Source organism: Clytia hemisphaerica, unplaced genomic scaffold, assembly GCF_902728285.1.
Source record: "Clytia hemisphaerica strain Z4C2 unplaced genomic scaffold, Clytia hemisphaerica genome assembly, whole genome shotgun sequence".
In the NCBI taxonomy this organism is placed as follows: domain Eukaryota; kingdom Metazoa; phylum Cnidaria; class Hydrozoa; order Leptothecata; family Clytiidae; genus Clytia; species Clytia hemisphaerica.
The window spans coordinates 1,564,049-1,617,315 of NW_027104101.1; the positions used below are offsets into that span (position 1 = coordinate 1,564,049).

Below are 53,267 nucleotides of genomic sequence, written 5' to 3' on the forward strand. Positions count from 1 at the left end.
AGTAGTCATTCATCAGCCAATCGGATTAGTCAGATTTGTGAAAATGAAGACGGGGGTGATCAAACTTAATGACGTAATGTTCCAACCTCGTCCCCCCGTGTATCCAAAACTTAATTTATTACGTTATTACTGAAACCTAAGACATATTTTTTTCTCGAGACATTTGGCTTTTCCAGAAATAAATGGTGGTAGTTTTTTAAATCCTTAAAATTCAGAATTCTAGAGGGGTTTAAACCTGAATTCTCCTGGAATTCCAGCAGTTACAGCATTTCCAGCCGCAGAGGGATGGACCTCCTCAATCGGGAGTATACGGTTCTTTTCTGGAAAAGACCAAAACGAGGTTGATAGTGTTTTTTTTAAGAATGATGACGTCATTTTCACGATAAACCAATAACAAAACAAGAAATTGGATTCGTTATCATCAGTATGAGACGGACTACATCAAAACGAGACTAAAACGTTGAACTTGTTTGGAAAAAATGGTCGAATTTATAATATAGTATGTTCCTTTGGTTATCTTGAGCACAACTAAAAGAAATCCCAGTGCAATGTAGACTGCATGCATCCCCTTTGATATGTTTTGATATAGGGATGCGTATTGTGTACAAAATTCCTCTCCGAGAGTAACCCCCGTCTTTGTCTTTTTGTGTCTTAGAAACTTGGTTAGCTAGATTTGTATTTATATGAGAGATCTTTAAATTTCGTTAAATTTAAAATTTGAAATTCGAATTGCTAGAGGTTAATTCAATCATTGGATTTCTAAACCTTTTTGAGAAAATTGAAACAGGTCACCCTAAACTTGTGGTAACTCTCGGACAGGAGATTTATACACGATACACATCCCCTTATATCAGAACATATCAGAGAGAAGACGTGCAACCTAAGTGCAATGCGACTATTTTCATTAGTTAATTTTTTCCAACATAAATTAACGCTGTAGTTACCCTGGCTTAAGGGAATTGTAGAATTTATGTAAAATAAATATATTCACAATTTTGTTCATCTTAATAGATACTCTTTTTCCAAAAATTTCGAATTTGGTTTTCTATTGATTAAACAAAGAAGCTCCATCCGAGTTCAATTAAACTCCATTTGGGATCTACTGCAGTATATATAACATTTACGCTGTATTTTAGGGCCCTAAAAAGTAGGTTAATTCAAAAAAAAATTTGGTCTTGCATAAAACACTAATCGTGTGGATTCTCCTGACGGCTCCAAATTCTTTTACGCTGTATTCGGGGCGTCTTGCACTCCTTTTTATAGGAACAACGAGGCTCAATCGAAATCTCCAAGAAATTTCAGGGTATTTTCCCACCGGGGAAATTGCCCTGGTTAAATTTTTATACATATTTCATTTGAGTCGATTTGATTTACTTAAATAGTATTATTTCATATTTTATTGAATTGAAATTTATGAAAATTGAAATTAAAAACAAAATGAATTTCCAAGTTATACCATAACCAGTACCATAACCATAACCAGTACATCCTTTGATACTATGTCGTTTAAATAATCCCTTATGGGAAGGTGACCCTTAGAGAGACTTTTTTGAAAAATTCTTTCACTTTTGAAAAAGTCCTACCCTTAGAGAGACTTTTACATTTTTTTTTCTCTCAAAATAAAGGAAATATCCTAAAAATCGTGAATTTTCCGACCCTTAGAGAGACTTTGATAGTTGAAAAAACCTACCCTTACCGTCCGCACAAACCCAGCAACCATTTTTGCTTAGGGGCTCCTCCCCCCAGAGAAAGATGCATGGCAAGGCGTAGCCTATCTCTATCCCAACACGCGATTTTTTGATCACTCTGTTGGTCTATCACTTGTTACCACTTTCGCGTCTACGAGGGAGAACTTGACCGAATTTGTCGACGCCGTGTTTTTTTTATAAAATTCGACGTCACTAGCGACGAAAAAAGATGGCGGCCGAAAACATAAACAAAGAAGGGCGGGTGGAAAGGAAAAGAAAAACTGGGTTGGTCTAAAAAGCAGGGTAGCCAATTGGGCTAGGTTGTGGGGTACCTAAATATTTTACAGACCAGAATAGAAATACTGAAAATATCTGCATAGAACCACATTTTACTGACCAGGGAGCATGAATCTAATTGATACTTAGATTGATCATGTATGATTCCAAAAATAAACAAAGATATAAATTACCACGTGTTAATGCACGAGGAGTAAGAAATAGAGCTTCGTTATAATAGAGCTATTTAAAAGACCTTTTGTACCTATTTTAAGCTGCCATATTTAAAAATTTTGAAAGGAATTAATTGTTTGAAACATCTAAACATGATTTAAATTAAACAATAGATTCAATAACAAAGGATTGTTAAGATATGACAAAATTAGAGATCATATGGCCCAAAGGCGATTCCAAAGCTATTATCATCGAATTACAGCTTCACGGAAAAAACAATTAAAAACATAAATAAAATCTAAACCTAAAATATTAAAAACTGTTTTGTATATATTTTTTATTCGGGTCTGTAAATTTTCAAACGAAGCCAAGAAGGAAGACAAAATGGCGCCAGGTCTCTTGAGAAGTAACAAAGTTCAGTACCTTTGGAAAAAAGGCTATTGTGGCTGAAATTCGAAAGGAATCTTAAATTTTATTACATGGAATCATTAACAAGACGTGTAATAGTTATTTCCACATGAAAACAGGTTTCAGATTTCAAAAGTTTAGGCAAAAAGAGGTACCCCATAACCTAGCCCAATTGGCTACCCCATTGGCTACCCTGCTTTTTAGACCAACCCAGAAAAACTTGAATGTTGAGACTTATTGCAGAATTTTTTTTAAATATATTGTGAGGTGTGTCGCTGTGTTGATTGTACAAAATGTTACAAAAATTAAACACAACAAAAAATGTATTGAGTGTTGTTTATAAAATTTCACTGCCTAAAAAGTAAAAAGCAGATAAAGTAACAACCCTACTCTATCAATAAAAGCATTGAAAATAAATTGCTCAAATTTTTTGAAATAGAAAATATAAAGCTTACCACAATACATAAAAACGGAGGAGTACAAGAATTTAAGAATTATGCACCTAAAACGACAAAAGATTCCTACCACTTTGTAAAAAAATATGCAAAATTCCCTTGAAAAGAGTAAAAAAAGTATAAAATATATAAATAAGATTTACTTTGATTTCTGGATTTGTACTTCGCATTTATCAAGCTGAAACATGTTTTGATTATTTTGAAACTTTCAAATAATTATTTCTATACTCATAGTGGTCTCCGGTAGAATCCACAAAAGGAAAGAAAAGGTATCTTTTAAAGGTCTCCTATCTCGAGGATTATTCTGTTAAAATTATAAATAAAATAATCCAGCTGTAGACCATCAGCCACATTTCCTCATGATTTCATCAAAATTATTTGGTGGACCTCTCGAATTGTGCTTGCCACCACACCACGTAACATATATTCTCTTTGTTAACATTTCTCATTATGAAATACACTACCATGCATTCTGTATGTCCACTGTCTGAATAGAAATAGAAATGTCCACGATAGAAACGATCTGACAAGTGATTAAAAACAATGTTACTCAAATCTTTCGAAATGAAAAAATAGTGCTTTATTTTGGTAACAAAAACAAGGAGCCTAAGTATATACTCCTGTACTTCCAAGTTTGTTCGAAGCAGGGATGATCCATGGAGCAATCTTTAACAAAAATCCAACCACTATCATTCCAGCATACAGATATGTTTGATTAATTTGTGTGTCTCACCACACCACTGTCCATTCTTCGACAAATTCATAAAACCATTCGTCAATCTTTGCCCATTTTACCAAAATTAAAGTCTTTATGTAACAAAAATAATCCAACATAAGCAGTGCTCCAGAGAAAGTTTCTTGTAGTCATCTTTCTGCTCTTTCCCTTTATAAATTCGTATCTATTAATTTCTGGATAATTCTAGACAACTAGTGACTAGCCATTCCAAAAACTTTTTGAAGAGTGACTCTTCAAAGTTCAAAGCACAAAATAAATAAAACACAACATTCTGCAACATTTCGAACGCTCTTAGTACGTTTTAGAATGTTTCTAAAGTCACATATTTTCGTTCGAAATGTAGCAAAACATCAGTTCCTACTCTTCCCGCCTCTGTTTTTGAGCTTTGTTTACAAAAACACTCCTTCGCGGTGACAAATTTTATTGGTAGAGTTTTTGCTGCAGTCAAAAGCTACGGTCCTTTGGCTTGAAGCCGAAGATTTTTATTCCCCCACGAATCTCTGGGGGAATAAATGTAAAAAGTTACAGACGATACGGTGTCGAGGAAAAAGCCGTGGTCGTCTGGTACAGGCTAGGCAAGGCGGTGTTAAGCTCAAGTCTGAAGGCCTTAAAGCGTAGTTTGGATGCCGTGGTTTGGTAGGAAATCCTATCTAGGTCACGTGACCTTACAATCAGAAGCTACGCAGATTATCGAAAACAATAGAAAAGATATTTATTAAAGAAAATCGTTAGTTCGAACTTTAAAGGCTTATATCTCCGGATCTGGAAGGAGTTAGATGCTCGTTGGAGAGCTTAGAGTCTTCTTTTTTTTTGCGCTGCGTGGGCCTGACTGATGGACATAAAGGTGCCCATTGGTAAAACTTCAAATCAATTCGCTAGAAGACAGAACAAAGTAAAACATGGTCAAATTTGGAGGTTTTTAGACTAGTAAACTAGTCGTTGAAAACAGACCCATATACAAAAAATCAAGCTCCAAATAAAAAGAATCGAAGGGGTGAAGTTGCGTCTCTTTTTTGAATTTCAACGACTAGAAGCTACTTCCCTCAAAAAACGTTGTTTAATTTTACAACTTTTTTTAAGTTTTTGAGAATCCATCCAACTTTTTTGACTAAATGATATTTCATAGTAACATTGAACATGGGAACATATAAATAAATGAGCATTTCTAAAAACGCAATAAACAGAAAGAAAAATAAATGCAATTCCGCACGGGTCAGACATACAGAAATCTGTATGTCTCTCCTTACGATTTTAGGTGAAGAAAAAAAGGCGTTGGAAGTAGCTTCTAGTCGGTTATTTTCCTTTTCTCTCACGCGCGCTGAATATTTAATTAGTGTTTACATTATTTGATTGACAGTTTTATTATAAGGTTATAAGTAATAACCGACTAGTTTACTAGTCTAGGAGGTTTTTGGATCACTCGTTGACCAAAAATGATCAAAAAACGGTCAAGATCTCAAAAAAGTGGAGTTTTTGACTTTTTGGCTTAAAATCTCGTTGAAAAGACTCACTTTAAAATTTTGTTTTTGTTTTTTGTCATGAAGCATGATTCCTACGAGTTATACCAAAAATGACGATTTCTAACTCAAAATCGGCATTACAGTATACATAGCCCATGTCCAATATACTCGACATTTGTACTTAAAGGGTTAAAGCACTCCATCTAGCTCTTCGTGACTTACAGAAATCTTTGGTTAGACTGGGACCCAGTGAAACATATACAGTATTTCAATGAGAAGATTTTCGTGAGAATTTTCACTTTAACTTGCTAAATAATTTAGTATTTTGTGTATTGAGCTTATTTATTCTTGATATTTTCCCTATCCATTAATTAGGTGGAGACTGCGTGTATAGACGAAAACACATTTTCGAATAGTTATTCTTTATGTTAGTTACAATTTGAATATTCCATTATCTTTTTGTGAATAATCAATTGTGGACTGTTAGTTATTTTTAAATTCTTAATCTTATGACACATTAACGAGAAAAAAATATTTTTCATGGCATGACATGGAATTTGAGTGAATTTTTTTATTATGATATCATGTTTGCTGAAAATTGTTTATTTTATTTGGTTTTCTGTTGATGTAAAATGATGATAAAATGAACGAAAAATTCAAAACAATCTGTAAGTTAACATACATAACAGACATACAGAAATCTGTATGTCTCTCCTTACGATTTTAGGTGAAGAAAAAAAGGCGTTGGAAGTAGCTTCTAGTCGGTTATTTTCCTTTTCTCTCACGCGCGCTGAATATTTAATTAGTGTTTACATTATTTGATTGACAGTTTTATTATAAGGTTATAAGTAATAACCGACTAGTTTACTAGTCTAGGAGGTTTTTGGATCACTCGTTGACCAAAAATGATCAAAAAACGGTCAAGATCTCAAAAAAGTGGAGTTTTTGACTTTTTGGCTTAAAATCTCGTTGAAAAGACTCACTTTAAAATTTTGTTTTTGTTTTTTGTCATGAAGCATGATTCCTACGAGTTATACCAAAAATGACGATTTCTAACTCAAAATCGGCATTACAGTATACATAGCCCATGTCCAATATACTCGACATTTGTACTTAAAGGGTTAAAGCACTCCATCTAGCTCTTCGTGACTTACAGAAATCTTTGGTTAGACTGGGACCCAGTGAAACATATACAGTATTTCAATGAGAAGATTTTCGTGAGAATTTTCACTTTAACTTGCTAAATAATTTAGTATTTTGTGTATTGAGCTTATTTATTCTTGATATTTTTCCCTATCCATTAATTAGGTGGAGACTGCGTGTATAGACGAAAACACATTTTCGAATAGTTATTCTTTATGTTAGTTACAATTTGAATATTCCATTATCTTTTTGTGAATAATCAATTGTGGACTGTTAGTTATTTTTAAATTCTTAATCTTATGACACATTAACGAGAAAAAAATATTTTTCATGGCATGACATGGAATTTGAGTGAATTTTTTTATTATGATATCATGTTTGCTGAAAATTGTTTATTTTATTTGGTTTTCTGTTGATGTAAAATGATGATAAAATGAACGAAAAATTCAAAACAATCTGTAAGTTAACACCGTTGACTCTCTCTACCATGTTTTTTTTATAAGAACATCCAAAATCTTTGAAGCCCTGCTCTTAACTTTTTGAGTTTTAAGCCTAAAAATGTTCTTAACATGTTCTTATTTCCCCCATTTGTGAGTATTTTTGTCGATTTTCCTAAAATAATAGGTGCTTTAAGGTCTCCAAAACCAAAAAGGGCCCTAAAAGTTCTTAATATTTTGGTCATCGAAGCCTTATGTTCTTTATGTATTGAAATTTGGGAAGGGCTTTAAAATGAGCTATTTGAAAATTCAAAATTCGGTGTATTTCAGGATTAATTAATCACAGAGTGTTTTGGATCATATCTCACTCCATGACTCATTATTCGGTCCTGAGGAGGTTTCTATGCATTCCTGAGGTAGCCTAAAATCATAAAATAGCCTGAGGAGTAATTTTTTTTAAGGCCGGAGTGAGTTATGATCAAACAAACAAAGGACTTTTTTAATCATTTTTCACTCATTTTAACAATTCCCGTTTTCTTTAGTTCGTTCTTTTCTTATCAACTAAACAAAAATCTCAGATCACTTCCCCGATAGATAGACTTGTTAGGAAAATATATACGATTAGAATAAGCACCTAGATTTCAAAAATGATCAATTTGATCCCATTTTCCTCCGGTTTTTTCCAAAAAAAAGAGGTCGATGTGAAAATTCAATCCTTTAGCTACACTCTGATATAAGTTTCGTATATAAATTGGACACGACAAAGGCCAAATATAGAGCCGACTTTATAAATCCGAAATAGGCTATGATTTTTTTCATCCTGAAATACTCTGGATTCAACAAGCGATATCTTAAGTTCCATAAAAGCTATTAAAATCGGACAAAAAGTATCAGACAGAGCTACTAATCTATTTTCTTATTTTTGAATAACGATAAGAAAGGGTTCAGCTGTCTCTGTTAGTGCCGATTTGAACCGGGTTGGTTGAAAATCGGCATTTTGGTACAGTCAAAAAAAACATGTCCTTATAGTATCACTGGGCAAAATATGCGATTTCCAATCCTGGAATGAATTTCTTGAAAATAATATGATATTTTCATAAACATTTGTAAATGTGAGAATATGACTTTTCTATATTTTTCTAAAATTTAGGAAATATCATATTTCATGATATTTCCAGGATTAAAACATCATGATATTTCAATTTATCGGCGATCCAAAAAAAATTCCATATCGTACAATATGGAAATATTTCACTCGTTCCGGATTCTCCGTATATTGTACGGAAAAATCTCGGAACTCGTAATATTTCTCATGTTGTACTCGCAACTGTCCGATAACTATTACGAATTTCAGATTTGGAAATATCATGAAATTTTTAGTTCCTAAACTTTGGAAATATAGAAAAGTCATATTTCAATATTTACAAATATTTTCAAGTTATTTCAGGATTGGAAATCTCTTATTTCGCCCAGTGAATGTTCTTATAAGAAAACGTGTATACACGGGTATTGGACTACTCTTTACCAGAATGTATTTCACGTTTATCGTTTCGTAGTACACTCTGTTCGCATTGTCTGTTTGATGAAAATATTCCCGTACGGAGACCTCTGCGATGAAGTATGATTTATAGAGAGCACTTCTATCATCGTCTCCCCTCTCTCACCAACATTTCATCGCAGCGGTCGGTTTGAAAAATCTCAAATGAGAAAAGACAATGACAACAGACTCTCTATGGCAATAAATTTTGAAATTAGCCGTAGATACTGGATCTGTGTACAGACAAGTATTGGACTGGTGCTATTCTATTTTTCAGTCCTACGATCATCTTTGGCCCTGATTTTGTCCATCAAGCTGGTTTCAGCAGGAGGTATTTATTTCAATATTTTTCCTTTTTATCATTTAATGTTTAAGTGCGCATTTGAACAAAAATCATATCCCTTCAAACATCAAAGATTACACGGGTTGCAAAATTTTATCAATGCAGCGGAACGAGATGGGCTTTTACAAGCTCTTATTTAATTTGGTTGGTCGTTAATCAGTAATAAAACAATTTTGTTACTTTTTCTAAAGAACGCGTCATTTATTAATTCAAAAGACCAATTATTAAAGTATCTTATAAAAACTCAGTGCTTTCTCTGGAGATTTCCCTAGGCCGAACTGAATTAGGAGCTCAGAAAGCTGTGCTCGTAATGCAAAATCAAAACGTCAGCTTTCATTTGTTCCTGGATTTGAAGTCGTTGCACTACAGTGTAACTTTGTAAACTCAGATTATCTTATGACGTATTGTTTTGAGAACTTTCCTGTGAGAGAGGGAACTCGCTTCAGCCAACACCAGGGTATTCTCTAGCGTCGATCAGTAACGTAAATAAAGCCTGGGATACACGGAGACGAGGTTGCCTAATCAGTTGATGAAGTCATCACTATCATGAGCGACGGCAAGATTTTTCAAAATAAGAAAACAATGGCGCCTGGTAAGGATGCGTGAACATGCCAATTTTCTAATAAATCACTTAATCATTCCCTTTAAGGATGTGCTAGTGGGTACAGAGACGTGAAGGGGAAATGTGTAAAAAGAATGAATCACAAAACAGATTACCAATCTGCTAAAGCGTTTTGTGAGGCTGAGGCCACTTTGACAGGGGAGGATGTCACGATGCTTTACTGGAACGGAACCGAATCGGGCCATTGGACAGGCGGTGGCGGTGTTTTATCCAAATCAGATTTTTCTGGGCAAATCTATTGGACAGGAGCAAGGAGAATTAAGGGACGATACATATGGGGCGATACATATGGGGCAACAATCGTAAGATATTTATTCATCTATATTATGACAACTGAAAAAAACAACAGGTTTTTGCAATCAGTTTTATTGGTTGAAACTGAAAACTTGTTTTTCTGGCATGCGACAGATCACTACATATTTACATTAAGGTAGTGCCAAATATCAATTTCAAAAGTTGAGTCTCTTTTTAATTCAAAACTCTTTTACTCGAACAAGTTTTCTATTCCTTTCAGTTAACAATGTCTTTTGTTAACCGGCTACACGGGCTACACGGCTTTTTGCGCAATGCAATTGGTTTTTTTCGCATGACGACGGGCCTACACTGGCCAGAGTTGCCCGTCGTTAGGAAAATTCATTGTGACGTCAATTTTTCAAAGGAAAATGAATAATGCGTTGACATCATTTCTCTCATTTTTTATTTCTGACGTCAGAAATTATAACAATTTTTTATCTCCTTTCGCTTGTTTTTTTTTTTCGCTTTATTTCGCTATTTTTCCTGAATAAAGTGCTAATAATCAATCGAAGCTGAAGTAAACGGTTAACAAAATACAATAATGACCGGTTTTTTTTTGGGCTGTACTGAAAATATTGCCTTCAGTCAACGCAACAACCTCGCAAGCTCGGTCGTTCCTTGACCTCAGTACAGCCCTCACTAACCGGTCATTTACTGTATTGATAGAGTCTTACTCCATTATTATAATTGTCGTCTTTGATAAAAAATAGCCTGTACCAAACTCAATTTCAGCGAGAAGATACACTACAAGACAAAAATAAAATTTACCTGTTGACGTTCGGGGTTGTACAGGATAGTACAAAATACATCCCATAAGGAATAATCCCAGCTGGCACACAACGTTGTTTCAACGTTCATCTAACGTTATATGAACGTTGTGAACGTTGCCGACTGGGATGAACAAGTGGTCAAGGTTTCGCAACGTTTCAACTAAGGTTCACGGTTTCGAATCCCCTCTCTTTCAAATGTTTCGTTCAGTTCTTAGATAGCCGAGTTGGCTGGTCGTAGATCCCATGAAAAACAATAGAAAAGTCTTGGGAGTAGCCCAAGGGCTATCTACGTAAAATATCGACTTTCTATCTATTAGCAAATTCTCTTTTTTTTAATACTGTAGAGGAACTAGGGGATGATCAGTCATCTCGCTGGCAGGACTCCAAAGTGGACAGATGTTTATATTTTATGCCAGGAAATTTAGATCCTCCTAAATACGGATTTGACCTTGATGACTGCCGTGGGGATTATGCTCTTATTGGCACAGAGAAAAAGAATGGAGGTAAGTTGTGTATCTTTTTTATTACTCTTAGGTTCCAAACAATTGCCCCCTCCGCCGCTTGTTAATTTTTCGAAAATATTCCATTTTTCCGAATCTTTCTACAATCCGAATTAAGATATTGGTCCCCTTTAGCTGGCCAGTCAATAAAAAACACCTTCCATAATTCGAAGAACATTTTTGGTTTCATCAAGATCAAATTAGAGAGAAGTTTGACCGTATTTGATTGTTTGAGTGTTTTCAATTTTAGCTTGTGGAGGTGGAAGTAGCAGCCCACCCAAAGTTGGTGATCATTGTATCAGTGTCTTAGACTCTGGGACCAATTCGGACAGGGACTTTAATGCTGCTTTCCCAGATAAAGAAATATTCATGGCAGAAAGTCAAGCAAATAGAATGCCCCAAAGTACGATTAATGCAATAACACAAAGTGACGTTGGTGGCAATGATAAAATCTGGACCCCTTTCATTTGGTCTGACACTCGTGCATGGCTAACTTATGGTAAAAATATTATTTTTGATCCCTAGGGGAGCCTACACCATGGGCGGGGGCGGTCATTCATTTGAGATATGCACCCCTGCAATACCTGACACTCGCGCATGGCTGACTTACGGTTAGGATATTAGTTACAGAAGGGGCGGAGCGGAATTTCTTTTGGTGAGGGCATTTCACGATATGCACCGCTTCGATGTTTTTTTTTTGATATGACATGCATCACTTTATATACCCTGGACCAAGTTTCTCAATCCCGTCCAGACAAAACCTTTAATCGGAGTTTTATGAAAAGTCGTACCCTAATGGCGGCACTACTCAATAGCGGTGTAAATGCATCGAGAGCGCTAGATCTACTTTCCCTTGAAAACTTTTGATAATACCGAGTTTATGTATGTGTGTTTTTTAGCGACGGAGACGGTAAGGTTCTAATTTGACTAGATCATGACCAACTGAGGACGACGGTAAATCAGCACTTTTACCGTCCTTGATTTTGCGGGTCAGAAGTGCGGGTTATTCCAAATCGCTTCAGTCACTCTACCGTCCTCAAAAGTGCAAATACATAAACTCGCTATGTAGCGCCGTTAGACGTTAATTTTTAACACTGCAATGGCTTCTATACGGGTACCAATTCAAAAAAAACTTCGATCAAAGATGGTGGATGTAGCTTGGTCCAGGGATATATAAAGGTCAGTGATCACTGCAATGTCTTCGACCTCACAGCGGGCTTATGGTCTTGTAATAAGTCACTTGGAACCAATCAGCTGAATATTCATGAGTGTTCTGTGATGTATGAACACTCTAATAACATAACAAGCAAAACCTTAATCAAAGATTGTACTACTCAATAGCGGTGTAAATACAAAGAGAGCGATAAATCTACTTTTACCCAAATAATTGTGATGATATAGCGTAGCCCATGGTCCGCTTAAAACTTTTTTATAGACTGGATGGCGCGATTAAGTGACCCGGTAATATATGGTAATATCCTTTGCTTAGGCGGACCGTAAAACAGTCCGCCAGATTTTAGTTGTTTTTGGAAGGTAAAAATAGTATGAAACAATGTTTTTATTTGAGAATAAGGGATTGCAAATCTGTCATTGATCTTTGTTTCTCATTTATGATAATATCTGTCAACTCCAAGTAGTTTTATTGTTATTTGGATTTTTAACATTTTTTCTCAAAATGGTGACCTCGCCAAATGCTCCTAGTCTACTTCACTGGACTCAGAGTCATAAAGAATTATCAAAAAGCAAAGTTCAGCCAAAGGTAGACTCTAGTCTAGGTATAGCGCCGTTTTACATTAATTTTTAACACTTCTTCTTAAGAGGTACCACTTTGAAAAAAAACATAAAGATAGTGGACATAGCGTGGTCCAGGGTCTATATACTCTATACCAGAGTGTATCTTACGTTTATCGCTTCGTAGTACACTCTCTGCGCATTGTCTGTTTGATAAAAAAACTTCCGTACGGAGACCTCTGCGATGAAATATGATTTATAGATAGCAAAACTGCTCTCATTGTCTCCTCTCTCACCAACACTCCATCGCAGCGGTCGGTTTGAAAAATCTCAAATGAGAAAAGACAATGACAACAGACCCACTACGGCGATAAATTTTGAAATCAGTCGTAGATACTGGGTCTGTGTACAGACAAGGGTCTATATAGTGATTTTAATCCTTTTTCTCTTGTATTTCTTTAGGTGATGTTTATGTAGAACCACCGGATGATTTTTTCTACGAAGAAGATTGGGAATGCCTCGTTTTGGAATCAAATAAAAAGTTAAGGCCAGAAACGTGCAGCGGTGTTTCTTATGATACACTTTGCTTTTATGGTGAGTGTCCGTAGTGCTAGGTAGAGCATTCAGCTACGGTGCGCAAGGTTGTGGGTTCAATCCCCGATCGGGTCATACCAAAGACTTTGTACAAAATTTACTCGATATTTCCCTGCTCATTAATTAAAGAGAAGGATAAGTGGTTCGATAGCTTCAACCGGAAACTTGGTCCTCCGGAAACGTGAACACCACCCCCCCCCCCCCGAAACATGATCCCTCCCCCGAAACATAATCATCCGCCAAAATTAATGGTCCAAATATAAATATTACTTCAAGTTTTGTCAACTCGCGTAAAAGAGGAATAAAAAAAAGAATTATTTTAAAGTGAAGAAATATTATTTTTTAGGCTCTCACAGCAATCTTTATAAGTTCTTTTTAAAGTAATTCCAAAGCCATTCCAAATTTTGTCTTTATTCTCGATCTGAAATCTGCACAGAATTAAATCTGCATTTTCCCCCTTTAAATTGAATCGAAAATATAGCAATTCAACAAATGCACGGAACTTATGAAATACTGTAATCTAATATAAAACTTGTTTATGATAAATCTGCCACCTCAAAGAAATTCGTTCTACGTAATCGACATCAACACAAGCATAACCAGGAGCTACGAAGGAACTTTGCCAATGATTGAATGAGAGGATATCAAACTAGCTCTCTTTATTACCAAGGAATCAATGCATGGAATAGTTTAGGCGTCAAGGTCGTGAATGCCCCATCTGTCAGTATGTTAAAGAAAGAACTTGCAATGGAATGGGAAAATAAGCTTTATAGATTTGTAATTATAAAAGGTTGTGTCATAGAGGTCAGTAGACGAATATTTTTATAAATAAATAAATAAATAATTATTTAGAAAAAGATGGATCAGCAAGCTCTTCTGAAGCTTTCGAATCATCAAGTACTGAAGCTTTCGAATCATCAAGTACCGAAGCGTTCGAATCATCAAGTACTGAAGCTTTTGAAATTACGCCCACACCCGCCCTGGATAGTGATGGCATGACATCCACCTATCAGTATATGGAGCAGACGACAACTTTAAATATCGAACCAACGCCTTCAGCCAGTATTGTAGCACCCTCTTCGTCTGTCAGTGGCGGGGGCGGCGGTGACAGAGGTAAGAATATCTAATTATTTCAGAAAAAAATATATCCTCAAGTAAGAACACTTGTAGTCTTTAAATTTCTAAATTTCAAGTTTCACTTTCGTTACTGGACGCAAGTTTTTCTACCTATTCTTCGCCACGGAAAATTATGTGTCACCGACCCATTAATTATATCATTTCGACAGGGAAAACAAACACTTCGCTTTTTACAGAAGTTTTCCGTTTCATATCAGATGCATATTTCATATCAGGACAGTTTCTTGCTATTGTTATATTATGCTGATATAAGTTTTTCTTTTCCTCTTTCTGACCAATCTTGCTCCACATACGTGTTAATCCAATGTGAAAAAGCTTGTCAATTAAAATTGATGAGTAAGCAAACGATATGACTCTTACTTGAAAATAAAATCTTTTTAATAACTGACTTGAAGATATTCACGCAAAATTAAACCGTAGTGCTCTGTCTTCACCCAACCCAGCTGGCACAGAACGTCGTAAAAACGTCCATCTAATGTTCATATAACGTTAGATGAACGTTGAAACAACATTTTGTGCCAGCTAATCATAATACATAATCATAGCAGCAAAGTTGACGAATACCACGACCTCTCTTATTTAAAACTGCGGCCTAATATTTTGAAGGTGAAAATTTATTATGAAATTATTATAAACCGTAGACTTTCCTAAGTCACTAGAGAATAGTTTCTGCGTAAATCCGTTTTGAATTTTAGGAAGGATTAGCACAGTCAACTCTCTCTAACTCGAACTTCTGCTTTTCGAACTTTTGTACAATTTGAATTCGAATTTTGGTCCCCCTCAGCTAGAAAATCGCATTAAATACTCTCCGTAATCTGAATTTTTGTACAACTCGAAGATCGGCGAATTAGAGAGTCAACTGAATAAAACTTTCCAATTTTTTCTGCTGTCTTCAAAACTCTCCATCTCTCTCTCTGGCTTTTTTTTCGGTTGAAAGACGCATTTGGATTTACAGAATACGAAGGAAAAAAAAGAATTTTAAACAGCATTTTATGATAATTTGCACTGTAATTAGAGGAAAATATCTATCATGCTCAATTAGAAAAAATAAACCCAGCTGACACACAACGTTGAAACAACGTTGTGTGCCAGCTGGGAAAGGTGCCAACGCTAATATTTCTAGGAAATTGAGTTTGTCTAAATTTTAGCAAATTTCACAATTTTCTCACATCACAGCGTGCAGGTTGGATAATGTGACGGTGACGGCAAAAAGAGTGAATGCGCAAATATGCATTCAAAAAGCATCCTACCCCGACAATCCTCTTCTTTCAATTTTAAAGACCTTCCCTCAAGCCGCCAAATATTGTGGTGAATTACAAGGAGAGTTGTTACAATTTCCATCGCAAGCTGCTTACGATATTTTGGCTGACTTTATTACGGCAGACGAAGACTTGAAAAATATTGGAACGGTGCACTTAGGTGGTCACGATTTTGGTGTTGAAGGCCAAGTTCTATGGTTAGATGGTAAGTGCTCCTCACTGATATTTGTAAAGCTCGAAGGGCTAGATAGGCAACTTTAAGCTCTCTCCAGCAAAAATAATTGAAGCAAAAATTTGACTTTTTAAACTTCGTGTCGATGGATAGGATCTAGCATTTTAATTGTTTTCGAAGCGCGAGATCAAAAAAAGTAGGCGGTAAATGCTATTTCGCATCTCTCAAACCAGTGAAATTCTGTGTTGTCACAATACTACCAAACTTGCCTCACTTTTCGATAAAGACCCTGGATGTATATTATATATTCATATTTTTCGAGTATTGCATACTCTTAGGTTCAAAATAAACGGGCATCCCCCGCTTGTTAATTTTTCAAAAAATTTCCAACCCCTCCGGACCTTATTAGGACTCCCCATTTATTAATTTTTAAGAATATTTTCAGCTGTCAATGAGAAGGCCCAAAATAGCCTGGTTTTAGTCTATATTTACCTTATTTTTGGGTTTTCAGAAGTACAATTTCCAGCCCCCCCCCCGGCAATTAGCCCCCCCCCCCCCCGTTTATTTGGAACCTAAGAGTAATGGTTCGCCATTCAAAAAATCCCGGAGTTAGCAGCTATCATTCCGGCTGTTTCATTTTAATTATAATGTTGATTTCATTTTTCTTTAAAGGTACTAATGGAACAGAATTAACCATTCAATATACTAATGGTCTAACGATAAATGTCCTGTCCTACCTCACAACCACTAGAACTGTGGGCTGGGCTAGTGCCACAGCAAGTATTCCTTTCATCTGCCAATGGAAACGAGGTGATTATGTTTATCTAATCGGGGAAAACTTCGTCGGGGAAAAGTGACGAAATTTTGGACAAGTTATGAATATTTTCCCCGGCGAATTTTTCCCCGATAAGGTATCAAAGGAGCATGTTTGCAAACATTGAATTTTAAGTCCGAAGGGCTATATAGTGGAATCTTCAATCTTTTCCCAAGGAAGTGTAGCTTTTTAAGATTTTCGTGCTTTTAATGACGGATAGAATCTAGCGCTTTCTTTGTTTTCACGTGGCCCATCTGGCGATGGATTTTACTTTTTATCTAGCGTTTTTGTAAAAACATCGCAGGAGATTCGCTCTGGATAGGAACGAGTGGTTTATTTTTCATCCAATGGGTTTCAATCCAATCCTTCAGGATGTTATCTCAAAGGGAGTGACGGCCGCCAAACATTAGGGCTAGCATAGAAATTGATTTGATACGTACGTATTTGGTACGGTATTGGGCTATCTAATCTCATAACGTATCATCCATTCTGCGCACACCATTCTTTACTCTTAAGAAATGTGGCGATTGCAATGAATGGAGTCTATATACGGCGTTTGTATGTCATTATATGTTTTGCTTGCAACTTGCGATTCGAGGAGGGTCTGGAACGCTTTGCAACTTTTATACATATACAGAAACGTGCTAACGCGGAGTAATCAAAATCTACTCGGGGAAATTTTCACCAGTGATAGATACTGACCATCTAAGACAGTTTGCGAAATTTCACTTAGTCAGTCAGACACGTGGGCGGTGGTTTCGATTTTGCTTTTAAAATTTGGCTGCAAGCTTGTATTATCAATATACCTAAAGGCTACTTAGACTACACAATATATTGACGAACAATATTCAACAATATAGTTTTCGGACCGTAATGTACGAAGTAAAAATCAGGTACTCTATTATAAAAAGGATTTTCTTTCTTTAAAAATCCCTCTATATTGTTGAAATATTGCAAATCGAGCTGACAATATATTGCGGACACCTTAACAATATATTGTCTGCACTCAGCAATATATCGTCAATAAATTGTTTAGTGTATGTAGCCCTTAACAATTTTTAAAATTTCAAGTCAATAGTCAATTTTCCAATCCTTAGATACAGTATCTTAAGGCTGATTTACACAAAAAGGGCAATTTTAAGCCTTTCTGTAAAATACACGATATCAAGGTGGAAAATATCGATTCTATGCTCAAAAAATACATGTCACATGGAGTTGCCATGGAGTTGGGGGGGGGGCACCCCAAGATACTCAAAGAGTCAAAACTCGTGTAACTTATGGCATGTCCAAAATGACCAATAAGTTTGGCTCAGAAAATAGGAGACCTTTGGCGTAGCCCTAAAAGGTTATTCTTCAGTCTCAGCGGAGTTTATAAAGAAGCTTTTCCGTTTCAAAATTCTGAACGCAGTCACCAAAATTTCAAGAATAGGTGCAAATCAAATCTGCTGCAGATGGTTTCAGAAGAAAAACCTTGTTTTGACCTATGGATTCATAATGAATTTCTATCATTCATTTTTAGACAGGAGTAAGTGTGCTTTATTGGGTGGATATCAGTTCGGTGATCGGTGCTTTCGACATCTCTCGGTGAAAAATGGAGCTAAATATTCGGCTGATGGCTTATGTACAGAATGGCATACAGATGCTACACTATTTACGCCACTTGAGACCCCCAAAGAGATGAGTTTTCTACAAAAATCCTTAAAAGATGTAGGCGTGAGTAAAGTATGGATGGGCGCTACATATGACGTGGACACGTGGGTTTGGGCGGATTCTGTTTCACGTCCTAATTTATTGCAGCCGCCGTCGGCTCCGTTGTTTCTTGACACCTGTGCAATGCTCGATGTTAATGCGTCGCCAAGCGCTATTTACACCACTTTCATTTGTATTGATCCGTTCTCGGCCTATGATATACTGTGTCAATTGTCAAGTAAGTTTTTTTTTTTACGTTTGTTTGTTTATATCCTAACTTCAACTGATACACGATTTTTTTTATAAGAATGGTGTAAATCCATTTCATCGTGAATATTCTTAACTTTTTTGGGAAAATCATCCTAAAATATTCTTACAGCATTCAGCATTACACCATTCTTATAAAAAAAATCGTGTATCAGTTGAAGTTTAGACTAGATTTAACATTTAGTACAAACGCCTCCAGCATAAATTGGCGTTTTTGTGAAAGGAGTGAGCCTTACAATGGACAATTTGAAAAGGCTCTAAAAATGACATTTTTAGCTTGAGTAGCCATGATGGTGATTCTTAGTTTAGTCTTAGTTTTTTGGCAATTTTCATCATGGGCATTCTTATAAAGTGTATTCTTATAAAAAAACGTGTATTCCGATGGGGGATTGGTGGTAGCCCACGCTAAAGCTCTAAAGGAGCGGGTCAATTTCCCATCAGAGAGGAATGATAGTCGGCCTTACATGTGCCACATCCCCAGTCGGGTTCAATAACCCTCGGGCGTAAGTCTGAAAATATTTCGGTTGGTCTGGCCAATTCCTGAAAATTTTATTTATTTATTATTATAGTAATGAGGGAATTTCGGGATAAATTTCCCGAGGTCAATTTTGAAAACTTTTGAAATTTTGAAATTTAAAACATTTCGAAATTTGACCGAGGGTAATTTATCCAGAATTTCACGAAAACAAGCATGGGATTCCTGGTTAATCTCATGGTTTTGATTGAAATTGTAACAATTCTGAAAGACGTCAATTTAACACTGGAAATCAATCTGAAAATTTAAAAAGAGGTCTCAAAAAGTCATAAAAACGCAAATCGAGTTTTAATTGGATAGTATTCCATTTACTTAAGCCTTTGAAGTTAGTAGGAGATAGTAGGTATAGTAAGAAAGTCGAAAAAGGTGATGAATTTCCAAACGATGAAAATTTCACTTTTGCGGGAAATCACAAAGTCTAGGAGGGAAATTACAAAAGCTAGGAGGGAAATTACAAGTTCGCGGGAAATTACAAATGAACGTAAGCAAAAACGTCAATCGAATTTCAATCAACCATGAGATTACATAAGTAAGTCTAATCAAATCCAACTATAATAATTTCGGGATGAGCTGGAGTTTTTACAAGATACTTCACTAATTGGTCATTTAAAGTGATAGAAATGACGCGTTCTTTAGAAAAAGTAATAAGATTCTTTTATCACATCTTAACGACCAACCAAATCAAATAAGAGCTTGTAAAAACTCCAGCTTGTCCCATAATTTCGGATCCATAATTTCTAAGATAAGAGTAAAAATTACAATAAAAAATCTGACTATGTACAGGTTTTACAGGTGCATATGGGTAAAATCGTGTTTAGAGCATTTTAAAATAGAAAAGTTGCATAAATTTTATATTTTTAATGGGCAAAGCAAGGATTTATTATACACTGGATATACAAGTAACAGATTTTTGCCGATTTCTCGTGTACTAGCTATGTCCGCAGTAATGATGTTATTGTTCACTCTCCTTCCCTCATTAAATGGTTTTTCGAAACACTCTTATTGCATTTCTTATCGAAAATCACTCATCCAATTCCCAAAAGAGACTTAAAACTTTCCTGTGAGAGTCAGATTCTTCCACTTAATTGGTAATTATAAGTCGTTATGACGTGAGAAAGATGCAAAAGACGTGTTGTGTATAAGAAATTTAATGTTGACACCGGAAATTTTCAAACATCAACCTCAAAAAAACCACCTTGCCACCACGTGCCTCCAAAGGATTTTCATATCACAGTTGAGCCAAGACACTCAAGTCTTATGTATGTTAACTTAAGCTCTTCTGGGGACAGTCTTGGAAAGATATTTCCAATTGAAAATTTCGTGTCACTATAAGTTTTGTCTGAATTTCTTGTCTAATGATGTTTTTCTCACATTAGATTTCACAAATGTATCCAGCTCGGAATGCCAGCCTTACTTTCAAACTTTTTTTCTGCAAATATGCAAAAAGAGAGGGCAAGAGAACTTTTTAAAAATAAGACTGATATTAAACATTTTTAAAAATCAGACATCTTCGAGCCGCCATGACAGTTGTCCTTTGCGGACAAAGCTAGAACATCAATTGTTTTCTGAAACAATGAAAATACAATGATTGCTCTCCATCGTTTTATGAGTCGTTTATCCAGTGTATAATAAATCTTTGGGCAAAGGTAAACGAAGAGTGGTGAGTGGGTTTCAAGACTTAAAACCCGGACGGCACACAACGTCAAAATAACATCCATTTGACATTCACAACGTCCAAATAACGTTATTTGAACGTTAAAACAACGTTGTGTGCCAGCTAGGAACCCTTTCTGCGAAATTCCGTAATCTAAACTTTCCAGATGTTGAATATTTTCCCGACCGTCATAGATCTTTAATGTGTCGGATGAACATTTCTGCATAGGGTGCCTTATATCCCCTACCCTATTTGGTTTTAGGGCGCCCTGGAGGGCGGCCTAAGTAGTTAGGTAGACTAGGTTTTAGAGTCGAAAATTTCTGTACACGTTAATAAGTTGTTGCAATATTCCAGGTTTGAATTTTTTAAGCCAATTAACGTTACAATCATGGTCATAATTTTTAAGAAAAGAGGGAAATTCTCGCGAAATCTTATAGCCACAATCGATTTGGAAGCGCTCTAACTTATGTTGGAAGGGTAGAGTTTTAACATAAGACTTAAGGCTTAGGACCTTAGGATCTGAGGATCCAAAAGTTCAAAAATATTCCAATAAGGCTCATCATATAGCCTGGAAGTCTATAAACCCATGCCAAATTGAAACATCCGATTGAATTTAAGAGATGGCCCAAAATCGAGTTTCTCGCCCGAACTCCAAATTTCGAAAAACGAGGAAATAAGCTTAATTCTCAATAGATTTTGACCATGATTGTAGTTTTGGGGATCGTCTTGGTGGCATTCTGTTATCTTTATTTTTCGACGTTTTGTTTATGCCAGTAATCTATCGTCCTTCTGTGTTTCTGTCATGAGTTTTTCCCTCAATGATTTTCTTTGTTTACCCAAAAGGTGTAAAAATGTACTAAGTATTTCAGGTGTCATATAAAAACTCAGAGTTACACTCTACTTTCCAACTGTAGTTTAAGGCGCTTTAAAAAGATTTTTGGTGTTTAGATTTTCACCGGGAAATCCCCGTTGTCTCAAATGTTTTGTCCATAATTGTAGTACCTCACCAGATTTGTGATTTTCTGGAAAAATGGAAGCCTTTCAATTGTTTTTTTACACACATTGGATTTTTTTCGTTACTGCAAGAGCTTCAAAAGCTGCGACGTGACGCCAAAAAATTGAACGAAAGAATCGGAAAGTGGAATAGACGTTACTGCGTAAAGAAAACCGTGACATTTATTATAAGCTAAGGTGAACTCCAGAATAAACGTTCGTCTGACTTGTATCTGACTTTATTGCTCGAAAATTCAGAAACGTGTTTTTATTTTGATTTATAGTTAGTGATAGTGAAAGCAGCACTACAACGACCACACCTGCTGGAACTACAACAACCACACCTGCTGGAACTACAACGACCACAACCGATGAAATTACAACGACCACACCTGCTGGAACTACAACGACCACACCTGTTGAAGCTGATGGAATAACAACAACTGCTGCTGATAGAATCACCACTGAAGCACCTTCAACGGCAACGACCACTCCTGGCACTACAATAGGTAAGCGAACCAGTTACACACATGTACGTAGAATTTAACTTAAAACCTTCAGGGATGGCGAATTTCCCTAAGCCAACGATACGTATTGTTTTAAGGTCTTAAGTGAAGTTTGTTTACTTTCAAAACGTTTTGAACGAAAGGAAAAGTTTCTTAAGCTTTTTTCACATGTACGTAAAGTTTTACTTAAGACCTTGAGGAATGGGGAATTTTCTTAAGCTTACGTATTGTTTCAAGGCCTTTTTCATAAAAACAATACTTAAGCTTATGAACATTCCCCACATGTCAAAAAGCCCGTTCGAAACGTTTTGAACATAAGCAAACTACATAGGCTTAGGGGAATTCCCCAGTACTGAGTCTTAAGTAAAATTCTACAAGCATCTGATGCACGTAAAATCTTCGTTATGTTTTTTCACATGTACGTGAAGACCTTACGGAAGATAGTTCGTAAGACTGTCTTTTGGGAATTTCCCCATTACGTGACTTTTCCTTCTGTTTCAAAACATTTTGAAAGCAAGCAGGAAAGTTGATTTTATTTTGTTTTTTTTTCAGCCCCGGTGAATGGCTATTGGACTGATTTCGAATTATATGAAGATTCAAAATGTTCAAAAACTTGTGGACTTGGAATCATTCTTAAGAAGGGCGTTTGTGTACCGCCCGTGGGAAATGGCGCCCCGTGTGACCCAGGGCTTGACATAAAAGCGTTTGATTGCAATCCACATGCATGTCCAGGTGAGGATACACGTTTTTTTATAAGAACATCAAAAAATTTTAAGCCTTGAGATTTTCTTAACTTTTTGGGTTTTAAGCCTAATATCGTTCTTAACATGTTCTTATTTTCACTAATTTAGAGTATTTTTGTCCATTTTCCATTTTTTTTACAGTCTACAAAGCCTTAAAATGTTCTTTACTTGTTCTTAAGATTGTGACCATCGAAGCCTTATGTTCTTATAAAAAAAGGGGAGAATGATACATTTTTTACGTTTTTTAGAAAAAAGTATAAGAACATAGGGATTCGAGGCAACACATTAAACAAAAATGCAAGACCATCCTCTTTGCTTATCACATATGGTTTAAGAGAACGACAAATTACGCATGCGTATTACAATGGAAGGAGCCTACTGCTTTCTATCTACCTACATATGTTTACAGTTATTTTTCTTTTCCATTTTAGAGCCTTGTGATTTGCCGAATTCACCTCCGGGTTTTTTCAAATTCGGATCCAAATGTATCAAGATTGAGGAAGAAAATGTGACTTTGAACTATGTGGAAGGTAGAACAATTATTTTATTACAGCTTTTAGCTATTACCATAAGGGTATAAATTTTCGCGGGGATTATATTTCGCGAATTTTCGCGAATTTCGCCTTTCTCGTGAAATATAATCCCTCGCGAAAATTCTCAAAGTCTCATCTGTCGCTAAATTTGCGAAATTAAATCCTCACAAAAATTTACATTTGAAGTAAGTCCCGCGAAAATTAAATTATTTCGGGAGGGAAGCTGTCTCGCGAAAATTAGTTGCCGCGAAAATTAATTCCCTTAATTTCCGGCCGTAGTCGCGCGGTCGGGCGCGTGCCACTTTATTATTTAACCCCCCCCCTAAACTCGATTCAATCCTTTTTTTACACTTTTTCTTTTGTCTTTAGGTGCAAAAAAAGACTGGGACTGTTTTAGGGTAGTAAAACGGACAAAAAAATGCCCGCGCGGCAATTGGCGGCTACGGTCGAAAAGGTGTATTGGTACCCTATTAGTAACACTATATACTTTGATTTAGGTGTACATACACCCTCATAACAGCTTATCGTTGGTTCAAGAGAAATCCAGGGAGAAAGAGCGGCGCTCTCCCCTATCTTCGGGTAGATAGCTATCGAAAGATGACTTCGGGTCGCCTGCGACTGCGGTTGCAAACTTACTATACTGCTACTATTAATATGAGTAATATATATCGTTTAGGTTTGGCACATTGCGCAAAGGAATATGGTGGAGAACTACTGACGTTGCATTCAGCGGAAGAAACGACGAAAATATTCGACTATGTCGGTAATGTCGATAATTTTTTAACGGCTAGTACCGACAAACTTCAACAAGGGATACTTACTTGGCAAGACGGTAAGAAAAACGTATATAATTATTTTTTTTCGCATAAGTCCTGAATGGTACAGGATAGTAAGCCGCTGTCATCCACTAACGGATTCATGCTCCTTATACTACCTGTGGTTTTGTAGATCTTTCTTTGAATCGCCTAAGTACGTATCAAATCCGCACCACTAGATCCAGTCCCTTTTCGGAGAAAAACAAACAGACAACCAGGACCAATTGACCAATTAAAAAGAAACTCTCAAGGGATTTGTAGTCGTTATAACTGGGTTTCTTTTATATATTTGCAGGATTTTCTGGCTCTCCAGTCGATTATATCACGCAGTCACCTGGAGATAATAAACATTGCCTCCGATTGAACGGAGAAAGGCAAATGCTTGAATGGTCTCGATGTGGCAATAAGGTTAATCGTGTTATATGTCAACTAAGAGAAGGTAAGTTCCTCATTGGGCTTTTCCAGAAAAAAAACCGTATACCCCCTATTGAGGAGGTCAATTTTTTTCCCAAGGGGGTAAAAGGTGTGATATGTGGTGGAAATCCATAGGGGTTACAAAAATCTGTCAAAAACAAATAGAATTCCATTGGGGTTACTCTTTAAATCAAAACCTCTTTATCAATAAAACGCTACGTAATGTTGGGGAAATTCCCAAAAGACAGCCCTGTAAAGGAAAGTAGAGTTTTAACATTAGACTAAAGACTTAGGACCTTCCAAATAATAAAAATCCAACGAAAGTACTGAAATTGCAATCCTTGCCCCAAGCTTCAAATTCTGAAAAAATTTCGACTGTATTTCATTGAAATTTATTTTTCTCTCATTTCTGTTTTTTTTAGCAATGAGTGATTGCACGAAACAAAATGGCTTCCAATACAAAACAAAATGTTATCGAGAATTCAATGATGGTCAACCAAGTCATGCTGAATCAGCAGATATATGTAAAGGCTGGAGTTCGACAGCGACGCTTTTTATGCCTGATAGTGGTGAAGAAATTGACTTTATTAAAGATTACATGGCAGCAACAGAATATGCAGTATGGGTAGATGGGACTGACTTGGAAACTGAAGGATCACTGGTATGGAGAGACAGTAAGTTTGGTTCGTGGAATACACGTTTTTTCATACGAATATACTTTATAAGAATGTCTACGATGAAAAAAATTAAGAATGTGCTAAGAATATCACCATCATGGAATTTTGCTACTCAAGCTAAGAAGGCCATTTTAGAGCATTTTCAATTATGAATCGCCAATTACCCCCAAGTAAGGCTCATTCCTTTCACAAAAATTTTATGCTTGAGACGTATGTTAAATCTAGTCTGAATTAGGATCCTAACCTAAGAATGCTGTAAGAATATTATAGGATGATTTTCCCAAAAAAGTTAAGAATATCCATAATGAAATGGATTTACACCATTCTTATAAAAAAAGCATGTACCGTATTACTTCGAATAAAACTCCGACTTCTTTTAAGGGGGGGGGGGGCTCGAATAAACGCCCCTCCTAAAAAAATTATTGAATAAACGTCCCCTCAAATAAACGCCCCTTCGAATAATCGCCCCTTTAGGAGAGGGGCGTTGATTAAAAAGTTGTGACTTTAATACTTCAATACCAGTGTTGACTGGGTTTGAAAAGGAAGATTTTAGTTATTTCTTGCAACCAGAGCAGTTTTCGATTCAATTTTAGTCGTTGAACCAAAGAAATTTTGCAATAAAATCCTGATAAAGAACTGCTCTAAATACTCGACTTTAAAATAAAATAATTTAATAAACACCCCCTTCTTTTAAACGCCCCCCCCCTCGAAAAAACGCCCCTCCTAAAATCGAAAAAATTAAGTAATACGGTATACTTCACCGGGAAACCAAACACTGTGGTTTAACTTACTTTGAATTTGTTTACTGCACTCATACAATTGAATCTTTAGTGAGTTAAAACATTACACGCTCTGATTTCATCCAAATCTGATGTCGTACCATGGCAAAGAATTTGGAACTTTTTCTATAGGGCTTTTCTATAAATTATGTGGGGGTGGAGAGGGTGTCAGTTTATGAGCAACCCCGACCCCCCCCCCCCGACAATCTTTGCACGCCAAATTTATGCTCTCATCACGATTACAAAAATTGCCAAAATAAATTATTTATCATGCAAAAATAGCAAAAAATAGCCCGAATTACGCCCAAATTACGCCCGAATTAATCCACCTCAATATTTTTTCCTAACGGGCATCACGATTAAAACTTGACCAAGTCATCAAGCAAGTAAGGCCCCAATCACATCATCACACAAACCACCAAACTCTATGATGGTTTAGTTAATGGTTTATAAGGCATTTTGAACTGGAGGGGTCATTAAAAGATGTTCCATTTATAATGGGCTTTCCCAGAAAAAAAAACCGTACACCCCCTGTTGAGGAGGTAATTTTCTGTTCCTACGGGGTAAGGTTTGAAATGTTGCGGATTTTTAAAAATAAGCGGAATTTCATGGGGTATTGTTTGAAAACCCACAAAAATTCGGAATTCCAGAGGGTTTTGACCCTTAGGTTTCTTGGAATTCCAAGGGGGATGCAATATTTCAAGTTTGAATTCCAGGGGTAGCTCATGCAAAAGGTTGGACCTCCTCAACAGGGGGTGTACGGTTTTTATCTGGAAAAGCCCAATTGAGGTTTGAGTTAAAGTGACTCCATTGTATTATTATTGCTACGACATTGGTACGATTATTTTCCAACTAATTTTTAGGTCGAGTGCGAAATCATGTCACCATAGAAACTGGCTCAAACACAGTAGACAAAGATTGTCTTAAGTATTGGTTTAAATTCCAATATAGCGTTTGTGAAAGCGATCAACCCCAATGGAAGAAAAAGACTTTGTGCCAAATTGGAACAGGTAAGATATTAGATTTTTACATACTCTTAGGTGCCAAATAAACGCCCCCCCCCCCCCCCCGCTTGTTAATTTTTCGATTTTTTTCCAACCCCCTCCCGGACCTTATTAGGACCCCCCCCCCGTTTATTAATTTTTGAAAAAATTCCCAGCTACCAGAAGGAAAGTTCCTTGTTTTACTCTAAAAAGCCTAAATTTAGCCTATTTTGACCCTTTTTAGGGTTTTTTAAGGTCCATTTTCCAACCCCCCGGTAATTAGGTCCCCCCCGTTTATTTAATTTGAAAATTTTTTCCAACCCCCCCCCCCCCCCCCCCCCCCCTTTTATTTGGCACCTAAGAGTATTTTTTTAGAGGGCCACTCGCATATCGATGTTTCCCGCGATTAACGTCATAACATCGTGTTTATGTATTTTCATTTTGAGGATGGTAGAGTGACTGAAGTGAATAGTTAAAAGGGCTGATTTACTGTCGTCCTTAGTCAGTCAGGTTTTAGCCATCAAAACCTAACTGTCTCCGTACGTAACATACACACATTAGCGAGGTTAAGCACGGGTTTATTTTGACCGTAAAGTGCGATACCGTAGGCCTGTACATAACTTGCTAAAACAAACCATGCAAGTAAAATCTTATTTACAGGCCTACCGTATCGCACTTTACGGTCAAAGTTATGCTATCACCGCGTTTACCCTACCAATTCAAACGCGGTGACTCGAATTTCCTTTCCGAGCCTTCTGGACCCTACTCAGGTCTTAGAACACCCCCTAGCCACTCAATTTTGCTATGTTATCACCGCATTTACCCTACCGAGCCAAACGCGGTGACTCGAATTTCCTTTCCGAGCCTTCTGGACCCTACTCAGGTCTTAGAACACCTCCTAGCCACTTAACCTCGCTATTAACACTAGTGACGCAAGGGGAGGGAAGCCAGAGACAGTGGCGCTAAGAAAATTGATCGATCGAAAAACACAGATCTTTATCGGAGTGAACGTTATTTGTGAGAAAAATTGATATATTAGTGGCCCTTTGTTGTGGCCAGTGCAAAATTCATAGTGCAAATCGAAAAGGAATAACTCAATTTGAGTCATTGTAATTTATAAAAACTTTACTCTTCACGTTAACCAAATCTTGCGCTTATTTTACCTGCGTCTTTCATCTGCTCCCGAGGCAACCTCGTCCCCGTGTATTCCAGGCTTTATTTACGTTACTTATGGACGCCTCAGAATATTATCTAGCGCTATCAGTAAGCATAAAAAAGCAGGCGGTGGGATTTATAGTTTCTTCTCCAGATTTGGATGAATATTGAAGTTTTTTAGCGCAATGAAATACAGTTGATGCTCTCTGGTTCGATTTTCAAGGGGAGTTGGATTTCCGTCGAATAAGGGAGCTTATCGAATAATAGAGCGTATCGAATTGTAGAACGTCGAATTAGAGAGCGTCAACTGTAGAATGATTGCACTTAAATAATACCACCGCGTTAGCTCTAAAAGACACTTCATTTTCTTTATAATAAATGTGATGTTGGTCTATCTCCCGGGGGGTACTAGAGTTGCGAGCTGACGGGGGGGGTGCGGCCCGACTTTGAACCCTTACCGGGACTAAAAAGGAGAAAACGAAGGAAAATGTTTTGAATTTTACGACCCTTACCGGGACAAATTTGAACAATTTCGACCAAATTTCGATCTTTCTGGGGGTAAAAAGTTGAAATTTTCCTATTTCTCTTACCCTTAGTGGGACTGAAGTTTGATTTTCTGTTTTTTCCGACCCTTAGCGGGACTTTGGAAATCCAATAATGGTACCCTTAAGGGCGGCACATACCGTACCCTCCATTTACCTAAGTACCCCCCCCCCCCCGGGGTCTATCTAGAGAGTGTTTGCCCATTAATTGTGATATGTGAGTTATAGGCTTTAAAGAATTTTTATCTCTCGATGCATCCCCAAATTCACGCCCAAACCAACACACTTTCTTACGTTTCTTTTTATAGTCAAGATATCTCATTTCGCAATTATACGTTTGTCTCCTTTTCATTGTTTCCCCTTGTTTATGCTTAAGGTATCTTATGTCACTTCTTCAGACATTTCGACCATCTTCAAAAATACATTTTTGGGATTCTTCACTAGGCTAGGTTTTGATAAGGAATTAATTGTTAAACAAGCACTGTACCGTGAGATCGGGTTACTTTTTAAACGATAGTCAATTATAATTTATTCTTTAATATATATACTGTAGGATATACTGTTAAATTTCACAATTGTTTTGGAAAAATTTTAAAGATATTTGATGAAAACCACCTAACAAAATTCGTTACATCTAATATTCAATAAATTCAAATAGAACATAAATGTTCACAGTCGCTTGAACTTTTGGAGAGTGAAGGAAGGTTATCTTTGCTCCATGGAGTTCGACTGCCCCGGAGGCACAAGAGAACTGAACTCAAAAGATTCCAGACCATCGGTGGAGGCTAACATACATAGCCCTCAAATGACTGACCAATCTAAGCAGCAAAATTTCAAAACAAATGAACTACGCAGCTCCGCTTGCAGCTCTACTTTACCATTTTTGTTTTGATTTAATTTTGTATTTTAATGACCAGCCAGGTCATTCATTTGAGGGCTATGTATGTTAGCCTCCACTGATGCAAGTTACCCGATCTCACGGTAGGTGTTTGACAATGTTCTTGGCTTAATAACGATGAAAGATGCATGTGGTCTTTCCAAGAATCCAGTATGGTGCATAACATTATTCAAAAACAAAACATTGAATAAAGTTTAGTTGAAGTAAACAAATCCTTTGATTCACTTTATTGATCGGCCATCCATTTCTTTATAGATGAAATTGTTTCTGCGTGGAGTCGATGGAGTGATTGTCCTTTAACATGTAAAAGAGGGAAGATGAAGAGAATAAGAATGTGTTATTATGAAAACAAACATGACATTGAAAAAGGTATTGCAACTCTGGTATATCCCAAACTGACCTTTATATGCCCTGAACTAAGCCATCTTTGGTTGGAGTTTCTCTGGAGTTGGTACCCGAGAAGATCTAGCGCTCTCGAGGCATTTACATTGCTATTGAGTAGTGCCGCCATTAGGGTATCACTTTTCAAAAAACTCCGATCGAAGATTTTTCTTGGCCGGGATTGAGAAACTTAGTCCAGGGATATATAAAGAGCTCCAATTTTTTTCTTGCCTTGAGATAAATATAGTCTGCTTACTAATTCATGATATGCACCATTGTAATGTCTTTCACGGACCCAACAGCTGATTGGTTTGAAAGTGACAGATTGATTGGTTTTACGTCACTTGCAGCCAATCAGTTATTGGGTCCGTGATGTAATGTCAGAAGACATTGCAATGGTGCATATCATAAATTGAATTTTCTTTTTCCATTTTTTCATTTTCAAGACACATGCGAAGGGCTACCACTAACAGAAGAAGAAGACTGTTTGGTTCGAGAAAATTGCGGATCTGGGTACTACCTGGCTGACCCTGGTCTTTCCTGTGCTCAATTCTGTCCTACGAAAGATGGTATATTGTGTTTCTTTTTAAAAGAACAAATTATAAGCATAATGTACTCAATTTCGACTTAAAAACATAATATTTGATTTAGAATGAAACAGCCGTAAAGACAGCTGCAAACTCCGGTAATTGTCATTTTTGAATAGCGAATATCTTTATCGTGGTCAGCCTTTCTTAATATATCTAACATAAAATTCAAAAGAGTATATCCTAGTAAGTGCGAGCGCAAACGCAAACCAAATCGGGAAATCGAACCCGACTATCGCGGCGATTAATCGGATTTACGCACAATTACAAATGAAAAACACTGATTTTAAGAAACTCCTTAACCGTAGTTTAATAGTGAGGTTAAGTAAATCGGTATAATCACGACGACGGACGAAAATGTAACAGGCTAGTGAGTTTCAACAAATCAATTTTCGTATTTTCACTAGCCTGTTACATTTTTTGTCCGTCTTCGCGACTATTCCGGTATACTTAACCTCACTAATAATCCTCTTTAAAGGAATAATCAGATGGTTTTTAATATTTGGCATGTTGGATCCTTCTATTGTCCTGAGCAAATCCCAAAATATTTTTGCCTAACTATTTTCCAAAGTCGAGATATTTAAGTTACAACAATTTTTGGCTTTTAGGATGAAAACAATAGAATTTCAACGTAAGAACCGTGTAAGAACCCATTTTCAAAAATTTCAAATTTTAATATCTCGATTTTGGAAAATTGTTACACAAAAATACTTTAAGGTTTTACTAAGGACCACAGAAGCTTTCTGTAATCTAAATATCTCACACTATCTGATTATAATGTACTCAATTTCGGCTTAAAAGCACAAGATTTATTTAGAATAACCCTTTTTAAAAGTTAATAAGTAAAGAAAACAAGCCTTGTTAGAGCTCTGTCAGTTAAATTTTATTTTTCAGAGGGTTTTCTTATCATATGCCTAAATATGCTTTTTCTATGCTTTCAATAAATTATTTTGACTGCAGCGACTGCCTTATTTTGAAACCATTTGGAATTACGGAAAACCCCGATGTAATTCTGTTTAAATTCTTTCTGTTTTTCAAGGAATGGGTTGTTTGGCTAACATCGAAACAGGTAATAGTGCAAACGGATTTGATGACGTCATATTGTCATACACAACTGATGCTTCTCAAGCCACTTGGCAACGTCCATACGGCCCTGGATGTTTAGCCGGTGATATTTGCGTCGAGTACCAAGATGTGCCAGAGGAAGTGAGTTGCGATGAAGTGCCGGTGACAGCTGGATACAGAAGATTATGTAATTGTCTTGGTACAGGTATATTACACACAGACACACAGATATCTTGTATAAAACACTAGATAGAGCTACTCTGTATTCCCAAACAACGGTAGGTGAAGCAAAATAATGCGCCATCTTTGCTAAAAGTAGGTCCCAGTAGGTCACAGTTCGATACCGGCAATTTTTTCAACCAAGCAAAAAAACCTAAATGGCACGAAGCGACGAGACGAGCGACGAGACGAAAGACAGGCTTAACCAATAAAATTGCCGGCGGCACCGAACTATGGTCTACTTATCAAAGATGGCGGATCATTTCGATTCAAATAGGGATAGAGTAGCTCTAGTTATTACAACGTAATCTTTCTCCGGTTCTTTCTATCTGTCTTCCTTAGCTCCTTCAACCTCTCCCTCTAATTTCTTCTCTCGACCTTATCTTAAATATTCCCTTCTCCTTTTCATATACTTTACACAGCCGAGCCCCTTTTTAATACATAAAGTTATCAATTATCGCAAAGCAAGCTGCACAAAATTTAGGGAGCAATTTCTGAATGGTGTGTGCCAGCACCTGAAATCAGGCTTTCCCGGTTCGAATTCCCGTTCCTTGTCCTTTCAGTTATGAATACGGATTAAATTAGAAGAATGACGGTAACATAGCAAAGCCAGTTGGCCGTGGACCCCGTGAAATAATCAAAAGACTGTTTTAAAATCCTAGATTACTGGGCTATCTACATTAAATATCAACTCTATTGATTGATCTATCTACAAAACCCTCTCTAAATCGAACCTCATATTATTCGAACCTTTCTGTAATTCGAACTAAAACATTAGTCCCCTCATGTGAAATATCGTATGAATTACTCCCGGTAATCCGAATGTTTCTTTAACTCGAAAAGAAAATATTTGGCTCCTTGAAGATCGAATTAGAGAGTGTCATCTGCATCTACACAGTCTCTGAATCGACCAATTCACCAAATCTAAAAAGATAATTATTTACGCTATCTTGATTGATTTGTAGACTTTTCCACAGTCGAAATGAATCATGGGTCTTGAAACAAACTTGTTTCCCTCTAGTAACGACTTCCGTTTGGCTAAACGCAAAAACTTCTCAAAACTTTGGACCAATTAATAAGTCGTCATTAGCGCGCAGTGGTCCTGATTACCCATTACACTTTGACCGTAGTGCAGTGGTGGAGCATCCGGTCACGGTTCGGAAGGTTATGGGTTCAACCCCCAGCCGGGTCATACCAAATATTCTCAAATTGGTACTTGAGGCCTCTCTACTTGATGCTCAGCAATTAAGAGAAGGATCGAGGGTAAGTGGAGAAATCTATGGAGAAAGAGTGACGTCCTCCCCTACCTTCGGGTAGATAGCTATCGATAGAGGAGCCTTCGACTGCCGTCGCAGACTTACTTGTATGCGACTGTCCTTACTATACAAATGTATTTTCTTCTTTTTTTTCAGATGATGTTGGTTTCGGTGGATGGTCACCATGGAGTGAGTGTTCTGCCACGTGTAACGGTACGCGATCACGTGAACGTACTTGTTTTAGCACGTGTACTGGTCCAGAAAAAGAATTCGAATCATGCGGTGCTGGTTCATGTCCAAGTGAGTTTGCGGACCAATTTTTGTTTGACAAATCAAGTGTTTTTCTTTTCAGAGTCCTGTAAGCGGTTCCCTAATCATTCCTGGGAAATATTTATATAATGCTTCTCATCTATACCTCTAATGTGATTCAGTAATTTATATTAACCAACGTCTTTTAATGACCCCCCCCCCCCCCCCGTTAGAATTACCGAGTTTATGTATGTGTGTTTTTCAGCGACGGAGACGGTAAGGTTCTAATTTGGCTAGATCCTAACCAGCTGAGGACGACGGTAAATCAGCACTTTTACCGTCCTCGATTTTGCGGGTCAGAACTGCGGGTTATTCCAAATCGCTTCAGTCACTCTACCGTCCTCAAAAGTGCAAATACATAAACTCGCTACTATCAGATGTGTCACGTTCTAAATTAGCCAATATATCAGGTCCCAGACTTAAGGCTATAACTCCTGACAACTTGATTTAAAAGGTCATAAACAGGATGCTTTTTGAGCGAGAATAAAAATACCTTTCTGATGGTACTAAAGCCATTGTATAACTCTCAAGTTACAAGCTTTTATGCCGTTTGAAGTTTTGGATTTCAAAAAAAAAAAGTGAAAAGGAAAGGTTGAAAAAAAAGATACGTCAAAAAATTAACTTTTAAAACATGTTTTTCTGAAAACGCAAGTCGGTAGGAGTAGAAAAAATGGTGAAACTTTTGCATAATCACCAGTACAGTAAAGAACTGGCAGGGATACAGCAATGTTTGTGGTATTGAAAGTCAGCCCTATTAATCATTGACAAATTGTCAAAGTTTCGTTTGAATACAAAGATCCGTTTTGAAGTTAGATCCAATTTAGTAAACACAATTGACTTCTAGAAAAATATTTTTTTTGTATTCTGGTCCGTAAAATAGACACCTACAAGAAAATTTCGGACAGCCAACAAGTAAATTCGGAAACTTCAGACATAGTGCTACATGATGATATATGACTCCACGTGCCTCTACGACTGTCATAGTTGACCTCTCCCAGCTCCCTGACTAAATTTTCTTTTCTTGTTTAAAGTTCATGGTGGCATATCACAGTGGAGTTCATGGACCAATTGTGACGTCACATGCGGTGGTGGGCGTACCACAAGAACCCGGGCGTGTGACAACCCAGAACCTAAGTACGACGGTAATGGCTGTGTTGCAAGTTTAGAACAGTCAGATGATTGTGGAGTTATTAATTGCCCAGGTAATTTAAAAATCTTTTGCATGATTCTTTCTGAGTCTACCTGTTTATGATTTTTTCTCGACTTAGTCCCCGGGTCCAACCCGCAAACCTTGTTGATTTGCGAAGAGCTTGAAAATATTATTATCAATTAAAGACTTGTACTAGACGTCAACCGCTGCGTTTTTTTTCTACGTCATTAACGGGATAAAGAATCCCGGTTTTTCGTGAGGTGTTCGCTACACAGTTGTTCGTTCGTGTTTTTAATCATAAGGATAGGTCATTTCACGGTCGAAGAGATCATGGGTAAACAGGACCACACTCTGATAACGACTTTCTTTTGGTCTAAAATTTTGGAGGTTTTTGCGTTTAGCCAACAAGAGGCCGTTTTCACTTTTTCTCAATTTCACTTTTCTCTCCTAGCATTAACACCTTTATGGTTCTCGATTTCTGAACTTTCGATTATCTAGTACTTTTATTTAAGGTTATTCTTTTAATTATTTATTTAGTACAAACTTAAAAAATTTAATATATTATCTATAAAGTTCGTTTCCTTGCTTCTTAATATCACTTCTCGCTCTGACTTCTACCTCGGTTTGTGGAAATGAACTTTCTGGATAAAAAAATTAATTTATTGTTTATCCTTTTAATTTCTATGGAAATTTGTTGTTTTTATCCTTTAATTTGTAGACAGAAGAACCCTATTTTATTTTAGGGAAGTCGATCTTGTATGATAAAAAAAAAAAAAAGTTATGGGGAAATAATAAGTCCTGATTACACATGATTCATTTCGAGCGTGGAAAATGGCTGCAGTGTCCTTATTTTAGTTTTTTAACTTTCTTGAGATGTATTTCGTCATCCTTCTGGACATGTTTTACACATGTTTACATATCCCGGAAACACCCGGTCTTTTTGGGTACTTCCGTATAAAACATTACGTCGTGAATATCAAAGGAAATTCGAACCATCTTCAGCATTGTTTAAAAATAATTATTTTACTTTTCAGTGGATGCAACATGGGCCGAGTGGAGTCCGTGGTCTGCATGCGACAAAGCTTGTAATACAGGGCACTATGTACGCAGAAGGAATTGCAATCCGGCCAATTATGGGGGCATTCCGTGTTCAAGCATACCCGGCGAACCTACTGCCGAAGCTCCTTGTAATGAATTTCCTTGCAACCGTAAGTTTTGAGAAATGTTTGAGAAATCTCTCCTTCGTCGTTGTCGTGAAAAAACTCGAAATACACGTTTTATTATTGATAAGAATATAAAAATCTTCCCAATCCCAAAATATTAATAACAAGCTAAGAACATTTTAAGGCTTTATGGGGTATATCGATTTCTTTGGAAATTGTACATATAATACTCATAAAATAGTGAAAATAATAACATATTTTAAGAACATTTTTAGGCTTATACTCTTAACTCAAAAGCAGATAACATCCGAAAGCTTCAAAAATATTGGATGTTCTTGTTAAAAAATGTATATCTTGTGAGAATTCAACCTTAATTATCGACAAACATACCAGATACTCCCAGATACTTGTGGATTTTTAGACCTTTTTCAATAATTCCTTTATTTGACACGCTTTTTTATAAGAACCATTAAGATTCCTCAGACTGGGCTGTTCTAAACTTTTTCAGGCTTAAAATGTTCTTATGATGACTTTCATACGCTTAGTTTCTTCACTTAAAATCTTTGGTTGAAAAAATGGGTTTAAATCCGTAAAACCAGTACTTTCTTAGTAATTTCTGAAGTCTGAGGCTCAGGATTGTTTTTAATTTGTTCTTAGGCTTTTGCTGATTTTCATCCTTGTGTTCTTATTAAATTGTTCTCATAAAAAAAGCTGGTATTTCGTCTAATTATTCATGATATTCATGACGTAATTTTTTTCTACGGAAAGACCCCGGTTTAAAGTTTAAATTTGCCACTACTGGCTAAAACCGGGGTATTTCCGCAGAAAACATTACGTCATGAATATCATGAATAATTAGCACTGTTTACTTTACAGGGACATACGCAAATCTTGTACTACACTTCAACCAAGACTATGAAAGTGGCATGGAAGATCCGAATAATTTCGAATATATCTTTTTCAGGGAGTCTCTGAGAGCAGAGGTTTGTTGAGCCTTATTGGGATTTTCTAGAAAAAATTTGTACCCCCTATGTTTAGAAGGTCCTTTTTTGAGAAAGGTGACCTGGTTTTTTTTTAGTTTTTCAGGACCCCATTGGGTTTTATTTGCTTTTTAGACCACCCTGGATTTTCAATCTCATTTTACTGACCATCCTGGATTTTCAACCTCATTTTACTGGTCAACCTTGATTTTCACCTCATTTTACTGAGCACCCTTGACTTTTGGAATCGTCAGAGAGATTGAAATTGTTTGCTAATAGGATTTACCTCTGACAGAAGTATTTTAACACCCCTGTCTCACAACTCGGTTGGAACTTTTCTACACAAAGTGGGGATAAAACTTTTATTCGAAATACCAATGGGGATAGAAATTCTCATGTTCCATTGTAGGTCAAAAATTCAATGGGCGTTGTTTTGGAGTGTATTTTTTTTATTGAATTTAATTGGGGATGAAATCAAAGTCAATTTTCCAGTGGGGATGAAAATATAGGCTGTTTTTCAACCGGGACGAAATTTTGGCTAAAATTTCCAGTAGGGCTAGGGTCCTTTAACACAGGGGTGTATTTTAATTTTCATCTACTTTTAGACTCCCTCCCCCATCTGTTGGTTCGCCTTCGCTTTGGAGTGGCTCCATTCTCCCCCTTTCTCATTGCGTTCGTTTTAAAATTAGATTTCAATATCTTTAGAAGGTAAACACAAAAATTATTCCCGGTATAACATACCTTAACTGTTTAAAAAAACTAATAAGTGCCATGAAAAATCAATCTCTATTTTATCTTTGATTTCTAGATTAATAGTGTTTATGAGGATGGTGGAGAAGTCATGCAGAATGAAGTGTTAGGGGTTGACTGTCATAACTTAGAGTAAGTAGGTTTTCTGCATTTCAAAAAATAGTAAAATACTACGTCACTGATAGGGAAAGGCAAAGTTTCCCTCACTGAGGCCTGGAAAGCGTATGCTAGCAATCGAAATTTCCAAAACAAAAGCTTTTGCGCTTCTCGTCTATATAGCAAAAAAGGTTTAAAGACGATATAAATATTCGAATAATAGCCCTGGTAAAAATTATTGAAAAGTTCTTGAATAGATCTTATCAGAAACTTTGCTTATTCTTTTTCAGTTTCTTACTACGAACGTGCTAAGATCTTTCAAGATCTTTAACGGTCTGATAAGACTCTTTTATAAGTTTTGAATAAAATTCTTGTCCCTTACAGTGATTCAAGATCTTGACGGAATCTTAAAAGTAAGTCGGAGGTGACCCGAAGGCTCCTCTTTCGATAGCTATCTACCTTAAGGTAGGGGAGGGATTGCTCCACTTTCCCTTGATCCTTCTCTTAATTGATGAACATCAAGCAGAGAGGCATCAAGTACCATTTTTGGAATCTTTGTATGACCCGGCTGGGGGTTGAACTCGCAACCTTGCGCACCGTAGACTGATACTCTACCACTACACTACGGTCGCTGACGGAAACTTACTACTATCCCCGTTCAGTTATTGAGTAAGGGCCTAAGCTTCGTTTGAGTGACAGCATTCAACTAATGACCTCGTGAATACTTCCCATTAATCAATTATTTCATTAATACAGTCAATGATAACAAACACACAAAAGAAAAACCACTTACCGTATTTCGAGGCTGACCATAAACTGCTTCGCAAATACTATCCTAAGAGATTGCTCTTCTTGAGTCTAAAGACTCCTTCTTATGAAAAACAATCATAACCAGAAATTTACGTGTTTTTAATATTCTTAACCCGAACTTGATAAGAACCACTAAGAATCTTAAAGCTTCTTTGCACATGATAATTAGTTAAGATTTGGAAAGTCTCTTTATAAAAACTTTACAAGTTACGCAAAGAATCTTGAAATATTTTATGGCTCAAGATTTCGTAAGATTCTACTTAAGAACTTAATAAGAAATAATAATTATCTTACTATAAATACGCGGGAAGAATCTTGACAATTCTTATCGATTTCTTTACAAGATCTTTAAAGATCTATCTGTTGGAAGAAATTTTCAAGATTGCCTAAGGATCGTTGTAAGATCTTACTTGTTAAAGATCTTGAAAGATCTTCAACGATCTTTTCAGATCTTGTCATGAATTTTTACCAGGGAGAAATTCAAATGAGAGAGAGTTTAATGTCCCTTTAAATGCTCAACATGGGCAATGCAGTGACAATTTGAGAGAGTCTTGAATAATAGAAAGTATTCCCAAAGTATTTCATGAGGATTTCCTTTCGAAAGGAAATTCGAATTATATAAATAGAAAGTTCGAATTAGCGCGCGTTCAATGTATCTTTCTCGTTTATCATAGGGAAGGCAGTGTGATTGCCAACTTCACCATCAATTACGCCAGTATGGATAAGGAACAGTTCCTTTTCTTCCAAGATATTCTGGAGACCAGTATTGCTGTTGGAAAAATGGAACTGGTCAATGGCATGAACATGTCCTTAACCATTGGACCAGATCGTAAGTGGTTTGATATATACCTTTTTTTATAAATTATTTAGTCTAGGAGCCAACTGACGGTATGTGTGCAGTGACATAATAGACTTTTAAAATCGAACCCTTACAGTGTAGCAAAAAATCGGTCGAGAAATTCGTACAATTACTTACAGAGCTTTTCCTGGAATTTTCAACCAAAAAAAATCAAAAAAAATCTAAATTACTTGGCAAAAAAATTCTTGGTTGTGTTGAAATTTCCACCCTCCCTGCTATTTTGAAAAACATGCCCTCTCATACCAGTTGGCCAATTTGTCTGACCCCCCCCCCCCCCGGGATTATGTAAAGGAGAGAAGATGAAATTTGAAGATTCCATTGATAGCAATCTGAGAAAATAGTTGAAAATGATAAACATTTTAGTGCTGAAAAGGCTGTTTGTTAGCAGATAGCCAGTGTAGCTTATGTTTTGTTTATTTTTCTAGTTCTATCGGAACCTCCGCCCAACGTTACCGCCCATTCGCCTTCCCCTGAAGTGCTCATTATTTCATGGGACGCCATTCAGAATACGGACCTGGATGCGTATGTCGTGTTCTACCGTGAAAGATTGCTTTCCAGCCAGCCGTATTTCAAATATGCAACAGTTAACACCTCTGCCCATCTTACGTGGCTGAAACCTGGTACGGAGTACGTCTACAGAGTGCTTGGTTATTCCGTGGCTAAAGGCAATGGTATCGCTAGCATGTTAGATGCTGTCTGGACGATGGAAAAACGTAAGCTTCATCTCCCTCGATATGTTTGTAAAATATTTATAAAAAAAAACAAAAATTCAAAAATTCATTTTTTGTAGTACTTTAGGTAGTCTGGAGATTCATACTCTCTATTCAAACTTACACCACATAAGAAATAATCCCATCAGAAGCTACTCATTGAGAGTATGGTATTTTTGACCCAGTTTGAATTTGTTTACATTTGGTTTGAATTTCGTGCCAAGAAAGCCGTTGATAAGGTTAGCCAATCAGGTTCGCGCACTTCCAATCAAAACAATAATATGACGTGATTTCAACAATTGTTTAACAACCAATAGAATTCTGCGACCAGATTTGGCATCTACAAAAATACCCGGCTACTCTGTTATTTCTATATTATTATTCGTTTTGACTAAATGCTATACTTCGAAATCACACAAACAGAGTAGAAGGGTCTCCCAGCTATACTTTAGGTTGATCTAATTTGTTTTGTATGTAGCTGATGATTGTACGCAAGAAACTTAAAGTACTACAAAAAATGTAGTTTTGAATTTTTGTTAAGGCTTCTTCTGGTAGAGCACCGTTTGTTGTTGTTGACAATCATTTTCAACTTTATTAATGTTTTTTTTATAAAAAACACCAAAATTGTTGAAATCTTTTGGGTCTTCTTAACTTTCTTGGCTTTGAAATTTTCGCTACTTTTTGAGTATTTTTTTTCAATTTTTCTAAGAAGTCGGATGTTTTAGAGCCTTAACATATTTTGGCCATCGAAGCCTCATGTTTTTAGAAAGTTTGCTATTATAAAAAATGTGTGAATGGGTAGGATAGTGTACTTTATTTGATCTAGTTGACAAAGTTACAAAAAGTGGCTAGACTTTTTGCATTCAGTACTCCTAAGGTCCCGAATAGTAGGGGTGTCCGAATAAAAAGGGGGTCCAAAAATCTTTTCAAATCTGATAAACGGGGGGTCCGAATAAAAGGGGGGTCCGAATTAAAGGGGGTCTGAATTAAAGGGGGTGGCAGTTGTACCTCCGAAAAACCCAAAAACTAAAGCAAGGCTATTAAGTGCAAATCAGCTTGCTACGATAAAATTACTGTGAGATGCACAAAAGTAATATACTGAGTTAGTTATACAAGAAGCATGCCTGTTGGTCTAGAAAGAACATCGCATAAGTATATACGTAATTGACTCTTTATCTCTTTAATACAATTTTCAAGTGAACAATTTTTATTTACGAATTAGAAAGGACGTTATAAAGATCTAAATGACACAATTTCGTAATTGAAGCGAATACCGAATTACGGAAAAAAATGATAAAGGCCCGATTCAAAGCTGTGAATCCATCCATATTCTTTCCGTGTTTTAGTACCACAAGTGTCACCTTCGAACGTCACAGCAGAGGGCTCTGGCCCCTTCGAAGTTTACTTAACGTGGGTACGTGTTCCAGACGACCAAATGAACGGAATCCCATTAGGTAAGTCACATGTGACTGTGCTTTTTTTAAATCAAATTCTTACTATGCCCTCGAAAGTAGCCGGGGTTTGACCAATGTGTGTTACTAAATAATTAAAGCATGGTTGGTCCAAAGTCCGGCTTTTTTCGGGTGCTTCAGCTATAACATTTATGCTTTCAACCCAAGTGTATTTGTATGCCAAAGTTATAGAAAACTGCTTAAATCTCGAAATTTGACGGACGAGCTCAACATTTAGTTTAATCCCCGTGAAATTTGACCCCATTAAACTTATTTGAAACTTTTCCATTTAACAAGGTCCCTCTGTGCCTGTGTTTTGAGTATTCAGCTTAAATTTTAACTTGTCTAGATCCATTACTTAATTCAGTACGTATATTGACTAAGCTTGATTTTTTCGCTCCTTCACGTTTTATTATGTATTTAGGTTACAATATATACGCTTACCACAATGGCGCTTACGTGTCCAATGAAACGGCGCCCTTTGACTACAGCGGGTGGTCGTTTACGAAGGAACTGGAACCGAGTACGTCATATGTGTTTGACGTTTGCGCGTTCAATAGTGCAGGTGATAGTCCTTGTGATAGAGCGAACGCCCGTACTCTGGATTCAGGTAAGGCATATTTAGTTTCTATAGTAGAGATATACAGTGGAGTATCTTTCATTGAGTTTAAAGCCCAAATGGCTAGAGTAGAATCTTTATACTTTCCCAGGCAAGAGAAAGTAAAGCCACTTATTTCCCCTCCAGAACGCACCTAGAACGCGCCGTAATCATGACGACGGATTGTATTTAGCGGTTCCTTTGTTTTTGAGGACTGTATTTTTTTAAATCTAGTGATAGATTTTAGTTTCAATCCGGTGTTTGTGTAAAAACCACACGTGGGCGTCCTGGATGGGAAATAAGTGGTTTCATTTCCCATCCAGGAGTCTCGAGTCTAGCCCTTCGGACTTGGAAGTCAATGGTATCCATAACACGAAGTTCTATTATAACTTGAATATTTCCTTAACTCGAACAAGTTTTATTGTCCCTTCAGTTAACAAACCCTTATCAACCTCACTCCATAAATCTCTCCATAATTCGAACATATTTGTGTTCAACGTATTAGAATAATGAACACTCCACTGCATTTTAAAAAGGGGGTTTTACGATTAACCATATAACACCCCCTGATTAGACAAACGTGTACTGCAGTACCTCCGCTACGGTTTAGGTAGATAGATATATATTAAAAGAGGAGCCTTCGGGTCGCCTCCGACTGTGGTTGCAGAATTACTATCTTTTTGTGGATTTAAGTATAAGACTTGATATAAAATACTTTTTTGCTCAGAATTTCATGCTGTATCCGATGATGATAACCATTTTTTGTTTGATTCCGAAACTCCATCGTAGTAGTGAGTAGTAAGTAAGGAAGTTTGCAACCGCAGTCGGAGGCGACCCTTGATCCTTCTCTTAATTGCTGAGCATCAAGTAGAGAGGCCTCAAGTACCAATTTGAGAATCTTTGGCATGACCCGGCTTGGGGTTGAACCCACAACCTTGCACACCGTAGCCGGATGCTCTACCAATGCACTACGGTCGCCATCGTAGTAATAACTTAAGTCATTATTGAACACAAATCTTTCTTCTTAATTCATAGCACCCTCAGCGCCACCGCAGAATATCTATATCAGCTCCATCAAAACACAATCACAACTCACCATACACTGGTCTCCGCCACCGCCCGACCGTATCCATGGTGATTTACTGGCGTACAAACTCAAAGTGTTCGCAATGAAAACTGGAGCTGACGTTTATATCGATCCCAAGGTCGACGTCTATGATCTTCACCCTGGGTTTACAAGTTACACGTTGAGATTTTTGACCACTAATACGTTTTACAGTTTTGAGATTCTGGCTGTTAACCAATTTGGTGAAGGAGTCAGTGATGAGGTGGTCGGAAGTAAGGATGAGCTTTTTACCTTATACGACATCATTTAACGTACCAATATTGCTTACACATCATTTAAAAAAAGAATATCTTTAAGGGTATAAATTGTGACGAAGAGGAATCTTTGCAAATTCAAGTCAAAAGAGCTACAGATTTTTTTATAATTTCAAGATACTTCTTGTACAATTTACTTAATACGGTTTGATTGGATAAAGGGTTTTATGAATACAATAATGGATAAATCGACATTTGTTGATAACGTACTGAACTTTTTTTCAATAGGAACTTGTCCTTGTCCAGCAGTCGTATCCAGTAATTTCTACCTCTACGCTCCGTACCTGACAAGAGATTCCGAAGGCAAACTCGCTAGTGTGTTCGGTGATGTCCTTGATGCTGCCATTTCGGCCACGTGTGGTGTGTGTAATACACCGAACGGTCCAGTTTATACCAAACTTGATAAAATGCGGAACGGTCGGTTAGAATTCGCTGAGAAGTCACTCGAATTGAAAGTTTTAAAAGAAGTTGATGAATATACGGATTTATCTTTCCCGATAATTGGGAATACATATTCGGACGAAATGGTTGGTTATCCTTTTGTTCCACTGGTCGGACACCCAGGTGTTGTAGCGATTGTCCGAGATAAAAATATCAATGAGATTGTTATTGAAATGATCATGATGATATTGGGTATCTATCCTTTGATTGGATTGAATCTCTTGATGATGATTGCTGCTGGATATGTTGTCTGGTTATTGGTGAGTATTTATTCAGTATTTATTTGTCTATTTCATAGGATTCGATTGGTGAGTCATTGCATTCAGCGTCACTTAATCGATGTAAATGAAAATCCGTCCAGTTCCGATTTTCCACTGGGATCTTCCGCCCTTTTAAATTTCTGACCATGGGATATCTAGAAGATTCGAGACTATATGAATTTCATCGATGAGGTCAATGAATGAGGCCGGTAAATTGTAAATCTTTTGTGTGTTGGATAGATGAAATTTGACGTCCGCCGGGAGAAAATAAAACCTCTGATATTGCATTTATCTTTGCTCCTTTATTTTCAACTTCCAGGAAGCGTGCAACAGTGACGAAGGTTCAGTGGATTTCTCCAACTCGTGGATTCGTGGTATTTATGAAGGCTGGTATTGGGCTTTTATCACTCAAGGAACTCACGGGTAAATTTGCTGTCTTTCCATTTGTTATTTTTGCTTTTTATTTATATTCAGGATATTCATGATGTAAAGTTTTCTACGGAAATACCCCGGTTTTAGCCAGTAGTGGCAAATTTGAACTAGACAAAATTTGTATAAAATTTGCCACTACTGGCAAAAACTGGGGTCTTTCCGTAGAAAACATTACGTCATGAATATCATGAATATAATTTAATCTTAAGCTACTGCACTGACCTAAGTAAGTAAGTCTCCGACGGCAGTCCTCTTTCGATAGCTATCTACCTGAAGGTAGGGGAGGGCGCCACTCTTTCTCCCTGGATTACTCCACTTACCCTTGATCCTTTTTTTAAATGCGGAGCATTAAGCAGAGAAACATCAAGTATCAACTAAGTACAATGTCTTTCATGTGACCCAGCCAAAAATTGAACGGCATAGCAGTAATCAACTTTTCATGGTTGAGCACTCTTTTGCGGATTGAGGTATAAGTTTTACACAGAAAGCAACACTAGAAAAGAGTTCTTGAATTCCCAAGTCAATTGGGTTTTTCCAGAAAAAAACCGTATACAGTTGAGGAGGGGGAGGGATTTCCGTTCCAAGGGGGTAAGGTTTGATATGTGGCGGAATTCCATAGGGAGATACAAAAATCTGTCAAAAACAACTGGGATTCCATGGCGGTAGCTTTTTAAATCCTACTAAAGTTCAGAATTCCAGAGGGGTTTAAACCTGAAATAGCCTGGAATTCCAGGGGTTACAGAGGGATGGACCCATTGAGTTTAAAGCCCGAAGGGCTCGAGTAGAATCTCTAACCTTTCTCAGGCAAGAAAAAAGTGAAGCCTTAAAAAATGCGCCGTATTTTTGACGACAGATTGAATCTAGCAATTCCTTTGTTTACGATTGATATTTGTTTCGAAATTTAGCGGTAAATTTTAGTTTCAATCTGTCATTTGTGTAAAAATCAGGCGAGCCGCTCAAGGCCGCGCAACTTTGGTAGGATTAGTTGGCTTCAAATCCTACCAAGGAGATTCGATTCTAGCCCTTCGGGCTTAGACTTCATTGGATGGACCTCCTCAACAGGGGGTATACAGTCTTTTTCTGGAAAAGCCCTGAATGATGAAAAAAAATCCCTCTAATGAATAAATATGTTTTATCCTTATAGGTATGGTGACTTTGCTCCAACTAAAGTTGGTGCTCGAATATTCGCTATGATTTGGGCGTTAGTCGGCTTAGTGATGACTGGAATTGTAATTGGTGCCATAGTAACAGCCTTGACAACCGTAAATGGTGCCGCGCAGTTCAAAATTTACGGTAGCCAGGTAAATTGGCCATTACGCAACTTGAGTTTTCCACAAAAAATTACGCGATTACGAAGCTTTTCAACGCAAAAAGATTCTTAGAAATATGTTATAGAATTTACAAAAAAATCCTTGGAAAAATTCTTTTTACACCTTGAAGTTAGGGTGGACGAACTAAGATCAGTCTTTTACCACCTGGAAAAGTTATTTAGACTAACTTTTTACAACCTGTAAAAATGAAGAAAAAAAAATTTTCCAGACCCTCTGGAAACTCATCTTGGATTTTCCCCTGGAAAGGTTTGTTCACCCCCCCTCTCTGTGTGGATGTAAAATTGATGTGATAGATAAATTTTTGTGATATATTTTAGAACGTATAAACCATTTCGATATTTTTCTCAACAGGTGGGAGCTTTGAACGGGACATTTGAAGCAAAACTTGGACTGCTCAGAAACGGAAAAGTCAATGAGAGTAAGGAAAAGAAAAATTTAAAATTCTTTATATGTCACACCAGCTAATTTTGTCATCTTTTGATGATTTCTTTTTCTTTCAGTATTTACATAGTAGGCTTATACACCCCTGTCTCACAACCCCGGTGGCACTTTTTCCTCAGTGGGGATAAAAATTCCTATTGAGATCATAATGGGGATAGAAATTCTATTGTTCCAAGGCTAAAAAATCCCAGTGGGGATGGTTTTGGAGTGCAATTTTTAAACATGGAATTTCGAGTGGGGATGAAATCAAAGTCGACTTCCCAGTGGGGTTGAAATTCAAGGGTATTTTCCTACCAGAGACGAAATTTGTGCTTAATTTTCAGGTGGGGCTGGGGTTCCAGCGGGTCTGTGACACAGGGGTGTGCTTATAATTTTTGATTATGTATCTTCCATGTAGAAAAAGCCTACTTAACAGTCGAAGAACTACGTGACGCATTATTAAACAATGACGTCGAAGGTGTCCTTCTAGATGCATACACCGCTGGAGCAAATGCAGATCTCTTCGCGGACGAAAGACTCCGCGCGGCCACGTTATTGGAATATCCGCGGTCGTACGGATTTGTTTTGTCTGGTGGTTTGAGAAGCGTGGCGGCAGAGTTCAAGAGCTTCATGAAGAGTGATGAAGATCGTATACTGAGTATTCTAACCAACTCCACTGAACCGATGGGGGTACGTTGAATTTTTCATCTTATACACGTTTTTTATAAGAACATCCAAAATTTTTGAAGCCTTTGGATATTCTTAGCTTTTTGAGTTTTAAGCCGCCTAAAAATATTCTTAACATGTTCTGATATATCTTCACCATTGTGTGAGTATTTTTGTCCATTTTCCTAAGAAAAAGGTTTTTTAAGTTCCGCAAAGCCTTAAATGTTCTTAACTTGCTCTTAATATTTTTGCCTTCGAAGCCTTATGTTCTTATATAGTTTGTTCTTATAAAACGAAACGTGTACTTGTGAGACTTTAGTTTATCTATCTGCGGACACGCATTAACTTTTAATTAATGAACTCTGCCGACTTTTTTTCCGGCGTTTTCCGGCTCTTTAAAAAATGGAGAGAAAATTTAATCATCAGTGGGGCTCGGGTAAGGGAACATAGACTGCTGTTGATTTTAATTTTGTATGTTGGGAAGGAAGTAAGTTCGGCTTTAAAAAATGTCTTGTCTTTGAGTGATGTGGTATTTATTAGGCTAGATAAGAGAGGAATCTCCAACCTTTCTCGGGCAATCAAAAGTGGCCCTTTAAACCATACTCGGACATTATTGTCAAGCATCCCATCGGTATGGTTTTTGTTACAGATAGGAAGTGATCATATTGGTTTTGGAGTAAGAAAACGGAACAGTTCCGTTCCGATGAAAATAATGGAGCGAAACTGTTTCGATCTATTTTGCTTTGTAACGTCTTACTTTTTTGAATTTTCAAATTCAGTCCAATCCAATGTCCACACATAGTGTTTTGGAACTATTTCGCTTCGAACCGTAATGTCTGGACTGTTTTAGATTTGCGACCATTGTGGGTAACAGATCAGATCTAGCTTTTTCTTTGTTTTCGCGTTGTACGTTGCGCATTGCACGTTTATAGCACGTTTTTCGGATTCTGGTGGTAAAGGGGCTTTTCCAGAAAAAACCGTATACCCCCTGTTGAGGAGGTCCATCCCTCTGTGGTTGGAAATGCTGTAATCCCATGGAATTCCAGGCAATTCAGGTTTAAACCCCTCTGGAATTCTGAATTTTAGTAGGATTTAAAAAGCTACCCCATGGAATTCCAGTTATTTTTGACAGATTTAGTTATTTTATGTTATTTTCAATGATCTTACCGTTGCTTTATTCGCTTTAGGTTGCACCACCAGCTGAATTGAAATCACCTTTCGATCCAGAATCGAGTATTTTAGCAACTGCCCTCATCTCTATGACAGTCATGTTGGTCGTTTTCTCCATTCTTGGCTTCATATGGTCACACTTCCTAAAGAAAATCAATGCTAAAAAGGAGCAAATTCTTGGTAAGTGAAAAAAAAAACAAGGGTTTGGAGTATTGAAAATTTTTGCTTGTCGTCTAGTACTAAATTATGACACGTCCCATAATGCTATGGCGCAAAACAAACTGGAGTGCCTAGACATGATCATTTGTACGTCAAAAGAATGTAGCGTATTCATGATATGCACCATTGTAATGTCTTCCACGGACCCAACAGCTGATTGGTTGCAAGTGACGTATTGACTGATTTTACGTCACTTGCAACCAATCAGCTGTTGGGTCCGTGATGTAATGTCGTAAGACATTGCAATGGTGCATTTCATGAATTAGGGTAGACGATGTTATCGTCCGTTAGAGAGTAGTAAACGCGGGAAAATGTATACGCGCAGAGTCGGGGCGTCCGGGCGGCTTATGGAAAAAACGTCACTGCTTACTCCGCCCAGGGCTAACCATCGTTTTAAAATGTACTCATGATCTTATGATTATTTTCGACCTTGCAATGGCCGATTTGAATTTTCTTTCGTTCATTCTTTCAGATCCCAAAGACGTTCTCGCCATGTGTAATTTGCTTGTCGAGGATTTCAAAGAAACGATGGATTCCAAAATGGTAGATCTGGAGGATAAACATTTATTACAGCGAGAGTTATTATATAAAGATTACCATGGTCACAGCGCTATTGAGCACCACAAGATGAATGGCGATAAATTACAAAAAATGCTTGACGCCAAACTAATGCAAAACAGAGTTGCGCCTTGTCCTGATTCGGAACAACTTGTTGACGAAATGGAAACTGGACGACTTTCCGTCGCGTCGTCCGTCGCGTCGTCCGTCATGTCGAAACATATATTGGAAACGTCGATGGATGAGGAAACGAACGTCGAGAGTGAACAAACTCCTCCAGTAACTGAAACCCCCATTGAAAGTTTCGATGATGAGCAATATGAGGAATTCGAAAACTCTGAGGATGAAATTGATCAACAAAACAATGCTTCACCCTAATTTTGAAAAATGTCATCAAATCATGAACATTGTTACAATTTAATGTAATCGGCCCATTCCATTTTGTATCCATACTGGGGATGGATGAACATTTTGAGAAGAATAGACCTTATCGGAGTTATTTATTTTTCTAAAAAGCGATGCATATTGTGGGATTGTTTCGGGGTTATTACAATAGAAATCTCTTAGGAATGCATCGAGGGATTTCTATTGTTATAACCCCGAAACGATCCCACAATGCATCGCTTTTTTAGAAAAATAAATAACTCCGATAAGGTCTATTTGCAGGGTGTATAAAGAAGTATCTTTTCATTTTTCCAGGGGGTAAAAAGTTATTTCATTGAGCAATATTTGTGCTAACAAAGGGGGGGTTTGTACTTTTACGGTGTAACGGGGTCCGCCCTTTTTTAGTACGTTATTACGAAATTTGCCGAAAAACAAGATGGGAAGACGGTATTTTAAAATCAGACGGTGACGGTGATTAGCCATTTTTTTGTCCGTATTCTGTTATACAAGTCTCTCTCTACAATGTGATTAGTCTTTTCAATTTTCGGGATTACGGGATTCAGCTAAAATTCTGACGGGAAAACGGTATTTCGAGCCCCTACAAACCCTTCCGCTCCCCCAACATAGTACACACGCGCTGGCTTCTGATATTAGAATGTAATTCGCTTTAAAAAAGACTAAACTGTAAAACCGGAAACATAAAAAATAAGACAGTTTTCCAGGCTGGAATTTCAGGCTAATCATTAAGACATTCTATATTAGAAATATGAAACCAAATTTTGTATAGCCTCAGTATAACGTTTTTTGATAAAATATCCAAATATGTTGTAGTTTTTTTGTACATATGTAATTTTCAATGCTTTTGATTTTATATCGTAGCAAGCACACCTACATTACATTATACATTACATACATTATAATATATAATAACACTGGAAATACATTTTTGATACTCATATGCATTCACATTTTAAAATTGTTATTTTTACGGGGATTATTTCTTTTGTCTCGTCATCGATAAGACTACTAAAACTTGAAATTTTTTGCTGAAATTTTGGGAAAATAGTCTCTCTAAAGGTGGTAAAACTGGACCAACGAAACTCAATTTATCTAAGGGTCACTTTCGAATTTTGGCTCGGACATACCCGTCATCTCGTAAACCTAGTACCCTCCCCTCTCCTTCCCGATTAACGAGTGCAGAATAGGATGGGTCCAGGCTGGTATAAGGTATACATGGTAAGGCTGGTATTGAAGCTTGGGTGGGTACGAGTAGTTTTGGAGAATGTCGGGTATACACACAATCGTCGAAAATCGACCCTTACAGAGACACAATCGTCGAAAATCGACCCTTACAGAGCAAATAGACGATATCGGCTTTCCGAATTCTCCCCGAATGATTACCCATGATGTATTGCGCAAATTTACGGAAAGTCAATATCGTCCGTGAATTTTTTTGCGCAATGCACCATGGGTAATCATTCGGGGCGAATTCGGAAAGCCGATATCGTCTATTTTCGAAAAATTTCCTAACCTTAGATTAGAGAAATCTTTTTGGATTGAATTTTCAACTTTCTACCCCTTGTCCCGCTAAGGGTCCAAAGTTCGAAAGTCAGGCAGCACCCCCCCCCCCCGTCAGCTCGAAACCCTAGTATCCCCCGGGGGGGGGGGGGCACTGTAGTTGTTGGAGGGGATATCTCCAAAAAAAGGACAAAGACAGTTTGATGAGGTTACTCTTCGTGAGAGAGTTTGATGTTCTAATGAAAAAATTACGCAAGCAAGAAAGATTAACAGCATGATAAAATTGTTTTAGTTTTTCCTTTGCATAAGGAATAAATCGTCTTTTAAATTGCAAGCACGTAGTGAGGTTATGATGACATCATTCTAATCAAACGAGTACACGTTTTTTTTTATTAGAACACCTAAAACTTGGCTGAACCTGGATGTGCTTATTTTTTTGGCAGTTTTCAGCCTAAAATGTTCTTAAATGCGTTCTTAATTTTTCAAACTACTCTAAATCGGCAATATCATGCCAAATAGCACTCGAACACTTAAAATTGGTAAAATTTGGACAATATTTGACTCTCGATTTTAGAAAATCCATCCCTAATAAGTTCGGTTAAAACTGCTTGAAAAGAGGAAAAAATTATAGTTTCTTGTCATTTTTTTCCAAACTGAGGCTGGGCATGTTCTTACGATGTTCTTAATTTTTCGAAGAATTTCAGCCTCAATGTTCTTATAAACTGGGTTCTAATAAAAAATAAAACGTGTATATATAAGAGGGTGTCCAGTAGGAGTAGGAGTCGCGTCCAACTATTTCTCCAGGATAGATACCCTCACATCAAAGTACACTTTTTTTATAAGAACCAGTAAAGTTTTGCTGTGGCTCGGCTGTTCTTATTTTCTAGGCACTTTGAGCCTCAAATATGTCTTAACCTGTTCTAGCCCTGTTGTCTGGGTGCAATTGAGGTAATTTTGGCTTTATACCAAACTTTTACTAAATTGCAGAAATTGCTTGAAATTGAGTAATTTAAGGCTCAGCATTGTTCTCAAGTTGTTCTTATTTTTGGGCAATTTTTCAGCCTCATTGTTCTCATAAAATTGCTCTTATAAAAGAAAGTGTATATAGAGGGGGGCGTACGGGGGTCGCAGACACCGAAATACCGATGCATATTTCTTGGATTACCGTCAACACCGACAGCAAAATTTGGTAAAATCCTTATTTTTGTCACTGCATGGCATGTTTGACACCGAAATACCGTCACTTTTTTCTTCAAACACCGAAACACCGACGGAAAAAGGGTTAATACCGTCACACCGTCAAACCCGTACGCCCCCCTCTATATACGATAGCTAGAAAAAAATGCTAACACTCCTTCTCAGAATTTGCATCAATATTTCTCAACAAACATTTTTATTGTGTAATTTCACCTACGGTGGAGTGAAAAATGACAGGTTTAGATGTTTTGATTAAAACTTTACGATTTTTTATAAGAACAAGGAAAACCTTCAAAATGGAGTCTTATATCTTCTGTACGTTGTTCTTAATTTTTGTTTAATAATAGGGTAGGACATTTCATTCATTTGTTTTGTAAATTATGCTATTACAGAAATTGAATTCAAAAGAAAGAATATTTGTTTACAAAAAGTGTTTCTTATAAAAAATGCATTTTGTCAATATTCAAAAGTGCACTACATAGTGTAAATACACAACGATGGAGTGCTTAATCATTAATAACACTCAAATCATAATAGAGAGCTTGAGAAATGAGCAAAAATATAAAACGGATGACATATTTGTAATGCCAAAGACTGGAAGCCGCGTGATATGATATATATCTTCAATATTGTGATGTATGACTTGTTCATGAGATGGCATAGTTCTGTTTTTTGATTTTGTTTATAAATTTTAAGTATTTAGAATTGTCGTCAATCGCTTTAAACTCTACGCATGTATTGTGTAGTGTAGGGTTGTAGGGTACGATCTTTAGGAGTGCTCTGTAAATGTTAGGAAGTTTTGTTTTGTATGCTACATGCTACCGTCTTGCATAAGATTCCCGCATAAAAATGCTCACTACTTTTCAGGAATTTTTCCGCTATTTTTCCCGGGATAGCTGACATTTGATTGGAATATCTTTGTAATGTTTACTTACGAAACTAACCTAACTTGCCGAAGATTGATTTTCAACTACCCGAGAAGTCCTGACCTTTTTCTGCTAGAAATGGAAATGAAATCTTAGTGCAGGAAAGGGAATCTTATGCAAAACGACAGTTTACAATAAAGCCAAATTATCGGTTCTTTTCGATGACATAGATTGATGGCAACTTTTGTTGAACATGGAAGTCGACACTCGATTAAAAAAAGGTTGTGTACGTGCGGCCCAAAAATGGG

General features: G+C 37.0%; 1 protein-coding gene across 1 annotated transcript; it reads left to right on the forward strand.

Annotated features, from left to right (window-relative positions):
- Nucleotides 1–6,602: 6,602 nt before the first annotated feature.
- LOC136813058 (uncharacterized) lies at nt 6,603–50,308 on the forward strand. The gene is made up of 37 exons (XM_067069577.1): nt 6,603–6,798; nt 8,592–8,645; nt 9,307–9,581; nt 10,688–10,846; nt 11,094–11,342; nt 13,037–13,168; nt 14,021–14,281; nt 15,482–15,769; nt 16,409–16,546; nt 18,070–18,477; nt 21,973–22,197; nt 22,747–22,926; nt 23,369–23,467; nt 24,147–24,302; nt 24,581–24,724; nt 25,122–25,373; nt 27,019–27,165; nt 29,989–30,102; nt 30,561–30,683; nt 31,741–31,971; nt 33,398–33,541; nt 34,582–34,752; nt 35,735–35,908; nt 36,740–36,846; nt 37,652–37,725; nt 39,174–39,328; nt 39,784–40,071; nt 41,415–41,522; nt 41,944–42,129; nt 43,153–43,455; nt 43,726–44,198; nt 44,518–44,621; nt 45,775–45,931; nt 46,313–46,379; nt 46,800–47,071; nt 48,235–48,397; nt 48,909–50,308. Exons 3-37 carry the CDS (start codon nt 9,554–9,556, stop codon nt 49,370–49,372), a joined length of 6,744 nt encoding a protein of 2,247 aa, XP_066925678.1. The 5' UTR covers nt 6,603–6,798; nt 8,592–8,645; nt 9,307–9,553; the 3' UTR covers nt 49,373–50,308.
- The last annotated feature ends 2,959 nt before the right edge of the window (nt 50,309–53,267 follow it).

Coding starts and splice junctions, on each gene's coding strand:
- LOC136813058 (XM_067069577.1), top strand. CDS start 9,554: ATGGGGCGATACATATGGGGCAACAATC. Junction 22,198..22,746: donor CACTCCTGGCACTACAATAG/GTAAGCGAACCA, acceptor TTTTTTTTTCAG/CCCCGGTGAATGGCTATTGG. Junction 23,468..24,146: donor GACTTTGAACTATGTGGAAG/GTAGAACAATTA, acceptor TATATCGTTTAG/GTTTGGCACATTGCGCAAAG.